Below are 59,149 nucleotides of genomic sequence, written 5' to 3' on the forward strand. Positions count from 1 at the left end.
GGTTTGGGGCTGAATTTCAGCCAATGTTGTTGGAGATCTTGTCAAAATTGATGGAATTATGAACACAGGAAAGTATCATCACAGTTAGATACACCGAGCAATACATCGGGCAACAGCTTCATTTTTCAGCTTGACAATGATCCCAAACACACTGCCAAACAGCAAAAGTATACCTAGATAGAAAAACACACAGTGGAACACTATTAGTCATGGATTGGCCTCCCCAGAACCCAGACCTCAACATTATTGAAGCAGTGTGGGATCATCTTGACAGAGAACAGAACAAAAGGCAGCAACATCCAAAGAAGAGTTTGTGTCCTTCAAGAAGCCTGGAGAACTGTTCCTGAAGACTACTTAAAGAAATGACAAGAAAGCTGCCTAAGAGAGATCAGACTGTGCTGAAGAATAAAGGTGGTCGTACCAAATCTTGACTTTCAAGCTGATTAGAATTATACAAACTCTGTTTTGTATTATATACTGTATTTACATGTATGTTTGCACATGTTTCAATAAATCTCTGCACCCATTTTCCTAATTAAATATAAAGAAATTATGAGTGACTCAAGGCTTCTGCACAGTGTTGTGTTTTGTTGTTAAACAAACAACAATAAAAAACACTGCAGTTTAAACCAGAACAAAGTTGATTTGGATAGATGCAGTGAAGGTGAGTTATCCACACTCACTGACAGCTCGGGTTCGCAGTCATGCAGTTTGAGTCTCTCCACCTCTCTCTTGTCAAATCCCACATAATGTTGTGGCGTATGTGCTTGTTTCAGGTCAAATCAACACGGGTGAGCAGATTACAGCCCGTCCACACAGATACAATTTCAGCAGGTCTTAAAAGATAAGACAGTTTGGGTAGTTAATCTGCGGTATCAGTAGCAGTGTTATAAAAGATCTTGGGATTCTTCGATCTATACAACTGTGCAAACTCTGAAAACTTCCAGCTGAAAAACCTATAACCTATAAGCATCTTTTTCACTGCTTCTTACAATCTCAAATATATTTTAAAAACATCCAGAGCAGAGGTTTACTGCCCTCTGAATACATATCTAACAGTTAATCAGTAAATATGTAAACAGCACATGTAAATGCTATTCTGTCTAAATTCTTTATATATAGAATATAATGTGAAAGTGTGGTAAACAATGAAGAAGGTGCATTTTAAATTTTCTGGTGGAAAATCATTGGCAAACACTTTTCTCTCTGTCCACGTATCTAAACACTTTGTTCCTGGTGTTTAGGAGTAGAAGGATATTAATGTGCCTTTTTTCACTTTGACAAATTGCTGTTTGTTGGTACACCTACCCCTTTCCTTCCTTCCATGTTCCTCGCCTCTCTCTTTATAAATAGTAGATTACACACACTCATGCACAGATAGAACAAAAACTCCCTCACCGGGCTCGGACAAAGCCAGCACTCCTCGCTCCGGGGCGTCTTTACTGATCTCCTCCTCCTCCAGCTGGTATGAATCGAAGCTGTAGCTCTGCACAATGCCGCTCTCTCTTCCCTCTCTCCAGCCCTCTCTCCAAACAGATCTTCCTCCATCCCTCCACACGTCCCTCTCCTCGGGTGTCTGGGCCGGCGTGGGCCTGCGGCGCTCCGCGCCCACCGAACCCATTCCTGCACTTGACGTACGCTCGCGAAGAAACACGCACTGTGGTTGATTAGACAAGCTGTGCGCTCTCGTGAGCGTGCATGCTAGACGCAATCACAGAGGCACGCCCTGGAAGAGATGCAGGAGACCTTCCGATGATGGAGGATCTGCAGGGCATGAAAGAACAGGAAACAGAAATAAATATAAGAAAAGACAGAAGAAGACTAGAAAAAACGCAAGCTGTGCTTTCCGGAAAATAACAAAACTCAAGGTTAGACAGCAAAAGAAATGTGGCCCCCCTGTTTGTGTATGTGTGTCGGTGTGAGAAGCATATTAACAGAGAGAAACAGAATGACAAAGGATGCATGAATGAGTGACAGACAAGGTGAGCATAAATGCATCTCTGCATTCAGTAAAGAGGCGCCGAGAGAGCTGAAGCTGTGCAGTGTAGAAGAGAGGAAGAGGTCCAAGTGGAAATCAATTAGCTGACTAACAGAAATATCCGTCATCTACAATTCAAGTCATTGATTACTAGTTTGCATTTTTGCAGCTTTACAATTCAACAGAGAAGCCCACTGTATTCTTTCACCTGTTGAATCGTTTTCTCTACAAAGATCAGAAAACAGAGCACGATGCTCATCACAGTTGCAGCATGCAATACCAAAAACACCTCAACACTCGCTTGGAATCTCTTGTTGTCACCACTACCCTGATTTTTATTTGTAGCCAACAGTCCAAATCTAGTCAGTTTGCAGGCTTATAAATGAGATAAGCACTGACCTTTGCTACCGAGCAATTATTGAGAAACTTGATTAGCAGTCAGAACACACGCCAATAAATTCTCTGCACTATGACTGAAAGTGTAGCCTGCTGAGGAGCGGAGGAACCCCTGCTCACTTTTAAATGTAAGTTAGTCCCTTCTGTCATCAGAGCAGCTGAGCTGCGGTTCAATACGTGTTTGCATTTACTTCAGTCAACATTGTTACAAGCTGGATCAATATTAATGGCCGCTGATGTTGTTCCATACTGGCGTAGAAAGAGAGCACAAAAGCGCTTCTATTCTGCGCACCTGGCTGGATTGTGCAAACACAAGGAGGACATGCAAAGAGGAGGCAACAATTCAACCCTGCGGCCTCGCTGCCAGTCTCCCTGCTCACCTCTGGTGCCCTGCAAGTGCTATTTCACTCCAGGCCAACAGCACGAAGCTCCCGAGTGCGGAACAAGCCGGCTTTATTTCTTTTTATGTTCTATTTTAATCCTCTGCTGTCTGGAAACTGGTAGGATCGGATGATGTAAGAAGGTTATCATCTGTGTAACATCACGGGCCCCGGTGGCCCCCTCAGAGGAACAGGTGATTATTAAATACAAAGCAGTGACAGCTCTGTTTATGAAGTAAAGCCGGGCTGCTGTTCTAGATCAGATATGATCCCAGTTTACGCTCTGTACAGATTCCACGTCCAGACTTCGGGCGGCGCTCGCAGCCCTTCTCCTTTTAAATCAAAAGGCTCCAGCCAGCTGCTGTAATTGAATTGCAGTCTGATGTGCTGCAGTTTCTATTGTTGACTTAAATGAGCAAAGAAAATTATAAAAGAAAGGAAAGAAAAGGAATAAATAAAACTAACATCTCGTTTTACGCCTTCTGAAGAGCGTACGCCTGCAGAAATGGCAAATGAACACATTAACTCACAATCATTTGCTTTTGATAGAAAACGCGTGATTTTCATAAAATCTAATGAAAAAATAAATACATACATAGAAAATAAACATGAGCAGGACGTTAGAGCGGAGGGCGAAACAGAGATAATAATGCCAGTTCCTCTTTTAGAAATCCAGCCCAGTCAGTCCAACACGGCTAACGTGTCGCTCTCACGTCGCTCATTCGGCTCTCCTCTTTATGAACGACAAACAAAAACACACCAACAACAGGTTATTAACGGCCCGTTACCTCCCGAGTCTCTCCTCTCGCTCCTCTCCCCCTCTCTCTGGCCTTCCTACAGCAGCAGCGAAGTCCTTCCTGCAGGATCCTCGAGGTGGTCTCCGCCGACCGGACTCGCTCCTTTCCTCAGCGCCGTCTCCATCAGACAGAGGGGGAAAGCTCCGGGTTTCCTCCTCCGTGGGGTCCTAAAAACGCACCATCCAGCGGCAGAGGCAGAGGGAAGCGCGGATGGATGGATGAGGAAAGCGAAGGGGGGAGGAGGGAGGAGGAGGAGGGAGGAGGAGGAGGGGGGCACCCGCCTGTGGCTGTTCATCTTTTGCAATCAGCCTTTTGAAAGGCACCGATAGAGCAGAGAATTCATCCCAGTGCGTCTCCAACAACTTTCCAGTTTAATCACCTGCTTTATATATTTGAAAGTGCTGCTTTGTTTTTTAATGATTTATAAGCCATGGTGTAAGTCATCAAACTACAACTAAAAATTATATTTCAGTGGAAGAAAGGGGAGAAAATGCAGACATTATGCACTTACTTCACACACCACAGTCCTCTGTGCGTCACAGGCCCATATATAAATGTGTTTAACAGTCCCTCCATCCCCCCCCACTTGTTTTCAACATTTACTGGCCTGATGTGATAACCTGCATACACATGTGTCGCCAGAGCACGTGGATGAGACACACGGTGGTAGGAAATGGGGATAAATTGTGCACACCTCCACAATAACCACAATGCTGGCAGTGGGGCCTCCAAGTGATTGACAAGTTTATCAGTTCAGTTCAATATGCTAATGCTTTATTACTGGCAAGCTCTCCGTCATGCTGCACACCCCCACTGCTGCCATAAAGGAGCCAAGCCAGGCGGGAATTAACTGAATGGGATAGCAGCCTTGTTAGGTGTGGGCCTGCTGTCAGTGTCACAGCAACAGCCTCAGGAGCTGCTGCTGCTGCTGTTATTGTTTCTGCTGCTGTTGCAGTGCATGATGTGAGGTCCTTGGTTTGAATGCCACTCTGAAGCTTGCTAGTTTAAGCGTTGATTTCACTCGTGCAGAGTTCAGCTCACTCATCTCCAAGCTTAAAATCACTGGTCACAGAAAAGCTCCAATGCTGTAAAGCATCAAACAAAAAGTTGATCTAATTCGAATGCTGAATTTGTCCTTTGGTGAATTTTAGTAATCGCCACGTTTGCACATAGCTGTTTGCTGATCTCTTAAAGATTATGTGCAGAGAGCAAACCTTTGATAGTCTGGATTTCTATTTCTGATTTCTTCCTGGCACACGCTGTGTATGGCAGACTAATTCAGAGAAGACACGCAAATTAAAAAGACGCAGGGCGAGAACACAAGTAGAAATATTTTTTTTTAAAGTGAAGCAGCGGGAGCTGTGCTAAAGCATGTTTTACAGAAAAGAAAATCACAGCTGCATAGCAAGTACTTTTTGATGCTGCTGATTTCGTATGTCTGTCTTTTTCATAATGGCATCACTCAGACCTTTACTTTATACCTGAAATGAGTCCAAATTACAGCCCTGTGCTACATCATCAGTGCAAAGAGTGCATTCACTGACTCACAGCACAGCAAGGTGTATTTTTTGTTTTTTTAAACCGATTTCTGAGAAATGAACAATTTGAAGTCATGAAAAAGACAAGTGCACCCATCATTGTGTGTCTCCACACCAGTGTTACTCTGCATGTACAAAAAAGAAAAGCATTAAAATATCCCAAAGAAGATGCACTTGTCATTAAATTTCAAGCTTCGGTGTTCTCTGTACATTTAATTCTTTTCAAAGCAAAGCTGCACAGTGCTAGAAAAATTGCACACACTTTATACACAGACCTGTGTGTTGACAGGGGATTATGAGCAAAACGAATCACACTGTGGGTGTAATTTTGGAGCCATAATTACAGTATGTACGCTTTACTGTAGATGCCCCACAGCAGAACATATGTCTGATAGATGTAAAGGACTGGCCTTTACATCTGGGACTTATTGGTTTTCTTGCAGAGTTAGATTAAAAGATCAATACCTCTGTCACAGCTGTGCCTAAAAATGCAAAGCTCACTAACAACACATTTTCCCTTGTATCTTTAAACCATTCAAAGAAGAAAAACAAATTCAATAAACAGAGCTGGCTGCTCCAGTTTGGCACTCTTTCCCCTCACTGACAGCTTTTTTCTCATTGGCTGCCCCTCCTAAAGAAAAAGCTGGTGCTGCAGATTGATAGGGCAGCTGTGTTTACAGCCTGAGCCGCCTGTCCTGTTTGATGTCATAAAGAGCCAGGAGCAGAGAAGAAGTTTGAAACGGAAAATGCAGTGCAGTCTGTACCATTTGTAACAGTATGTACTGTATCTGACACAAACGTAAGGGAAAAGACAACAGGTTCACTTTAAGAGGGGCTCTTAGGAGGCTTTTATCCCCTGTGGACCCATCCAGGCAACTTTTTTCTTAACTTCATGCCAAACTAATTATAAAAAATGTTGGGTTTCCCTGATTGCATCCTTTACTTCTTGGAGAATTTGAAAAGCTGAACTTTCATCTCTGAATTCCTTTCAGTTCTTAGGTTGCTACTCAGAGAAAGGAAAGAAAGTCAGTGGTTACAGCTACAGGGGAAGACGGAGACACGCAAAAAGATCTTGTGGCCGAGGTGCAGGCATTCTGACGGTGGTCCAGAAACGCTTCCTTAAGATGAATTTAATCTGTGTGAAATACCCTGGATCTGGTGCCTGCTTTATCTCTTTAGCTGGCTGTTTTGTTTGTGCACCTGTCTTCCTCTCACCCGTCTGCCTGTCTGCCTGGGTTATAACTGAGTCTCCAGCCTGCCCGTCTCACCGGCTCTCTCGTTTTGGCTGCGCGCCTGCCTCCCTCTGCTCAGCTCGTAGGAAGGCTCACATCTCTGGATTTATGCTGCATGTTGAATAGTAATGGCTCGCCGTGTTGTTTTAGCCCACAGCAATATGTCAAAAAAAAAAGACTTCCTGTAGATTTGTTGGCATCCACGTCTCACTTATGTTGTGGAAGACCTAAATGTGTTTGCACAGTCACATTATGACTTCCCTCTTCTTGCTATAAATCTTTAAATTTGAAAGCTAATAGCTTTTTTTGTTAAAAGAAAGTTGTGGTGGGGGTTCAGGTGAGACTAGATCTCCAGGAAGTAAATGTCAGTGTGATATCCTCCGAAATCATGGATGCAACACTTTGTGAGTGAGTGTGTGTGTCCCGTAAATATTTTCCTCAGTAGCTCTCTGTCATGAATGTGTAAAAAGGTCAGAGTATGTTATGCCTCCTTTGCTCAGATGGAGTTAGTTTTCTTCCCAACAATAGCCCGAGGTGCTGCACTGACAGTAGCATCTATGTGTGGTACTAGTTTATTATCTGTATCCAATATTTATCCTGCTCTTTACCACACTGCCTTAGAGCAATGTGTGTGTGTGTGTGTGTGTGTGTGTGTGTGTGTGTGTGTGTGTGTGTGTGTGTGTGTGTGTGTGTGTGTGTGTCCCTCCATCCGCTCATCCATCCCTCCTTCCAGCCTGGTAAAGATGCTGAGCCTCTGCTGTGTCTATATTTAGCTCCTGGTTCAATCAATGACCGCAGAGCCACAGCGCCATGACTCTGCATGCTGATAGTACTCCTGCCTATCACCACCTCCGCTCACCTCCGAAGAACGAGATGGAGAAAGGCAGCAGGCGGAACGGAGGGAGACAAAAGCAGGAGGATCAGCGAATGAGAGAAAACGATGACAAGAAGATGAGAGCAAAACAGGCAAAAAGACCCAAAAAAACCCACAATCAAAGACAGATGGAGGCTTTCATCCTATCACACGGGAAAGAGTACGAGAAATATGAAGAAAAGGAGGTGACGGCGACATGCGAGGCAGGCAGGTGAAGGAGAGAGATGAAAGGAGAGAGCAGGTGTGGAAGCAAAAAAAAAAGAGGCAGAGGCATCGGGAGATGGAGACAGATGGAGCGAGGAGGGGGAAAAGAGAGAGCTGAAGCGGGAAGAGGAGGTGGGGAGTTCACACGAGCAGAGATGAAGACACACGAATCGAAGGGTGAGAGAGCAGGGGAGAATAGCTGTTGTGTCTGAGGAAGGAGAGAGCGTGGAAGAGGGAGTGAAAAGTAAAGGATAGTTCAATCAAAAATAAAAGTGCATGTACAGGAAGTGGAGGCTACAGGCTTTTCTGTAGCAAACAGAGGAGAGGCGCTCAGTTGATGTGAGTTTGGAGGGAAAATGAAAAGTAGCGAGGCAGGAACAGGTGCAGGAGGGAGAAAGAGGCAGAGGGAGTGTATTGACTCTGCAGAGGCTCCAGTGAGATCTGACAAAGAGAGAAAAGAGAGGAAAATTGAAGGATTTTCAACAGACATCATGCATCATGGACTAGAGAGAGAGAGAGAGAGTGAGGTCGGCACTGACTCACTGCTCGCTCCTGGTAATACCAAATTCAGAAGCTGTGACCTGATTAGGAATTTTAACTTCACAACACCGCTCTTTTTTTTCATGTTAATTATCTAAAGCTTCACGGCCAAAGCTAGCCACCCAAATCTGTAGAAAGTGTGAGAAACTGGAAGGAAATCAAAGCACTGCAGGTGAGTTCAGCTGAACAGCCTCACAGAACAGGCTCAGTGCAACCCAGCCTGACATCTGTACAGACCATGTGTTGATTCCTTGGACGATCACAGACTGTGTAAATGCTCCAACAGTCGAATGTGTGTGAATAATGCCAGATAAATATTTGCTTTGCTTGTGGGCGCTGAGGCCGGGGGGTAAATTTGCCGGGAAGATTGCGGCGTTTTCTTAACACTTGCTCCAGAACATCTGCTTTTATAGAGGTGCTCATACTTCCTGGTGATCAATCAGTCAAGTGCATTTGGTTATCAGCGCCTGCTGCTATTTATCCTCTTAATTCCAATGGAAGCAGTGAGGTCTTTACAGGACTGTGAAAACGTTTGAATCACACAGTTCCTAACTACCAAGCTTTTGTTTCACCTGGGAACGTAAACAGAATGTCATACATAGATTCCTACGACATTTATCAGCAGGAATCATTTGCTGCACAGGCTGTCCTTCAGTCCTTCAGTATGAGAAGACGATGTCTTTGTGTAAGAGCAAGAACTTCACTGTACAACACTCAAAGTTATTTTAACAGTGGTCACTTTGTCCACAGGAGTATTTTGTGCATATGATCCTGAGCACAAGAATATCATATTTGTGTCCGAGATGACATGTTTTAGAAGTGCCTGCTACTTTCAACCACACTTTAGAATTTAATGTTTCAGGATTAAAAAAGACTTAAAAATGGCTATGAATGAAAATTAAAAGTTGGTGCCAGATTTTTTTTTTTTTGATTATCAAAACACAACAAAACAACAGGCGCACCATAACAAGGCTGTAATAAAAAGAGGAGCTTCAGCAAATATTTTCTGCACGCAGAGACGCTCACACAGTGAAAAACCCACTATGGTTAATGAGAAGAACATGATTCAGGCCTTCAGCGTAAAATAAAACGGTTTCCTGTATGTTGTAGGAATCAAATGTTGTCTCAGGAGCCTGGTTGTGGCTATTGCACATACACACTTAAGAAACGGAAACATGAGCTCCTAATCTTTACTGTTCTCACACATGCAAACATTATCTCAGTGTCTTTATTGTCTCGCGGGGCATATACAAGGAAAACACATTCAGACAGAATACACACACACACACACTCTAGGAAGCTGTGAAGACTGGAGAGTGCCTTGAGCACTTGGAAAGCACTTGCTGTAAATCCACACTATTGTTATGTTTGGCAGTGATCAGTGCTGGGACGGAATTACACGACAACACAGGCAAATCCCAGCAAGTCTCTGCTTTCCTTCTTTTTTTCCTTTATGTAACACAAAAATGCACACAAACACACAGACACAATGCATAAGCATTCAAATTACACACACACACTGATTTAACCTTCTTAGTGTGTGTGTGTGTGCGTGCGTGTGTGTGTGTGTGTGTGTGTGTGTGTGTGTGTGTGTGTGAACATGCAAACATCGTGCTCTGTATCGCTGACACTGGGAGGGTCAGAGTTCAGCACTGCCTCCCTCTTGTGTGTATTAAAGGCTGATATGTAACGAGGAGCTTCTTCACCACTTCCCTTACTTTGCTCGCGGCTTTAACACATCATGCGTGTTTTATTGTGTGCCTTTCAATGTGTGGCTTGTGGTTTTATGTTTCTTTGCCCCCCGCTGCAGTATTTTACGGCCAAACAATTGGACCAATCTGTGTTTAATCTCCGGCACAGGGCGGCCATGGTTCTCTGATACTCTGTTGTTTCAGCTCTCATAAGATGGTTTTCAGACACAGTCTGTAGTTGATCTCAGTGAAAAGCTCTATCAATACTTGCTCAGCGTCAAACGACACACAGACAAAGTTAGCGACTGAGCACTTCCTGCTAACAGAGGATTTCTGTCAGGAGGTAGTGAAGATGAAAACAGGTCTAAAAGCTGGAATTGTTATGGTCCCTGTGTCTGCCCAGCTATGCATCGCCTGGGCGGAGCTCGTTGCGGGCTCCCCGGCCCTGGCCCTCACACCTGTAAGTTATAATGCACCTGTGATTCATTACCTCACCAGCATCCACTACTTAAGGCAGTGGCTGAGAACATCTCACCTCTGGACTATTGAGTTCCCTCGTTAGTAAAGCCACTCGTTCGCATGTTTCTAGTTTTCTCTTCGTGTTTCACTGGATTAACCTCTTGTTCTTGTGCATAGGTCTCCCGCTCCTTGGAGCTCTGGGCGAGCAAAGTGACTTGTGTGTGGCGTTTGTTTTCTGTGAGTGGAGCTGTGTGAAGACCCCTTGTTCCTGGACTTCCCCTGTGCCCGCCTCTGGATTCCCCTCTCTCACCTGTACAAGCACCTGGTGTTGTGTGTTAATAAAAGGAACTGAATTGTGCTTTTCAGTCTGCGCTTGAGTCCATCCTGCCTCGTGACAGGAATAGTGGACGTACATTAAACAGATAAATGTGAGTCCAGTCCAAAATACCCACAGTGGCATGTAAAGTCTAAATAAAACAGAATGCAATGATTTACAAATCTCATACACAGTGAGGCACAGAATACATATCAGGTGTTTAGAACTTGATGGAGCCATCATGTTTCAAAAAAGGTTGGCACTATGGCATCAAAAGCCAGGAAACATTTTGCAACTACTTGTGTTAACTGGTAACAGGTCAGTAACATGACTGAATACTTAATATAAAAGAGCACCTCAGAGAGGTAGAGGTTCACCAATCTACATAAAACTTTATCCACAAAGTTGGAAAGAAATGTAAATGAAAACTGTGAAATTGTGAAGCCTTGAATATCTCGTTATCTAAAGTAAAAAGCATCAAAATATTCAGAGAATCTGGAGAAACCTCTGTGTACAGGAGTCAGGGCGCTTCACCGTACCATCTACAAATGCACGTGAGAACAGGCCATATGTTAACATGATCCAGAAACACAACTGTTTACTTTGAGTCAAAGCTCATTTTAAATGGGCCGACGCAAAGTGCAAAACTGCTCCGTGGTCATTTTTTGTCATTCTTTTTGGAAAACATGGACATTGTGTCCTCTGGACCAGCGGTCCCCAACCTTTTTTGCACCACGGACCGGTTTATGCCCAACAATATTTTCATGGACCGGCCTTTAAGGTGTCGCGGATAAATGCAACAATACAAATAAAACTAGTACCGATACCGAAAAAAAGAAAATTTATTCATAACACACGTGAAAAGACCCAGGAAAACCGAGTAAACGATAAAAACGATAACAAAATAACGCTGAAAACCGATAAAAACCCTGAAAACTATACATTTCACACCTGAGCCTCAACTCTCACGGACCGTACCGGTCCGAGGCCCGGGGGTTGGGGGCCACTGCTCTGGACTAAAGAGGAGAGAAAACATCCAGCTTGTTACCAGCGCTCGGTTTAAAAGTCTCTGATGGTACGGGGGTCCATCAGTGCCTGCAGAATTGGCAGTTTGCACATCTGGAAAGGCACCATAACTGGTATATTCAGGTTTTAGTGCAATATACAGGGAGTGCAGAATTATTAGGCAAATGAGTATTTTGTCCACATCATCCTCTTCATGCATGTTGTCTTACTCCAAGCTGTATAGGCTTGAAAGCCTACTACCAATTAAGCATATTAGGTGATGTGCATCTCTGTAATGAGAAGGGGTGTGGTCTAATGACATCAACACCCTATATCAGGTGTGCATAATTATTAGGCAACGTCCTTTCCTTTGGCAAAATGGGTCAAAAGAAGGACTTGACAGGCTCAGAAAAGTCAAAAATAGTGAGATATCTTGCAGAGGGATGCAGCAGTCTCAAAATTGCAAAGCTTCTGAAGCGTGATCATCAAACAATCAAGCGTTTCATTCAAAATAGTCAACAGGGTCGCAAGAAGCGTGTGGAAAAACCAAGGCGCAAAATAACTGCCCATGAACTGAGAAAAGTCAAGCGTGCAGCTGCCAACATGCCACTTGCCACCAGTTTGGCCATATTTCAGAGCTGCAACATCACTGGAGTGCCCAAAAGCACAAGGTGTGCAATACTCAGAGACATGGCCAAGGTAAGAAAGGCTGAAAGACGACCACCACTGAACAAGACACACAAGCTGAAACGTCAAGACTGGGCCAAGAAATATCTCAAGACTGGTTTTTCTAAGGTTTTATGGACTGATGAAATGAGAGTGAGTCTTGATGGGCCAGATGGATGGGCCCGTGGCTGGATCGGTAAAGGGCAGAGAGCTCCAGTCCGACTCAGACGCCAGCAAGGTGGAGGTGGAGTACTGGTTTGGGCTGGTATCATCAAAGATGAGCTTGTGGGGCCTTTTCGGGTTGAGGATGGAGTCAAGCTCAACTCCCAGTCCTACTGCCAGTTTCTGGAAGACACCTTCTTCAAGCAGTGGTACAGGAAGAAGTCTGCATCCTTCAAGAAAAACATGATTTTCATGCAGGACAATGCTCCATCACACGCGTCCAAGTACTCCACAGCGTGGCTGGCAAGAAAGGGTATAAAAGAAGAAAAACTAATGACATGGCCACCTTGTTCACCTGATCTGGACCCCATTGAGAACCTGTGGTCCATCATCAAATGTGAGATTTACAAGGAGGGACAACAGTACACCTCTCTGAACAGTGTCTGGGAGGCTGTTGTTGCTGCTGCACGCAATGTTGATGGTGAACAGATCAAAACACTGACAGAATCCATGGATGGCAGGCTTTTGAGTGTCCTTGCAAAGAAAGGTGGCTATATTGGTCGCTGATTTGTTTTTGTTTTGTTTTTGAATGTCAGAAATGTATATTTGTGAATGTGGAGATGTTATATTGGTTTCACTGGTAAAAATAAATGATTGAAATGGGTATATATTTGTTTTTTGTTAAGTTGCCTAATAATTATGCACAGTAATAGTCACCTGCACACAGATATCCCCCTAAAATAACTAAAACTAAAAAGAAACTAAAAACTACTTCCAAAAACATTCAGCTTTGATATTAATGAGTTTTTTGGGTTCATTGAGAACATGGTTGTTGTTCAATAATAAAATTATTCCTCAGAAATACAACTTGCCTAATAATTCTGCACTCCCTGTACATCCAGATGAAGTCTTCTTCATTTTACAGCAAGATAGTGCTAAACTGCATCTATTACAGTGGCGTAGTTTCTTGTAGAAGACTGAACTAGGAGGTATATATCTCCCAAATGAGACTGGACTGTTCCCAGATGTTTACTGACTGTTGATGCTACACAGTGGTAAACTGCCATCACATTCACAATTTCATTTCATCGCCTCGCTTTACAACATTTGATATGTTTTCCATGTTCTATCGTGAATAAAATGTGGATTCAAATCACTGCTTTCTGTCTTTATTTCCATTTTACACAGCACAACAACTTTACTGGAATTCGAGTTGTAAGTAAAAATGCATTTCTTTCTTATCAGTTCAGGATATCAAACTAAGTATGATAGAGATTGTAATATTACTGCAAAGTTTGCAGCAGAACGATGCAGTTGAACATGGTTCCGGTACAGAGAGTCAAACTGATCTTATAGCTTTTGTTAATTCCCAGCCCTTGAGACTAGCCGCGTGTTTACATCCACAACACACAAAATGCAATTTTACAGGGTTCAGTCACATAAAGCACAGCAAACCACAGATACAAGCCTAAATAAACAGTAACTGTGGAGAAAAACATGGACGCAGAATAAAATATATACTGAATTGTTTCTCGACTAAACATAGATTGTGATGAAATTCAGAGGCGTCGTGCTTTCCAACCATGAATTATTCTTCAAGGTTAAATGAGCAGTCAGCTGGGTGCTGTCCTAAATAAATGAAAACAAGCAATGCTGACAAGCATTCGGGATCCACGTTGTAAATAAAGCAGCCAATTAATTTGACAGTAAACTGAAAGCCGGTTTTTAGCTCTCTTAAAAAATGTATAACATGCTCATCTGTGATCGAGGTCATCCACAAGTGTGCCTTTGATTAGTCCGCTTTCCATTAGCACCTCTTACAATTAAGGTTGTGATTGGATTTGAATGAGAAAGTTTGATTTAGGGGATGAAGCCATTATCACTGCAATGAATAATATATTCCCTGTGGAGCATTTCTGTGCATGTAGCATCCATCCCCCCCCCACCCTGCTGGCTCACCTACTCTCTAACGCACGCACACACCCACCAGTTTCCTGTGGGACCTTCATCAGGCTTGTGATCTCCTTTTAGTTTCTCCCCTGATGATCTACATATCTCTAATGACACTACTGTAGTAACAGAAAATCTTTTAAATCTATTGCTCACTAACCGTCCCACCTTTGTTACATTTCAGGGCGTCCGGAAGGGGAAAAAAAGCATCCGGGTCACCGGAAGCAGGAGAACGATGAGAAAAGGACATCTGTAACAATGCGGAGAAGAACAGGTCGATGTGAAAAGACAAGAAAGAGAGGAAATGAGCAAAAAAGTGAGTGACACTTACAAATGGGGGAAGGGAGGAAATTTCTTGCAAGGCCGAGAGGAGGAAAAAAAGTGGCAGTTTTAAGTAAAACATGGATAAAAGTCTGAAAAAACCTAAAAGGATGTGCCCGGTGAGGGATGGATGAACAGGCAGAGAGTGGCAGCGTGGCTGTTTAAAGGTCATGTGTATTACAGAGCCGTGTGCAGAGACACGGGGCTCCATCCTCTCCTCTTTTCTCTTTTTTATCCTTCATCTCCCTCCATCATTTTCTTTCTGCTGCCAGTTTCTCCTTTTGTAATATCTCTGTTCTAGCCCCTCGTCCTCGCTCGCTCCTGTCTGCCTGCCTACTCTTCACCCTCACACAAACCAGCCCCCCTCCCTCTATCTCCCTCCATCAGCTTCAAAGAGCTGTCTCTGTGGCAGACCTCGAGGGCACCTGCCTCTTGAGGTGGAATTAAATCATACGTCCCCTAGCGCCTGTGTGTGTGTGTGTGTGTGTGTGTGTGTAGCTAGTGCAGACTCCTCTGAAGTGCACTGAGGCCGCTGGGCAGCAGCGCTGCACCAAACAAGCAAAACTAATAAACAAGCAGGTGAAGCTCGGCCGCGGGGTCACTTCTGCCTCTGGGTTCATTCTCTAAATGAGATTACGTTACAGTTTCGCTGGTAACCCTCAGAGCCCAAATGAAATTTGAGTGCAATAGACATGTGGGTTTGTGCTGCACCGTTGCTCAGTGTGCCAGTCTGCCATTGTACATATGCGTGAATCAGTGTGTGTGTGTGTAGGCGTTTTGATGACAGCATTTGGGAAAATGCCACTCTGGAGGTTGGTGCCGGCTTCTCGGTGTCAAAGGATGACATTGGATTAGAGGTTCTGGCCCACACTGTGTGTGAAACGCACACAGGTGTTGGTTCCACAGAGTGTGTGACTGAATCTGACCTTCATTCGGAGAAGAGAAGAGCAACGTGGATAGACTGAGCCGTTTTCTGCAGGCTTACATCACAGGTAATTGACTTTTTGTGTAGTATAGTAGACACATTTAATTAAAGTAGATGCTCAATTCTATTTTATTTATATAGCAATAGATCAAAACAGCGGCATTTATATTGTAAGACAAAGAGCCTACAATAACCCAAATTGTAGAAACTTTACCAAAACAATGTCCTTTAACTGTCACATTAATCCACTGTCTAGTTCCAAAAGCTCACAGGGACTTGGGACTAGAAAAATCCATCATATTGCTCCTGTTTTAGCTTGTCTTTATTGACTCAAAGGCCTGAACGATCAGGCCTCATCATATCTTTCTGACTTATTTGTCATTCCTAGACTTTCTATAAAGTTTCTACAGGTCGTATGGGAGCCTTCAGCTCTCAGGCCACTCTCCTGTGGAACCAGCTCCCAGTTTGGATTCAGGAGACAGCATATTTCCGTTACTGACTACCTCCACCAAGACGGTGGCAGCGTTTTTGGCAGCGTGTGCATGTGTCATCATTCTGTCTATAAACACAATAGCTCAAAACTTTATGAATCAATTGTGATGAAACTTTGTAGAGGTGTGGAGTGGGGTCAGGTTAACAATAAGCAAAAACCTCGTGACTGAGAAACTATGATTCTCATATGTGCGGTGTGTATTGTCAACATATTGAAAGTAGCATATAAAGATTTAAAATATCATCCCACTTTTGAACACCGACTTCTCTTTCAAGATCAACAGACCAATCTGAAGGTCATTGATGATAATTCTACACAGAGCTATTTAAATCTTTCTTACTTCAGTTGTTTGTATCGACAACATATAGGCATACAGGGAACAATAAATAGGGATGTAAGTTACTCTAACCTCTTCTTCAAGCTCAGATAAGGTCAAAATCTCAAAAAAAGTCTTTTATCTTTAAAACAATGCATCAATTTCTGCTGCCTTTGTCCTGACATCATTTATTTTATTAAGACTTTTTTTTGTACAGAATAGTAACAGGTTATAACTGTTTAAATACATGCACAATGTTCATGAATACTTTTTTATACAAAATATGAAGTGATCTCAAAAACTCTTTACACTTGATATTTATTTCTACACATTTAAATTTTAATAAACAAAGAAATCAGTGCTACACATGTACTAAATCCACACAATTGTTTTAAAGTGATTGTACTCAAAATTATGTTAAGTATATTAAAATTGGTTCAACAGGGTAAATAACAAAAGGCTCCACTTTGTATGTTACGTCCCCACATGAAAGCTAGGCGAAGAGTGTGGGGGACAGTAACAGTTGGATCCAGGTTGAAATGAAAAGAACGCCAGGCAGAGATATTTAACACAAAAGATATCTTTATTATAATCAATTAACTCAATATTCATATACACAGTAACAACAAAAAGAGACAGCAACGCTACTTTAATGATAAATCAGACAGGCCCACCCAAAAAGATGGTGACCACTTCAACAAAGAAAACAACATTAAGGCTTCAACAGAAAAAGACAGCAACGCTGCTTTTAGCAATAACCAGGCAGGCCAAACCAAATAATGGAGGCTGCCGTCACTTAGGCAAAACCACTGCTCAGTTAAGAGCTACTCACAAAGAGCCACGCACGGTGGGGCTGGTCACACACACAGCAGGCCTTTTCCACACCTAGACCAGACTCACACACTGACCAGCACAGAGGAACTCCACCAGAAGCCTCTTCCACTGCTCACATCGCAGGCCAATCGCAGGCCAATCGCTCAAAGCGGCTACACCAGAGAAAGCCACCCTCCCACATCCAGCCCATCCCCAGGTTATATAACCTCAGAGAGGTGATTGCTGACTGGGCCCAGGTGGTAAACGAGGCCAATGAGCAGCAGCTGTGTCCTGGGGAGAGAGAAGAGCAAGAGAGAGACAGAGGGGTGGAGCAAGAGAGGAGGAGGAGGAGAAAAACACCACGCCCACACAAGGGCAGTATCAGGAGGCCCAGCTAGGGCTGTAACACCCCCTCCCATAAATACAAACCAGTGGTTTGTCACAGAACGTCCTACCCAACTTTTAAACATATCACCTACCACGCACCATAATAACGGTTAGGCATACCCTGCCAAATCTGCCAAGACCTTTTTGATGGGTTGAAAACACTGCACGGGGTTGGCTCAAGTCCCTCAACATAGTGTCCCAAGTGACAGCCAGATGTTTTTTGAGCCATCACATATGGAGAACCCAGCGAATAGCTAGAAGGCCTTTCCGAAACACTTTTCAGACGCTTCTTCGCTAGGTCATGGCGACAGGTATGCTGGTTAGCCAGAGGTGCAGGTTTGAATGTTTGTGTCGTACACAATGTGTCACACTGCAGGTCTTCTGGACCTAAAAGACGGTCAACAGGTGGCGGACCACAATTAGTCGATCTCTGACAGTGACCAAATGACACCACCGAGCAATTATGCTCCAACTGTCGCCTAGGACTGGCAACTTTGTCCGTTTGTGAACCACAGTTCACTCTTTTGAAAGCAGATCGATTTTGCTTTGAGTTGTCTTTTGAACAGTGAGCAATCAGGTGGCCAGGTTTGTGGCAGAAGAAACAGAGCTTTGCTCTGGATCTTGAAACCATGCCTGCATTAGCATTGTTAGCTGGCACACTCCTAGCCCTTGAGACCGACTGTTTCTGTTTGTAGGCCTCACAATTTGCAATTAAATGGTCAGGCTTAAAACAGAAAAAACACTTTTGTTTTGCCTTGGAATGGGACACAAGTACCTCACTCTTTGGGTACTGTGCAGCTGGCACATCACTAACCTTCACTGAGGCGACGTGTTGTACTTTGTACATTGTACTTTCACTTTTACTTCAAACTACTTAATAGATGTTTAAAAAGAACCTGGATACAAACCACAATGCCTTTGTTTTAAATCCTGTCCAGAGAGTGAGCTGGCTTGGCGGAGGTTTGCATTCACTGAGTGCTTCTTGTTACTGGTAATTTTAGGTGCTCGTTGGCACACACCTCCACATTCATATGAAGTCTTCATAATGAAAATAATAAAGTCCAAGCACCAGACGTGAGCCGTGAACACAGTACGTACTCAGCATCATCATTAGTCAGCATACTGAGCAATCCAGTGGATACAGAGCAATAGTATGATAAAAGTGTAGTGTTAAAGTGGTGTGTGGGTTCGGTAAATAATTGCAATACTCACAATGTAACTGTGTTTTGGTCATGAGGCGAGCATGGTTTAGTGCTCCTCTGTTATTTCTGTGCCCAGGTAATGCAGGGAGCTCTTTAAAATTTCATTATGAAGAATTGTATAAGGTACTTTCTGCTGCTCCCCTACTTCCAAAGGTACCACAGCAGCTGGTCCCTCATGTTTAATTTGGTGCAGATTTTATACTTAATGCCCTTCCTGAAGCAACCTTCTTTATGGGGACTTTGAAGCCTGCACGAGGCGTGCATTAGTTCATAACTCCTTGGACTGGGGTTGCGTCTGCCCCTAGGTCTCAAACTGGAAATCTTTTTCATGTAAGGTGAAGGTGCTAACCACTCCATCATGGAGGATCATCATAAGGAATTTGATGCTGTGGGATGCTAAGGATAGTGGGTGCTGGACATGCCTGCGAGTCGTCCATCTAATAAAAGTCATTAGAGAGAAGCAGGAAAATCAGTCTAATAAAGGAAAGAGGTTGGTGCTGAGTCTTGAGTCTTGGATGAAGGCCAGAGACATAATTTAGTTAGTGGTATGTGTGTGTGCATAGGGGTGGGGTTGATACACAGGGGTGTATTGATTGGTGGGTGTGTTTAACAGGGACCTGAAGCACCACAGCACCTCCTCCCCCACTAACACAAACCCCTCTCTGAATGAGACTGTATCTTCAGGTACATTATGTATAAGTGCTACAAGCTGTTGTTGTGCTGCTCATCGATCGCCTCCTTTTCTGAAACCAAAATAAAAAGGACCTGTCTGATAGCGTGTCGGGACACATCAATAGTAAACCCTTCAGGTCAGTATTTCAGAATTCATGAGCACCGATCCTTTAAAAAAGAGAGAAAGAAAATGTGAGAAAACGTGGAGAGCAGCCAGCACAAGAACCATACACAGGTTATCCTGGATAAATAAGTCTGCAGATTTCCCATTCAAATTCTGCACAGGTTACAATAGCACTACTGATCAGCCACAACATGGTCTGTGCTCTGACTCCAGCAGGGCCTGCTGTGATTTGACCCGGTGGGTGTGTTCTGTTCTTTCTCCAGGTGTAGCTGCTTCCCTTTTGTACGTCTGACTTGACTCAGCAATAAAGCCAGAGTACTTAATGCCAGAGAGAGGAGCACGCTGGTGCCAGAGAGCCGTTTTGATTTGCACTTTATGAGCTGTGTGTCTTCTGGTGATTTACCCTTCGTAACTTACTCTTTTGTTTGGTGGCCAACTTCTGGACTCTGTTATGTTTGTTTCTCTCTTTTTTTCAAGGTCGGAGCAGAATTCGCATCTTTTACATTTTTATTATTAATAAAACCCTTTACTTGGATTATTTTGCCTTTTAGGTTACTTTCCCACTTCCCCAGTTTAGGCAGGCAACACAGTGACCCAAGGTTTCCCAGCACAGCATTTCAGTGTAAGAAGAATGGGCCTTATTTACTTCACCTTGCCATGTGTGCTGTGGAAAATCAGGGTTTGTAGTCCTGACATTTTAAAATGTATTATGAAGTCCTTTTAAATAAGTAAGAGGCTCTTTTATAATGGAAGTCCCGCTCAGTTCAGCTCTTTGTGTTGCTCCATGTGGATGCTTGAGCGTCGCTGTGCAGCACTGATGGAAGTCCTGCTCTTTCATCTGCTGCAGGGGGAAAGCTGTGAGCTCACCCTAAACTGTACGTTACAAAGGTAACTCTGCTTCTGTGAATCACAGATCTTTCACAAACGGGACAACAAAATCCCACGTGGTAGCCTACAACCGGCCTCTCAAAATCCTTATGCCCTGAAAGATTCACAGAGACCAGTGCGGCTGTTTTGTTCCCTCTCAACTTAACAAGGTTGATGACTCATCCCAGCCAACGATCTTACAAAAACACAATTCCCACTCGCTGATCACCTTGTACTGGCTAATGACAGAACATCCAGAGCTAGCACAGACCCAGAGGCCACGCTGAGCAATTAACCTTAGAAAATGTTTAAGGTGCCTTGAGAAATACTCTGTGAGCTGCATTGACCTAAAGGATGAAAAACAGTTATAAGCTCACATCAGCAGCCTTCAGGTTTCTTTCAGGGACTCCAGTGACCTTCAAGTGGCTTGATCAATGATATAAACACTGCTCCAGTGGTGTCCATCTGAATGAGCCCTTCAGAACAGATAAGAGGTGCTTCATTGCCGAGGAGACTGTTTGAGACGTGTGCTGTTTTTCCCTCCAATGGTTTCCAAACTCACTGGACTGACCTCTTCTGTCATATCAGCCCTTCATCTGTGAGGTGAGGCATCTTTTTGATCACCACATGGACAAACTATGCAACAGAACCGCCAGGCATGAGTAAGGCACTTGTGTTCTAAAGTTAATGGGGGAAGCCTCTGACCCATCTTCAGTCTCCACATACACTCGGAAAAGACAGCTCAGGGGAAGGACCCTGCATGGGGCTCAATGCACCTTTGCTGGCATGAAACTGAGACATTAGGTCATGCTCTGTCTTAGTCCAAAACACAAATTGCCACTTTGACAGTTGCTACGGTCCTTCCGTGTCCTGCCTCTTGTGCTTCTCCTACTATTTGTTTGAAACACAGCTTCCATTAGTTACACAGATGGTGGAAATCCAACTCCAGTGTGCAGGTGTTCTATCAAATGCGGCATTTCCTCTCTTTGAGGCAGACAAAATCTTTATCTGATATACAAAGCAGACTGAGGTGATGCACACTTGAAAAATTAACTCACAACAGCGGCCAAGCTAAGAACTCCCATCCAGAGCTGTGACCAGGCCACTGAGCACAAATCAGTACCTCCAGGAGGCGCATACAACTATTTGCATCTGCAGTGCCAATTTCACACATGTGGGGCAAAACTGTAATCCTAACAAGGTACTAGCAGCACAGGTGATGTAGCCAAAGTCAGGAAGGAAAGCTGGCAACAAAAGTAGGCTTCTGCAAGTGTGCAAGTTAATCTTTTAAGTCTTTACTCAATCAATAAGTTATAAAGGGCAGATCTCACTCTAATTAAATTTGTGCACACCATTTAACAAAAGTGTTGATTCAATTATGGTGTGCCTGACAAGTTTGTTCCTATTTTTTAACACATGTAGAGACGTAAACAGACAACCGGGAGTAACATTAAAAATATCTGAATAATGATTCATTCTAGATTTTTAAAAGTGAGGGAGGGTGAACAGATACAAATTTACACCAAAATAAATAAAAAATTAAGATGTTAATAAACATGAACGTATTATTCAGAGCAGATTACGATAAAATAGAAGAAATTAATTTATTTAGGAAATAATAATAATAATAATAATAATAATAATAATAATAATAATAATAATAATAATGTTTGTTGTTTGGTTTTATTGCTTTTGCCGCTCTCTAGTGGATTCACTTTAAAACTACATGACCTCCCATAATGCACTTTCTCCTTTTATTCCCATCATTCCTTGCAGCAAACCTTCTGCACCGGTCAAGATGGCGGACAGAGCAGGTACCGTAATGTGCCTTCTCCCAAAAAAATATTGTCCTGTTTTTGTTTTATATGTCATCATCTTGGCATATAACGAGGCTTTTGGGGACTGAGGGGTGTTTTCTATCAGACAAGCCGTGAATTCGTCACTTGAAGGTCTTTTTCGGACTGAAGGCCTCGCTAAACCCTTTGAGTCACGTCAAGGACTTTGCGTGTCATTGGCGGATTTACTGTGAAAATAAATCTGCAGGCCGCTTTTTTACATTTAACTGCACCTTTCAGAGTGACCTACAGCTTGGATGAAGCTCTAATAATCGTGCTGTTGATAAACGTGTCGATTATATAACGGTTTCTTTAGCTAGCTTGCTCGGTAGCACGCAAACACGGTGCGATTAGCACAAACTAGGATGGTCTCTTTGACCAACTTTAATTGTAAAAAAAACATAAAGAAGAACTTGGGTGCTTGGGTGCCTTGTTGTGTGCTTTATGGTGTTTTTGAAAAGCGGTCCAGCAAACTTTCATTCATTATGTCATCACAATCGGCTACACACACCTGGTAAATTTCAAACTAGCTCCTAGCGAGTCGGCTGCTGTGTTTTGAGTGTAATTGAATTACTGCGACGACTGAAAACATGTTAACAAGTTGTTAATTATTTTGCAGAATTAAGAGCTTCGGTTTTTAATTAGTCTCCGTAACTCTTAGCCTGATAATTATTTGAAAGGTTAATAGTTTATTGGATTTTTTTTTTTTTAAAAAAAGTCAGAAAATATGTAGGGAAATTACAATTTTGTATCCTCGGTACACGATGTTGCCACTTTTTGTCTTCTTAGACAAGCGGTTTAAACGTGTTTTTAGATTGCTAATGTTTGTAATTCAGTGGCATGTTTTTATTCTTTGTTGACAGTGTGCATTTTCAGTGATGACGCTCTTTTTACGTGTTTTTAGTTTCCTTAGCTGAGAAGCGGCTGATGGACGTGAAACTCAACGAGCTGGGAGCCTGGCTTGGAGGTCGAGACTTTACTCCCAATGGCATCCTCTCAGCCATTCGCAGGGGTGAGTACATCTTGCTCCGACTACTTCTGGTGGGCAGGAAAAACGTTTTTCTTTTTTTTATCTACTGGAACTTGGTTTTTAAACACTGACTGATTATTTATATACATTTTTTTCAGCTTGCACTCTCTTCCTCACCTCTCTTATGCACTGTCGGTTGCTTTGGATCTTTGACCCCCACATATTTAAACCCATCCACATTAACTACTTCAGCTTATTGCATCTTTATGGTTTCACCTGTAACGCATCTGTTATGTAAGGAATGTTATTTATGAGGGCTCAGCTCTGCCTTTGGCTAGGCGCTTCCTTAGTACAGGGGTCCTGAACCTCTCCAGTGACTTTATCAGAAAATGGATATGTATATAAAAATAAACAATGGCTTTATGTGTGAATATTTCAGTTTTTGGCATTGATCAGATGTCCAACTCCAGGCCTCGGGGGGGCCAGTGAGGCTAAATTACCTCCTCAACATGTCTTGAAGCTCTCAAGAGGCCTGCCAATGAACTAATCATTTCATTCAGTGGTGTTGACCCAGGGTGTTATCTAAACTCAGCAGGACACCGGCATGGAGTTCGACACCCCTGATCTAAAACACTCTTTACATTTACCAGCAGTACAATTGTGTCCTTAAACACAGATTCTTAAAAAAATATTTTACGATGTGCATCATAGCTCATGTTTATCGCCTTGATTTTTGCTGAACCTCAGTAAAAATGGTCAGCATGGCTGTGTAGTTTTAACTCCCAGTTGGTATGGATTCCAGATCTAAAAACAAAGTGTGAGGGGAAAATGGAATGATTTCTTCACTTTCACCACCAAGTATTTTTAATCTAAAGCTGGACTTTAGTTAAAATTATGTTGAAAATTGACTGTTTTAAAGTTTTTAGATTTCACTTTGATATATTGTCTGATTGGGGCCCCTTAAGATTGATTTGCACAGAAACCTGGGTTGAAAATTATACCTGCTCTGTCTCAAAGTGGATTTAAAAATGCTAGTTTAACTCCACTTCTCTTTTGTTAGTAATAAGTATAAAATAAAGTGAAAATCCAGAATTGAAGTACAAAATAATCAGAAATGGCCCACTGGAGAGTAAGAATCTACTCATTTAGGCTACTTTACACTTAATCTTAGTATCCTTCTTTACATGAGGCTCGTGCTTTGTGGTCTTTTATTTTTTTGAATCACAAATTGCTGAAAAATGTCTCTTGACAGTAAAGGTTGCTGACCCCTGTGCTAGTAGCTTTACTTATACTTGGGACACTAATTTGAGAATCTGGCCTCAGTAGTAATTAAGGTCACAGAATGAGTGCTCCTCTTGCATGTATTGAATACTAAACAGGACACTTGACCATGCTGTTTTCTCTTCTAGGCCATGACAGATACTACAACAAGTACATCAATGTGAAGAAGGGGGGCATCGGTGGTGTAGCTATGCTGCTCGTGGGCTACGTGGCCATCAGCTACTTATGGGAATACGACCACATCAGTAAGAAACACACTCGCTTACAGAGCCTCTTTTCTTTCTTTGCACTCCTGTCACAGTTAACCTCACTGGTTAAAAAAAAAAAAGCTAATATGTTAAACGACTTCTGCTTCTTTTCTTGTAGAACACGATCGCTGGAGGAAGTACCACTGAGCCCCTTCAGGAACGCGTCAGCTCTTTCTATCCTCGGCTCTGTTCATATGTGATTGTTGTGACCAATAAAAAATAAGGATAAGGATTTACTGTTGAGTGTACTGTGTAAATCTCAGAAGTGGCTATGAGAAGATCAGAAATGAGGGGTAAAAAAAATTAATAAAATCTGAAACAAGAACATTTATTTGTACAGACAGAATATGTTCAGACTGTCAACAAAGCGTCTCTTCCAGCTGCTCTGCACTACCGTACCTGCCACACACGGCTGCTAAACAGAGGCTGAAATGTCCAGAATGAGACCGTTGTAGCTAGTGTGGATTTGGGCACTGAGTACAAGCTAAATTACATTCCTAAGATGTTTATCACATTTGTTCAATTTTTTTTTTTTTTTCCCACGGTCAGACTTGGAACATAGCAGTGGCAGTTGCAGTCACATGACCTGAGGAACAACAGCACCTGTATTGGTGTTTGCAGCAGTCTGGACCCTGGGAGTGACTCTTCAAAGTCACCTGTACTGTACAAACCCAGCAAATCAGGCCGGATGACCTTTTTTCTTGTCACTTTCATGTGTCCACAGGCCCCCCTCCCACTGTCCGTGTCTGTCGGGCAGCAGTTAGTCTTTAAGAAACACCAGCATGTAGAGCAGTCTTCCCCATTCTCTCTTCTGCTCACATCAGGGGTGGTGCGCTACAGCACTGAGGTGTTCGGCTGAAGGTTACTGACCACTCAGGAAGGCGAGATGGCCTTTAGTGCATTTGTTGGCATAGTGGCCCTTCTCGCCACACTGCAGACAAGAGGAAGACGGAAATGAAGCAATTAACGACATTTACTGCATGTTCCAGTTGTTCCCAGTAGCGAGGAAAAAAAAAAAAATCCTCTAATTTTAAAGGAGATTGTTTTAGGGGTGTTTTCCCTTCATTATTTACAGTCATATGTGCTGTGAGATTGGTGGCTCTGTTAAAAGTGTACAAGGTTTAAATAATGATATCAGTGAATGTCCAAGTAAATCCTATAACCCAAAACCCCAGGCTGTTGGAACAGCTGCTCCACCCACATTCATACATGTTCAGCATACAATTTGCAAGAGACAGCCAATCAGAAAAAAGTGGGAAGCAAACTTAAAACTGATGATTCCAGATTGTGTTTGAACTGAGGAGCCAGACTCTTGTGCACATTTTTCATCCCAAAGAGATTTGTGTCACCGCCTTTTGCTTTTAGGCAAATGTGTAAAGTACTACACTGTGGAGAGCCAAGAAATTCAGAAAATTGTTCCCCTTTAAGAAGCTGGATAAATTCACAAGAGCACCAGTGATCCATCTTATTCAAGGCTCACTGCAACCACGCAGAGGAAACCAGTATTATAGGTAAAACCTTACAAGTGCATCTAAACTTGAGAAAAGTCTGGTTTTAATGATCTAAATGTATGGCCGGTGCATGCTTTGGCAATATAACCAACCACAGTTTGATTAATGATTGCAATTACGACCAAAGCGAGAGACTGGCATGGCTTTAATCACACAGATGTACAGCCGACTCACCTTGTAGCAGGTGACTTGGTCCAGCGGACGAGGCCCTCTGTTGGCATTTAGATTGTTCTGCTGAGACACAGTAGTCGTGTTGTTCTGCTGCCGCTGGGCTGGGATGGAGTTGGTGAGCTGGATTAAGGAGAGCGACGAGCGACCAATGGTAGGCACGGGCTGCGGCAGGAGGCAAGCAGAGAGACTGTTTTCACTGTGCACCTCAGCAACAGGAACGAACAGTTAAATAGAAGCACCGAGAGTCATGCTGATTCATCCTGTGAGATGGATCCACACCGGCATCGGGATGCATCATTCGAGTGTTTGTGTGCATTCTTACCTTTGCCTGGTTCTGGTTTTGCTGTGGGAGAGGAGGCTGTTCAGAAGCGCCCATAGGCAGCTCAAATCGGGGGCTGTGGAGGAACATCAACGTATAATTTACGTTACTGCAGGGTGAAGTCTCAAAAAACTTTTAATCCAGCTATCCATCATTATAAAATCAAACAAAGACCATTTATACTGGAGTGTAATGTAATGAAATTCCTGCACAATTGCTTGGCAGATTTAACCAACTTAATGTGGAGCAGCGGTCCTATCAGGAATCATACCTGTTGTGTAGGAAGTAAATGTAAAAGGACTACTTACTGCATAAATTTACAGGACTTTCCTTCTGGACAGAAGCCCACCAAGTAGTTCACACAGATCACCCTTCTGGTATGTCGGTGTCGGCAGTCAGGACCTGAGGTAAGAAGACGGAGACACAGATGAGGACAAATAATAAGACGTATTATGTTTTTCTCCATTTAAACCACAGAACAGACAGGCTACGTCTATAAGCAGTGGGTTTGTGGTATTAGTACCAGAATTTGACCTTACCGTGTTTGCAGAAGCCTCGGTCATACCAGGGACAGTCTTTGATCTTGGACTCTGGATCTATGTGTAGGAAAGGACACTCCTTGTTGCTGCATTCACCTGTGAGGGTCGCAGAACAAAACATTAATCAGTACGGCATTCATCTGACAAGATCTGTGCAAAGTTTAACCAAATAAATGCACTCATGATGTCAACTCACCGAACTTTGAGTAGAAGTAGCATTCAGGCATCTTGGTCATGTCGTATTCGTGGAGAAACTCGCACTGGTCTCCCTTCTTACACAGACCTCTGAGCCAGTGCTTACACACCACTGTCTTCTCTCCACTGATGTGACGGAACGGACACATCCCACCTGTGAGACACAGTGCGCTCTGTGACCTTCTCCTCATTAAGACACACATGGCTCTCAGTGTCATGCTGATCACTTAAAACACAATTTAGTACTTTAAATTTGGACATTTTGAGATCAGCAGAGACTGGCCTAATGGCAGGGATTGAAATGGTTACAAAAGTGATTAATAAAGATGGGGGGGAAAGGTCATTTCCCTTGAAGCTATTAGAGGAGTAATATAATTCACAACATTATGAAAATGGGCTATTCTTGGAAATCAGTGAGGTGCAGGCTACTGTAGCAGTGCGTAAACAGTATATCTAAGGCTGTATTTAGACATGAGAGGTCGAGCTTGCTTAAAAAAAGGTCAACCAGCACCGATCTGTGCGTTTGAGTGGCGTGAAGTGTCTAAACTTTAACTTTACGGAAGTTAAAGAGTTCATTGTTGGGGCCGTTCACGCTGCAGTGACATCACCACAGAGTTGAGACCATGTTGTGATTTTACCTTTCTGACACGCAGCTCTCATGAAGAACTCACACACAGCAGACCCGGACTCTGCAGAGACACACACGATCACAGGGTCAATGAACATAAGTAGTCAGTGGCGGTCAACTCTCCCCTCGTCAATTTTACCGTTAATTCCGCTTAAGGTTAACCCGCAGCGGGCTTAGTACCAGCTAGCATCCCAGCACTTACTATCCATGCCGGGGAAAGGCAGCGGCTGGGCTCCCAGCTGCTGCTCCACGGCAATCTCCAGGTCAAACTTGATGTGGTCCACGTTGGCCAGTAAATCCTGCATGTCCCCTGCAGTCTATTCACTCCTCCGATCAGATAAATGTCCGTTTCGGTTAAGCTAGCTCGAAGTCTAGCTACTAGCTACCAAGTTCCCTCTCAGCCTGCTAAGGCGGCTAGCCAAGCTAACTGATAAGTTAGCACCAAACTCCAAACTCCGATACCGAGAATACAACAGATGCCGTAGTTTGTAGGTCTAATGTCGGTTTTAAAGACAAGCCATGGACACGACCGGCCCGTAAATGTTTGTATGTCCCCGAACTACTCCTTGTTCTGTGTGGATGATGGGAGGCGCGCAGGCTGACCTCCGACCTGACAAAATCAGACAAGACTAAACGATCGCAGAGCGCTTCGTTAAATCCACAACTCAACAGTAAGTTTCAGTTTTTCCACATGATGAAGAAATGCTGCTTTAGTAAAATCTGTCAGCATTTCTCTTTGGGCTTAAACTGTAAGAAATGAGAAAAATTACAGGAAAAAACCGTGGAGCCAAAACAGAAATTTCTATAGTAGATCATTTGTAATCTGAATGTAAGAGCATTGAAATCAGAAATTACTGTAGTGTAGCATGAATAGCCAGGGGGGAGCTGGAAGGAAAAGATGTAAAACTGATTACATTTGGATTCTGGTGCCCCTTTATGTCTGACACCATTGGTACAAAACAGGCCCGACAAGGTTTTATTCAGCTTCACCGAAGTGTTTTTTTTTCTTTATAAAATCCATCGCTGTTGCTTTCGTGCATTTATTATGATTATTATAGAGCTTCTCAGTGGGAAAGCTGAGGGTACTGGGATGTGTTATTTTGATCTTCAATGATTGATTGATTGAATCTTTATTTTGAACATGTTGAAAAAGTACAACAAAATAGAATTAAAAGAGACAAATGAACAAAGCAAAACAAAAGGAAAACGAGCAACCACAACTCCAATTAACGTTCATGTTCAAAAAGGAGCAGGAAGAAGCATAAGCTTATTTAATCCCACCCCTTTTCCACTATCTAGTATCAATAGACTACAGAAATACCTCATTGCAATTACATTATATGTTATGTGTAATTTTTTTTTTTTTATATATATACATATATGTTTCTATCTATCCATACATACGTATATACACACATATACACATCATGTTGAGCAAAACCTGATTTTGGCTCATTTGAACCCAAACACTAATCAACACTTCTCAAACCGAGCTTGTCTGTTGATGGAGTTCAAATTCAACTTTTATTCGCCACATGCAGTGGCAGGTTGCCCTGCAGTGGAATGCAGGGCAACCTGCCCCCCGACTTTACACACACAACACAGACATCACATAGGGATACAAGTCAGAGAACGGTTGCATTACAGAAAAAACAATGAAATATACACTACAATGGGAAAGTACAAGAGGAAAAAAAGAGACCTCTACTCATACTGGGCTATAGGAGGACAGCATGAGAACAGGAAACAAAAAAAACTCCTCAGGACAGAAAGCACATAAATGTCCACAGTACAACATTATAGAGCACGTGACGAGCAACAGGGTTGGGTAGGGGAAAGGAGTAATCCCAGGCAACACAGCAGCCATCCTGCCCCTCGCCGTCTCTCCAGTGCGGGTCCAGACCCGCCTCGTGTTCCCAGGAGGCAACAAGCATCGAAGGCATTGGAAGGGGAGGGGGGATGTGTGAGTGCTTATCAGTGTAAGTGTATGTGTGTCCGTGTCCATAGTTCAGCTGAGACAGTTTCCTTCGCCCTACCAGGCTAAGTAAACAGTCTATCAGTCCCTCCAGGGCACTTGGGCTCACCCGAGCCCAGACTTCTCCTTGAGAAAAGGGTGTCAATAGCATTCAGAGACCAGTTGATCAAATCCATAATTCTCTTTTAGGTTTTAGAGAACAGACTGTGAGAGAGTGTTCCAGGGAAAGTAATACACACGAGACAAGACAAGGACACAAGAGGCTAAGCAGGGAAGATAAGGGGAAGGAGGAGAGGAGAAAAGTGCGACTGCAAACAAGATTCTAATCTAAAATAATCAAATGTATAGATTAAGAAAAATTTAAAACCCCCAAACCAGTGATTGTACCAACATTTGTAGTTTTCAGTAGAAACATATCAGATTCTTGTTTCCAATAAAATTGGGACACCACGTAAAATGTAAATAAGGTTGTTTGTTTAATTTAAAATTGGTACAAAATAGAGATGGACCGATCCGATATTACGTATCGGTATCGGTCCGATACTGACCTAAATTACTGGATCGGATATCGGAGAAAAATAAAAAATGTAATCCGATCCATTAAATATCACGAAAGCACCTCGCAAAACTTGCAACACGCCGTAACTCACCTCAGAACGTTAGCAGTCGGAGCAGTATGCATCACGTGATAGAGCAGCTGTGGCATGCCGGACCTGTCGGTGGTCTGGATAGCATTTGGAGCTTCGCTAGCAACCTGGCATTTCATCTCCGACAAAGTTATCCCCGAGAGAAGTAAAGCAAGTGTGTAAGTCCATCTCTGAATGTTTGTAAAGCATTCCTGCGTTAAGCTTAACGAGCGACTGCCTCTCGCTCTCCGGCTGCTACTTCAATCGTGAAACTGCTAATGATCAGCTGATCGGCTTTTCTGTCGCGAGTCCGTCTCTCTTGTTTGTTTTTGGCCCACTTTGCACCAGAAAGAGGAAACCAGCGGCTGAACAACAGCAGAACGTTTAAGCTTGATAAGCTGTTGTTAGAATTTATTTAATATTACTTTCTACACCAGGATCTTTTTCTACGTAGCTGACGCTGGTAACTGTGCAGGGGCGGATCTAGCAAAGTTTAGCCAGGGGGGCCGATAGGGCATGAACAGGGAAAAGGGGGCACAAAGACATACTTTTCTTTCTTATTCTCATTTAAAATGTCGAGCTTTTAATAAATAATTATCTGACACCCAAAGTTTTAATTTGATGTAAAATGAATAGAAGTCCATTATTGTATATAGTAACTATTAAGTCTAATATATATACCCTAGTAAGCTATAGTACTTTTTACTTTGGGAAGGTACCATCTGTGCAGTCTGCAATTTTGTTGAAGAAAGATGTTGAATCTATTTAATATTTCTTGAAAAATAATTGATTTCTGTGCATTTTTTTTCACACTGCATCAAATTAAGGTTGATTACGTCGATTAAGCATCATGAGGTGGCGCGTGAGGGGTGGTTCCTTATTTTTTATTTATTTCTTTTTGTTGTTGCTGGGAGTTGGAACCCTATTAGTTAGGTTGCTTAATATTTACGCTAAGTACTCTTTAAAATACCAGAATAGGGAGGATGGTGTAGGTCTAAGTTTATTAGATTGATCAGTATTGCTGAACTATGAAATATTTTTTTTGTATACAGGTATAACAGAATAGCTTTAGTGTAGTTGTTGTTTTAAACTTGAGTATGAACTTGCAGACTTGCAAAATGCAGCAAGATATTTTAAAAAACAGTTTTGTTGATTAAAAAACACTATATCGGATTCATATCGGTATCGGCAGATATCCAAATTTATGATATCGGTATCGGTATCGGACATAAAAAAGTGGTATCGTGCCATCTCTAGTACAAAAGCAACATATGAAAGGTAGAAAATTAGATATTCTTTTTTTAATTGGATGCCAGCAGCATGCTATGCTGTTTCAGTGTTTTCTAATGTCCTGTATCACCTGATCTTTCAGGATTACTGACCGTTTTTCCTGAAAGAGACTATGTTATAGCATATACAGATTCATACAGCAGTATCCAGTTTGAGTGAAAATCCAAGTCCAGGATATCTCTTCACTGAGAATTGTACTAGGAAGAAAAAATGTCTACTGGAGAAAACTTATTTTCACCCTTTGAAACCAACGTCCAGGTTTCACAGGAACACAGGCTCTGGATATTCGACTCTCTGTGGACTCGTTCTCATCAAGGTGATTTGAATTTTAATGACCCCTTAACTTTTATTCTACCAGAATTTTCATTTGTCCAGTGCTCTTGTAATGACATTCCAGCCAGCATCAGCTGTTTTTCTATTGCTGCTAAATCAAGATTATTAAACCACTGTAAGCTTCCAATATCTACTTTACTTAATCAGAGTCCAGAGCACTGATGTACTTAGACTGGGGGAAAAAATAAAGCAAAACAAAACATAACAGCTGAGGTTTCGTTCATTCTTAGTTTATTCAGAATGTAATTATTTTATTTTCAAAGTTGTACTTACGATACTATATACTGAAAATGTGGTAGTTTGCTACAAAACCTCTGAAGTGTAATCTTAATAAAGATGAAAGTGAGATTTCTGATGAGCTCAAAGCTTAAATATGATTGTAACACCCGACCATGAAGCTAAATGGAAAACACGTAAAAATGGGAAAGGCTCAGTAACAACACAGAATAATTCGATGGTTATTAAATCTGTTTGAACAGAAATCGTGTCTATCCATGCGAACTGTGAGTCGACAGTCAAAATAAAGGAAAAACAAAAACCCAGCATCATATGCCTTCGTACTAATCTTCTTGAATCATCCGTTCAGCTGCATTTAGAGTCTGAACTGCGCTCTACAGCTCGGGTAGACCTGGCATTGGGAATTGTCCGGCGAAAGCCTCCACCTCAACCCTGATCTCCGCTACCCGCTGCTGGAACTTCTCTCCCTGGGATAATGCCTGAACAAACGCCTTCAGAGTGGCTTTGGGATCCAGACTTTTCTGCACCTCCACAGTCAGTTCAATGCCTGCGGAAGAATGGAAAGCATGGGTTATTTACATTTTGTTTGTGAGAAATCTTTTTACACCAATTCCTCCTTTAAAGAAATAAATTACCTCTGTGGATGAACTCAGCCACTTTCCTGAAGTCATTCTCCACCAAGCCTCTGGAGGTAAGAGCCGGCGAGCCGAACCTCAGGCCGCTAGGTCGCAAAGCACTTTTATCTCCTACAAAGATGTACGAGAAAAACTAAGAATGGGACTTTGCAGAGACACCAATCAAGCAAAAATGGGATCTATCTACTTAAAAAAAAAAAAAATCTTATTGTACATCTTTAAATTTCACTTAACTTACATTTTAACTACTGATTTTATCTACTGTTCTGAGTTTATCTACTGTTTTTTTTAAATCAATTTTAAATCATGCTTTATTGTTTTTGTTTTTTAATTTCTGTGTAAAGCACTTTGAATCACCTTGTTGTTGAATTGTGCTATATAAATAAACTTGCCTTATTCCTCTTCTTCTGAGCATGTTTATGACAAAAGAATTTCCCTCAGGATAAATAAAGTTCTTATCCCATCTTAAATATGAAATGTTCCTTACTTGCCATACTCGTGTATGGAAAACTACTTTGCCTTACACACACACGCACACACACACTCACTAACTACCTGGACAGGTGTTTTTATTACAAGCAATGGCACATGCTTCCAGGACCTTCTCTGCTCGTCCTCCATCGGTTCCCTTGCTGCGCAGGTCCAGCAGGATCAGATGGTTGTCAGAGCCGCCTGCACATTAAGAGATTACAAAAAGGAACATTAGATGAGCATGAAGCTACAAATCATCCATCCACCTTTTTAACCCCACTGAGATAGTGGAGCGCTACACACTGGGCAGGCTACTCCATCACAGAGAGATGATCAATCATTCAGGCTCACTCAGGCTCAGGATCATCAGTTAAGTCAATGACCATATAAGGCTGATGCTGTAATTCAATTTTAATGAATTGATATTTTCCCCCTTTGCACCTACACGCTGCTGCACTCTCGTCTTCCAATCAAAGCAGTGCAGCAGATCTTTCATTAGGCATTTCAAAAGCTATCGTTTTCTTCTTCTGAAAAAGACTCAAAATCAGTTCTTTTGAGAGCAGATCCAATTTTAGGGAAAAGAAAGTCACATGGTGCAAGATCAGGCAAATACAGAGTGTGGTGTGGACCAAAGAACCTTTCAGAGAGAGCAGTGTGGGTCCTGATGAAAGAGGGAACCATTTTCCAACAGTTGTAGCCTCTTTTTCTTCACCCTTAGATAAAAATGTTCAAGAACCCATTTATAATAGAGTTTTGGTTCAATCCCTTTTGTTAATTCCTCTAGAACCCCGTCCTCTAATCCATAATTATGCTCTTAATGTCAAAGAAAACCGTTAACACAGCCTTGAACTTGAATTCTTTCATCCTTGGCAACCCAGGTGATGTCCAACCTTCTCCAGATATAAATACTCCGGATTTGCTTCAATTTGTTTCACGAGTTTATCCCAACCGTGGGATAAACTTTGCCTAAATGTCCTTCATGTTGTGCAAAGATTTCCCTAAGTCTCTTTGTTGATGGACACATTGCTGCAATCATTCTGACGCCTTCATTTGATTTGTTTTCGAACACTCGTTCTTGGGCATCCATGGTGTTCCCCGTCCTCGGCATCCTCCGAAACATTCACAGGATCTTTACTGCCACGCAAACACACATGAACATGCTGGCCTTCTGAAATTTATAAACAACCCTCTCTTTTGAACTATATATAAGGGAGGCTTTATAAAGCATCGCATGCACCATGTCTCATGTTCACATAGGACATCAATCAAATAAGATTGAGCAGGGATGGATGGTCAAGTTATTGCGGGATTGGAAACTTCAAGCCTCTTTTACTCTGAAGAATGAAAAAATAAAAAGTAAAGGGGCTTAGTTATACTTTTTGCATCCATGTTGATTGCTCTTCTCCCACTCAGTGTATTTTCAGCTGGCTGTCATGGCAATTTTCTCTTCCACTTGTCTATTATGGTGCTCTGCAGTACTTACCGGTGACAATCTTGTAGCCATGGTCAATAAGAGCGCTGGATAGAGCCCTGCAGTTAGCGAGAACCTGCAATTGATAGGCCTTGAACTCTGGTGTCATGGCTTGCTTCAGAGCTACAGCAACACCTGCCATTTGTAGGAAAAGAAACAAACAAAACATGAGCCCAGTGAGAGACATGAAAATTAGTAAAAAGCGAAAGTGGAAGAAAATGATGACCTGCGATGGCGTGGTTGTGCGGTCCTCCCTGCAGTCCGGGAAACACGGCCTGGTTAATCAACGACTCCAAGTTGTACAGAGTCTCTTTTCCTTTGGCGTCCACATTCCGCACTCCTGAAGAGATGGAGTGAAGACGAGAAAGAGGAGAAGGTCAAATAAAAATAGTGAATTCACAGATATCAGTGTGGGGAAGAGCAGATTTACAACAAGACAAAGGGAGAAAAAGCTTCAGGTCCGTTTTATACCTTTTCTGTAGAAAATAAGCCCAGCACGGCAGCCACGCAGTGTTTTGTGCGTCGTCGTGGTAACAATGTCACAATGCTCAAAGGGTGAGGGCACCACTCCGGCAGCCACTAATCCACTTATGTGAGCCATGTCTCCCATCAGATAGGCACCGTTCTCATTAGCAATCTGCTTCAAGCGGGCATAGTCAAGGTTGCGAGAATAGCAGCTTGTTCCTGAGAAAGACAAAAAAAAGACAAAGTGTAGAGATTTTCTTTTCTTCCCCCGACAAATACCCTCAGATTTAAAGTTCCCAGTCACTGCTCACTGATGCATAAAAGTAAAAAGATAAAAACATAGGAGGGATGAACTACCTGCGATGATGAGTTTAGGGTGGAAGAGTCGTGCATTTTCCTGCAGCCTGTCGTAGTCGATGTAGCCAGTCTCTGGATGGACCTGGACAGAGAAGCAGCAGACCACATCATAACCAGGAGAATAACCTCCTCCTAAACATCAGCAAGACTAAGGAGCTGATCGTGGACTTCACTACAAAGCAGGCGAGGAATTACAAACCCCTCATCATCAGTGGCACGCCAGTGGAGAGAGTGGACAGTTTCCGATACCTGGGTGTCCACATCACTCAGGACCTGTCATGGTCCTGTCACATCAACACCCTGGTTAAGAAAGCCCGTCAGCGTCTCTTCTTCCTCAGAAGACTTAGAGACTTCCATCTGCCACTGAAGGTGCTCAAGAACTTCTACTCCTGCACCATCGAGAGCGTCCTGACGTCAAACATCTGCACCTGGTTTGGGAACAGCACCAAGCAGGACAGACGAGATCTGCAAAGAGTGGTGCGCTCGGCCGAACGCATCATTCAATCAGAGCTCCCTGACCTGCTGTCCATCTACACCAAGCGGTGCAAGTCCAAAGCTAGGAAGATTATGATGGACCTCTCCCATCGCAACAATGGACTCTTCTCACTGTTGAGGTCTGGGAAGCGCTTCCGCTCCCTTAAGGCCAAAACAGAGAGACTGAGGAGGAGCTTCTTCCCCCAGGCTATTCGGGGCCTGAACCAGGTGTAGGACTGGACTCTCCCACACACGTCACTATAAGACTGGACTCTCACACACGTCACCACACGCACCACCACACATTTCCTATAATCCTATAATTTATAATCCTTATAATCTTTATAATCTCTTCTGCTATTTGCACATTCTTTACTGTAAATTCCTAAGTTAATTTGTAAATTCTGTAGGAAACTGTAAATTGTAAATATTGTAAAACTTTCTTCTGTCATTTAATGGTCGGGCATTGTACAGCTACAAGCATTTCACCCCCATGTCACACTGTGTATGGTTGTGTGTGACAAATAAAATTTGAATTTGAAACCAAAATATAACACCTGCTATACACAAGATGAGGACAACACCACATAGTTGGACTTTGGATAAAACTTGAACCAAAGTGAAATCAGTTGTTTTGATTTTGCCCACATTTACAAACATAGACAGCCACAGCAGATACTGATCAATTTTAATGAATCTGACGATATTTTTTTCAGCATGAATGGCATCACAACCCGTGGGAGATTCAGTCAAACTTCACAGATGTGTAGTTCATTGAGTCTGAAGTACTCACTGGTGTTACAGATGGTGTGCTCCCACCACGAGGTGATTTCTAGTGCTCACTTTTGTTTCCAAAAATCTTATCTTTGACCTTATACACCACCTTAAACAGCAATATCTAGTCAGCCGATCTTATGACTTTAATTGAATGAATTTAAGTATGTAGACATGATCAGCGCGACATGCTGAAGTTCATATTGAGCATTAGAATGGGGACAAAAAGATGTTTTAAGTGACTTTTAATGTGGTATGATTGTTGGTCTGAGTGTTTCAGAAACTGCTGAGTGAGTGGCAGTTCTCTGATGAAAAAGCTCTGTCACTGTCAGAGAAGAATGGCCAAACTGCTTTGAGCTGATAGGAAGGGAACAGTAACTCAAATAACCGCCTTGATTCTGTGATTTGTCCCAGCTGTCGTGAGGAAATACCAGAGCACATCGCATCTTTGAGAAATTTGTTCCCAACTCCGACAGAGCCTTTTGGTTCCCGACCATACGTGCACATACATACCTTGTATGGCATGGACTCAAAGAAGATTGAGGTTGCCGAGATTTTTTTCTTCTCAGTCATGAAGCCGTGTGTCAGGTGACCTCCATCTGGAAGATCCAGCCCCATGATCCTGCCGTGGGGCTCCACAACAGCCGTGTAGACGGCGAAGTTTGCAGGTGACCCTTACAGAGAAGCACAAACGGTATGACAGTAAGTGACAGGAGCACGGCAGATGTTGCATGCCAACGGGTGTAGTCAGACTCAGATTTAAATGCATCCATATTTGATACCCGAGTATGGCTGAACGTTGACACCCCATTTCTCCGAGTCCAGACTGTAGGCCTCCAGTGCTCTCTTCTGACAAAGTCTTTCTAGCTCATCGATATGCTCCGTACCACCGTAGTACCTGTACACATGAATCATGCTCACCATTACAAATAATGTTCATAATGTTAATGCCACACTAATGAGATTGAGCCAGTTGGGATTTTAACTAGATTGTACCTCTGGCCAGGATAGCCCTCGGAGTATTTGTTGTTCATACAGGAACCCAGCGCTTCAAGAACAGCTCTGCTGGCAAAGTTCTCAGATGCTATCAGCTCCAAACCGTACGTCTGCCTGTGCTTCTCTTTTTTAATAATGGAGAACACCTGAACACACACACACACACACACACACACACACACACACACACACACACACACACACACCTGTTAGGTGGGAACTCTCAAAGGCCCATTATTAGGTACACGTTTATTAGGTAATTTGATGTTTTACCTCCACTAAACACAAACCTCTGAGTCGTTGACTGCCAGCGGCTCCAGCAGCATCTTGTTGTGCGATTCCCATTCTTCTTTGCTTATATGATGGGCGTTAGATAAAGACATGATTGCTGTTTTTTTCTTGGTCTCACAAAGTGGAAATCTAAAAGATGAGACTTTTACACAGACATAAAAACAATATCAATTTGAAAGAAATGAACATCTGTGTGTGATGACACAGCATGCAGACAGCGCTGCTGACAAACTGGCCCTACAGATGCTCCATTATTGCAGCACAAAGCCTCAGACAAAGAGTGAATATGCAGCAGCACACCACCCCTGCTACAGTATTATAGTGATAAGGCTAAACTTTGAACCATAGCACTGCCCAAAAAGGTCACTGAACTACACAATCACTGGTTATTTTGTAACCCAGATAACAAGCTCACTGCTCCATGAAATCCACAGCTGCCAGATCTTTATCAGACTGTCTCTCCTCATGACAGTCATGCATCTGTGCAGCGCATGCTTCTCATTACATCTCCTGACTGACCCAGAAAGACAGCAACAGCTGTTCAGTGCACACGCTGGCTAAACCTGAACTGAGAGGACCCCTGAACACATCATCAAGTTTAAAAAACACAAAACGTGAAAACTTCTACCTGCAGAGCTAATCTGCTTTAACGAAGGTTAAAGTGCAAAACACATTTACTTCTCCACATATTTTCTCCCTGCTCGCATTAACATTACCGTCCTCTGTGTGTGAAACTTTAACCAGCTCACCGTCTGTGGAGACTCCCGCGCTGTCAGCCGTACACTGAGCTGAAGTTCGAGCCCCAGAGCGCCAACAGTAATATCTGCTTCACAGCGGAGGGTAAAGTCCGCCAAACTTCCCACCAATCAGCGCATCGCTTCTTCTTCGTTTGCTTTTTATCCTGCGTGCTACATTCTTTACTGCCACCTTGTGCTACGGGCACAGACATGAAGACGACTGTGAGGAAAAATGGAGATCAGCTCACCGGACACATTATTAGGCACACTTATTAGCATGCTCATTAACTAAAAAAAATTTAATCAGCCAATCACATGACAGCTCATCTCCATCTCTAGATCAGGTTCAAAGTAACCATCAGCACGGAGAAGAAAGGTGATTTAAATGTCTATTCTGAGGATTTGCTGTGATATTCCCACACAAACATATGTAGTTTACAGAGAATGATCTGAAAAGGGGAAAATATCCAGTGAGCAGCAGTTCAGCTAACCCCCTTCCACCGTAGGAATCTTACAGTGGACTGAAAGCAGGAGACATTGCATTGGAAAACTTTGCAAAGAATTTTATTTCTTGTAAATGTAGTCATTAATAATAGGAGGGGTTGTGGGTTGTTGTTGTTTTTTTACTTACCTCACATTGGCCATGTTTAGTAGCTGCTTTTCTGGATTTTTAATGTACAATTTTATATTCAGTTAAAACAAACATTACTTTTGTCCTTGTGCCTTACTCCTCAGTCCCTCACATAGACCGGTGTCTGTGGAAGAATCCCAGCAGATCAGCAGTTTCTGAAATATTCAGGCCAGCATGTTTGGCACCAACAATGATGCCACATTGAGTCACTTAAGTCACCTTTCTATCCCATTTTGATGTAATTCAAAATCAACAAATCAGTGCATTCCCAAAAGCACTGATTTGCTGCCAAGTGATTGGCTGATTAGATAGTTGAAGTTAATGAGCACCTAAAAAGATGTACCCAATGAAGTGGCCAGTGAGAGTATATCTATGCATACCATGATGAAGAACAGCTGTAAAATAGCACTTCTCATATCTAACTTTGGACTGTTGGTGCCACTACAAACACACGTCTAACAGAAATCACATTAATTGCATATTAAATCGTCCACAGTTAAGATCAAAGGATAGATAAATGTGATTAATAGCTTCAGTCATTTCAGTTCATTATAAATGTATAACTCCCAAAGAAATAAATTATATTTTCATTGATGCATCTTCTCATGTGTATTTAAACGCAATTCTGTATTTTTCTACAGTTTTGCATCTGTGGTTTGACTGAAGCTTGTAAAATGTTATTTGACTTTTGTGCGTCTTTATCAGTCTCTCACATCATTGTGGTGGAATTTGTGTGGGCCCACTTCTTAACTCGTGAATGACCTTTCTTACTGCAGCATGACAGACTTCAAATTGTTTAGAAATGACCTTATAATGCTCCCAGATTAATGTACAATAACAATTCCTCCTCTGAGATCAGTGCTGAGGTCTTTCCTATTTGTGTTAACATACACACAGCCCAGCAAACTGACAAAACCTCTGTTTTTATGGAGGTGGCCACACTGACTGATGATCAGTTTATCAAGTTCATTTGATTAGCAGAACTTGCCGCTACTTACTGTTTCTAACAGAATTAAGAGGGTAAGGGTGGACTTAGTTTTTCATGTGAGTCAAATTTAGGTTGATAGGATGAATGGTTTCTTTATCTGAGACTATTTGTGTGCAAGTTAATTTATTGTAATAAACATAATTTGATAGCAACAAAGTGTTGGAGTAAAACTTTAATTTATAATACATGCACTGAACCCATCGTGCCATGAGCTTTTTCATGTCATAGAATGAGTGTGGCATCTGGGACACCGGTCAAATCTTGATTTAAATGCTCCTAATTATTGGGTTGCAGGTAATGCTTCCATGCATTATACCAATGACTACCACAAAGCCATATTTTACTCATTTTAATTTATCAGTTACATTAACTGATAACTATTTGGTTTTTTAAATCTACCTAACGAATGCTGTCTAAACCTGCAGTGAATCGGCAGACTCCATAAAGTAAATATCAGCTGACTTCCATATCAGCGGACCCAGATGTGGACTCTTGCACCTGAAGTTACAAAAGTCTCCTCTACACCAGGACATTCCGGTAAAGAAGCAAATAAATGAACAGACACATTTCACTGGTTCATCTTATTAATCTGAAATATTTTCATGAGTCAGTTATATACAATGTAAGTCTCCCCCCCCCCCCCAAAAAAAAAAAAAACCCAAACAAAAAAAGAGTGGCAAAGCTCAGTTAGGAAAGTTGAAATTGTACAATGATGAGTTTACCATGTTCAATATCGAGGGGTTCATCCCAATGTACGTGAATTTGATTTCAATTGTAGCTTTACTTCCTGGAAGGAACGAGGCCGTTATTCCCACGCCAAAATATACATAACCCCTCTTCACTGGTGTCTCCTCCGACGGTCACGCGTTACAGTAAATATCAAATACTCTTCATAGATCTTCCTTTAAAAATAGTCAAAGATATATTGCCTCAGTCCATGCGCAAGTGAAAACGCTTCGGATACTGTGCATCATTTGAGAGATAGGGAGTTTATTCCTCTAGCTGCTGCTGCCGCCACCGCCGCCGCTTCTTTTGCTGCAAAGAGAAAATTCAAGATGAAAACAGCCAGTTGTTGTAGTGGACCTAGGCTTGATTAACTACTAATCCACGACTACTGCAAATGCTGGGATTGTGTCAATACATTTCTGGAATCAGACTAGACATCATTACATGCTTAATAGACCATCTCAGAGCAGGAAATTAGTCACATGAATCACAATTTTTTTCGAGTGGACTAAGCAGGATTAAGTACTTTGTCAGCTTTCTTAATTTAATTCTGAACTTCAGTGTGCATGACTCAAGTCACAGCCTGACCTGACTATCAGAAATGTATCTACACATGGCAACAACTGGGTATTATTGTCAAAGGTCTGTTTGACAGCAATAAGTGAGTATATTGTTAGCACAAGGATGCGACAAAATGTAATAAGCTTCAACTGTGTTTTGTGTTCTGCCAGTGTAAACAAGTGCTGGTTTTTTTTGTTTGTTTTTTTTACTCAGAGGAGACTTCTTTCACACAGAAATACATGCACTCACTGTACAGGACAAGAGAGATTTATCAACACTAACAAGTTTATTAAAGTACACCTAATATGCTCTTTCTGACTTTTGTATCAACTGTGGACACTCATGTTATCAAGGTCAACGGTACAAAAAAAAAAAGTTCAGGCTTCAAACTGCTCCAAACACTCAGTGTCAGACAGGTGTTTTTTTTCTACTGCAGAGATCCTGAACATAGTCATTTCAGGAAGATGGCTCTGGCGTGAACACAGAAGCCTCGCCCACCTGATGTTTCAAGCCTGCTGGTTGGGCGGGACAGCCAATCAAGAGAAAGGTTTGTCTTAAAGGAGGAGACACTAAAACAGCCTATTGCAGACAAAGGACATACCAAAATGCTCAACCAAAGACTAGTATGAGAAATATGGATTATTTTTGAAATGGGAATCATTCAAAGCTATTCTAAAGGAGTGGAACTGAAAACAAGCGTAACAGATCAATGCCGGGAGATACAAGTATGGCAAACATCAATTACAATACTGCCATAACTGTGACAATCTGGCTTTGTAACACCAATAATAACACTTTGACCATTGCTGCAACTCCTCAGGAAAAGTGCAGAGTAATCGTGCTTGCCCTCCACTTGGTATAAGACACAAGAAAAACAAATATGAGCTAATGGGAAAGAAGTGGGACATCTAGCACTTGCAAAATAAGGCAGGGGCACTAATTCAGGTTTTGTACGGTGTAACAGGACAGTGATTTGTCCCTCAACTAAGTCTTATCACCACTTTAAACTGTAAGACATATATTGTTATGTTGTATGACTGCCATTGAGTATTGCATTAGAAAAACAAGGTTTTAGGTAAATTATTTTAATTGATTTAGTAAACATAAAAAACACTTTATTGTAAGAGCCTCTCCTTGCTGAAAGTCAGTGAGGAAAGTAACTTATTTATTACTAACTGAAAACTGGAGATAAGATGAGTAAAAACATCATAAAACAAGTTCGGAGGTAACAGAAAGTGGACTGGTACTCCTATAGCACCTTTCCATTTTTAAACAGCCGTCTACAATCACACACAATAAATTAGTGCTTTTATCTAACCCTAAGCACCTTTTAATATGTAATATTGTAAACTAAACCTGTTACAATAATAAATATATAATACATACTGTATACTATTAAAAATAGTATGTATTTTCACTCCTCCAGCTGCCCTTAAGATATCATCGAAAAGAATGCTGAACACTAAAAAAAGTAATAGGGTGTAAGGTGTGCCAATAACAGTGCAGTTTTTCTGAAAATAAATGTAAAGAATTCACTTTCATTGCCAGTTTTCCTCACAGGAAACTCAACATTTACCACCTGGTGTTTAATTCAGTCTGTGCTGTTAAATAACCACTTATGAAATGCCTGCACAGCTGAGGTACTTACCTTTTTTCTCCTCTTCTTTCTTTCTTGCTGCATCCTCTCTCTGTTTTCTAATGATGGCGAGGCGAGCGAGGTCAGCTTTGGCCTGGTCTGTCTTGCCGGCCAAGTGCATCTTCATGTAACGCTCCTTGGCCTTCTGCTTCTCGATCTCTTCTCTGTGCAGAAGAACATGTTTCAAGGTTAGAGGAATGACAGGAGTTCAGTTTTCCTGTAATGTTCTACACACAAAAAGCCTTTATGACACATAGTCACCTCAGATTAGATCTGTGTGTACCAAGCAGCTTTTTCTCAAACTGTTAACAATTTGCGCTTCAGGTTCATAATCCACAATAGTCCAAATCTCATAAGCTCATTGAAAAGGTTTCATTTAATACTATACTTTCAAGTAAAGTCCCCTATTGGTACTAATACAAGGTGACAGGCTGATGACACACACCTCTCTCTCCTTGACAATTGCCGGGGCTCTTCCAGCTCAATCTGCGTCACCTTCTTGGACTTCTGAGCCACTCTGTTGGGGTTCTCAATTTCTATCAATCCCTCGACACCGGCTCTCCTCCTCTGCAGACAAACACCAACATCTCATACAGTGCAAGCCAAACACTAACCACATATTGAGATCATAAGAAGTGCTTTAAGTGTGCACATTAAATAACACATTGGCCTTTATGTACATGATGGAAAAGCTGTGGCAGTACCTGGGAATCTTCATCATCGCTGTCCTCTGATCCAGAACCTGGTAGCTTCTCCTCTGCTGTGTCATTCTGAGCTGCACCTTCCTGCTCCTGCTCTTCTTGCTCTTGCTACAATACATAAATGACTGTTATTTTTTACATAATACATAATAAAGATGTTTAACTAATCATCTAATCGCTGAGATACTTTAAGAAAAAGAAGTGCAATTTCAACAATACATCTCAATTTCTCTACATGATATATTTTTGTAAAATGGCATAACCCCCTCCCTTTTTTTGGTAGCTCATTAAATAAAAAGGTTCTATAGCAGATGGTGAAAACTGTAACTTTTCAGTCATTTACTTGTTTAGCTGTTACTTAATCACTTTGGTTCAGTATGAGTTGTTATGGGGGGGGGGGGGGGGGGGGGGACTGGCTTTTCTTTTTCAATAAGAAAACCTATGAAAAAAGTGGGTCGGACTGGATTCTTTGCTGGACCGATTCTAGCCCCCTTGCCTTATGTTCGACATCTCTGACGTAACAAGGATAACTTTCAATCAGGAGTGTCTAACAAAAATGTATCCGGCTATGTTTTATTCTTTTCAGCTGTTTTCGCGTTGCATTGTGGGAAGTGTAGTCTCCAGCCGGTCTACTTGTGTGGGACATGACTGAGTGTACACTCCACCAACCTTTCTCCTCTCCTTTTCTGCCTTCATCTGGGCATCTATCTCTTCGGGGCTGGTGTACGTCCGCATCCGACCCTTGTGGCCACCTTTCTTACCTGGAAGGACGACGAAAAACACAGATGTGATCGCATTTTGTACAGAGCACGAAAGAAAGAGCGGACAGACAGGCATCAGATGAATCTGAGCAGTTTATAGACATGCTGGCACAGGCCTGCTTAATGCTGAAACATCATTCAGAGCGTAGTTATGCGAGTTAGAATGCCGCCCCAGCAGTACATGTCCATCGGGTGGCTAACAGCGGACAAACAAACATACAAAAATGATCTCAGTCCATTCAAACAACTTTTAGAGTCACTCTTACCTCCTTTTGGCATTTTAACAAACGAAGTCTTTACTATAAAGTCCCTAACCAGTGAACACTGACAGAAAACATAAATGTGACGGCAGCGACACAAACTGACAGCTGGCTAAACTCACAGTTGCAATAAGGAGCAGTATATTTTGCGTTGTCCAAGGATATGCCGGTTCATAAATAGTGAACACACGGGGTTTTTTTGGTAAGCCCGTATGCCGCTATGAACCACACATAAAATATTCCAAGAAACGTGTTAGTTATTTTTCCAAATAACATTGGCTATCGTAGTGTAGAAATCTAAATAATGCCCTTAAATGTAAGGCAATTTGTAAGACTGCTAAAGTGATGCAATAGACCAGGCCCGACAGTAAAACATACTTAACCGTACGAAATAAGTATTTTAGGGGAACTTGCATAGTTTATTAGGCTGAGACAAGTTTTAAGAAGTTACTTAACGCCTTTATAAAGAGGTTATCTTAAGTTTCGCGCAATGACGTCGTTCGAGAGACGGAAGGCCTTTTAATCACCCCCCGCATGTGACGTCATATATACGCGCCTGAGAGGGGCTCGTAAGACAAACAGGAAAATACTTACAGCGTTTTGTTGCATTTTTAGCTAAACAGAGACAAAATGCCAAAAGTAAAGAGGAGTCGAAAGCCTCCCCCAGACGGCTGGGAGCTCATTGAGCCCACTTTGGACGAGCTGGATCAGAAAATGAGAGAAGGTAGGCCAGGGAAGTTTCTCGGGGTGATCGGCCGTGGGGCTGTATGCGCAAAGTGAGTCCTGTGTATGACACTGAAGCAGCATGGTCTCCCCACACTGATGGATTCGGGTTATTCAGTTTCAGTACATGTTTATATTTGAAACACAAGTTGGCTCTCACCTGAGTTATGTGATGTACCCACAGTAAAAAAAATTGGGGTGAGGTGGGGTGGGGGCGCGGGCAGTGGTTTTCCTGGATTTCCTGTTCACATCAGCTACATCCGGTAACTGGGAAGAAATGGGAAGCTCACCTGGCCCATCATATTTCTGCTTACAGGTGCCAAAATCCTGTGCGGGTTCACCACATTAATACATTGCATTGTATCAGTTCCCCAAGGCAGGTAGTCCTTGTGATGTCATGCTCCTGGTATCAAAGCTAACCATCCTGAATCTTGTTTTGTGTTCTAGCTGAAACTGAGCCGCACGAGGGGAAGCGAAAGGTGGAGTCCCTCTGGCCCATTTTCAGGCTGCATCATCAGCGGAGTCGATACATCTATGACCTATTCTACAAAAGGAAAGCCATCAGTAGAGGTGGGCACAGCCAGCTGAAGTGTTTCCATTACACAGGTTGTGTTTAGGGCAGCTATGGACCACTGCTAGCACTTTCATCTCCTTGGAGGACCACTTTAGTCTTCAAGTATAACAAAAAAACCCTAACAAACAAACAAGAAAACGCCCACAAAATACTTAAAAAAATGTAGTTTTGTTGTTGTTGTTTTTAAATTTCAGATATTGTATAACAAAACAAAACTGCACAAGTAAACACAATTTTTTTCTAACTTCCAAATGAAGCCTTTTATTAAACTACCAAATAAAAAAATTGGCACTCTTTCTGGCCAGACACGTGACAGCACTTCTGCTAATATTTTGTTTGTATTTAACACAATAAAATATAGACATAAGTGTACACAATAGTTTTTGAGTGCTAGTGAAAATGGTTTTCTTTACAAATAATTCTCTCACTGAAACACTCACAGCCAATCCCTCAACATGTTTATACTCTGCTCATTTTGCCTTCGTATTAAATAATTTTTTGCTTTTTAAAGAACTTGTTTTAACATTGCACTCAACAACAAACAAATCCTCCCTAACAAAAAAGGAATTTCAAGGGCCAAATTGCATTATATTTCTTCACGTCAATATACAGGCTGAAAGTGGCCCCTGGGCTGTGAGTTTGAGATCCCTGGTCTAGGTATACGCATTCATAGTGCACTTACTCGGACTATACATGTGGAAAATGCATCTATGAAAAGCCATCAGTGTCTTCATTTGGTCCGGAGACTCGTGGCATTGGTGGCTGGGAAGAAACTCTTATGTCATGGCATCAGCAGCTTGTTTTGAAATGCAGTAAAGGCTAAAGCTGAAAATGTTTTTAAATAACATTAAAACGTTAGGGGGAAAAAAACACTGAAACAATAACCCTCTCTCCCCGAGGTAATTTGTACATTGACGAACTCTGGTAGGAGGTACAGGATTCCCTCATGTAAGCCTAACCACTAGACTCATTTGTTCTTCTGTTAGTTAAACCGATTAATGAACATGACAGAGAAGTGTTTTTTGAGGTGAATATTTCAAATGATAATTATTAATTGTTATTCATTTATTCATTCAAGTGTGTATGCCTGCTTAGGGTGTTTGTCTTGATTTGTGTTGATGTCTAATTATTGATGCAACAGTTTCCTGATCCAGGACGAGTTTCTTCTATGGGAGATGGTAAAGGTATCTTATCTTAACATTTCCTGTTCTGGAATGTACAAGATATCAAACCTGTACTGTGTTTCTTCCTTGCAGAGCTATACGAGTACTGTATAAAGGAAGGCTACGCAGACAAGAACCTCATTGCCAAGTGGAAGAAGCAGGGCTATGAGAACCTGTGCTGCCTGCGTTGCATCCAAACACGAGACACCAACTTTGGAACCAACTGCATCTGCAGAGTCCCCAAGAGCAAGCTGGAAGTTGTAAGTCTGGCAGTATTTTAGCATTTCTTGCTAGAATCATCTTTTCAAACAGTTTCCAAGGAAACAACAGATTGAGCTTGTTTCTGTTTAGACAGAATTTGTGTGTTTGTATGAAGAAAACACAAAAAGGAAACAGAAAAGGAGACTAGAAAGCTGAAAACGTGACTGTCAAATTGAAGAAAATATGAGCTTATTTTCTTGATCAGGCAAACACGTTCAATGTACAGTAGCTTGCAAAAGTATTCAGCCCCTTGACCTTTTCCACATTTTGTCACATTACAGCCACAAACATGAATCAATTTTATTGGAATTCTATGTGAAATAGAATAGATCTGGACTTTGACTGGGCCATTCTAACACATGGATATGTTTTGTTTTAAACCATTCCATTGCTGCCCTGGCTTTATGTTTAGGGTCGTTGTCCTGCTGGAAGGTGAACCTCCGCCCCAGTCTCAAGTCTTTTGCAGACTCCAAGAGGTTTTCTTCCAAGATCGCCCTGTATTTGGCTCCATCCATCTTCCCATCAACTCTGACCAGCTTCCCTGTCCCTGCTGAAGAGAAGCACCCCCAGAGCATGATGCTGCCACCACCATCTTTGACAGTGGGGATGGTGTGTTCAGAGTGATGTGCAGTGTTAGTTTTCCGCCACACTTAGCGTTTTGCTTTTTGGCCAAAAGGTTCCATTTTGGTCTCATCTGACCAGAGCCCCTTCTTCCACATGTTTGCTGTGTCCCCCACATGGCTTGTGGCAAACTGCAAACGGGACTTCTTATGGTTTTCTGTTAACAATGGCTTTCTTCTTGCCACTCTTCCATAAAGGCCAACTTTGTGCAATGCACAACTAATAGTTGTCCTATGGACAGATTCCCCCACCTGAGCTGTAGATCTCTGCAGCTCGTCCAGAGTCACCATGGGCCTCTTGGCTGCATTTCTGATCAGCGCTCTCCTTGTTCGGCCTGTGAGTTTAGGTGGACGGCCTTGTCTTGGTAGGTTTACAGTTGTGCCATACTCCTTCCATTTCTGAATGATCGCTTGAACAGTGCTCCGTGGGATATTCAAGGCTTGGGAAATCTTTTTGTAGCCTAAGCCTGCTTTAAATTTCTCAATAACTTTATCCCTGACCTGTCTGGTGTCTAAATCCAATCGGGAATCTGTGGCAAGATCTGAAAACTGCTGTTCACAAACGCTGTCCATCTAATCTGACTGAGCTGGAGCTATTTTGCAAAGAAGAATGGGCAAGGAATTCAGTCTCTAGATGTGCAAAGCTGGTAGAGACATACCCTAAAAGACTGGCAGCTGTAATTGCAGCAAAAGGTGGTTCTACAAAATATTGACTCAGGGGGCTGAATAATTACGCACACCCCACTTTGCAGTTATTTATTTGTAAAAAATGTTTGGAATCATGTATGATTTTTGTTCTACTTCTCACGTGTACACCACTTTGTGTTGGTATTTCACATAGAATTCCAATAAAATTGATTCATGCTTGTGGCTGTAATGTGACAAAATGTGGGAAAGTTCAAGGGGGCCGAATACTTTTGCAAGCCACTGTATATAAAATAGCCAGTATGAAAAGATGCTGAAAGGATGATCCTCTCGTTTTTCTTTCATTTGTGACAGAAAGAAGTAGCTTATGATCTGTTTCTATTAAACGTTTTTGCTTAGTTTTACAGAAAATTACACAAAAAACAAGTTATGGGAATATATTGTGCAAGATGTTTGAACCAATATAAAAGCCCAGATAAATATCCTACTTGACTCCATCTTTTTTTTGTGAGGTGTAGTCTTTATGTAAATCTTTAAAATAAAAAAAGATATGTCAGGAGACTTGATGATGTTTATGTATTTTAATAAGCAAGAATTTGGAGTTATAAATACCTGTCTGACCTCTGCTGTGTCTTTTTTCCCTGCAGGGAAGGATCATTGAATGCACCCACTGTGGATGTAGAGGATGTTCTGGCTAACCCTTACTTGTATTTTTGGACTTATGATTTTTCTGTCAGAACCTTGAAGCAACATTATCTTTTTGGAGTCGCCTTCATGTAAAATAATCTGTCATTTTCCCATCCATCACCCTGAGTTGCCATTATAGGGGAGAAAAACAGTGGAAAAATGATAATACACCAAGAGGGGCTGTGTTGAGTATATAAATTTTCTGTTGCGTTGTTTTTTTTGTTTTTGTCTTTTTTTAAATATCTCGCTAAAGCTTGCAACTCTAAAAGAACCAAATTAAGACCGGTCATTCCAGCAAGACACAGCCACTGTGGCGGTCATTTCTAATGTGCTTGTTTCATTTAAAGCGCAGTGTTTAAATTTAAATTTAAAGAGTCATCACTGTTATAGTGCAGTTTTAAATAAAGTGTTTCAGATTGTCTTGCTGTCTTGTTTTGCTTTTTTGTTGTTGTTGGAGGGGGAGTTGTGTGGGGGGTTTTTTGTTGTTGTTTTTTTCAATCAAATAGACTCTAGACTTTAACAGTCTTCATCTGAAGTTCTGATTCTGTTTGTCGTGTTAAAATAAATCACTGAAAGGCTGAAGGTTTCAAAGATTCGTGTGTAATCATAAAAAAAAAGATTTGGATACTTGAGGATGGGTACTTTGCATTTGCATGTTCTAAGTATAAAATATTGATGTAATATTTTGTATGTGTTTAATCGCTACAATGGCGCAAACCTCCACAAGCATGTAGCTTTAAAAGTTATGGAAGTGAAGATTTGCAAATTAAATCAAGACCTCAGTTATATCAGTGAACTTTTAATAATTCAAAATGCCAGGCTGTGTCTCGACTTCAGATTAATAATCTATAGCAAACATATTATGATTATGCATTATATACACCCACATACACATGAACAACAATAACTGTGGTCCAGTAATGAAGTCACTATTAGGGCGTCATATAGTGGGCACATTATAGTGGAAATATAGCTCATGTAACATATGACACAATCTTACACAATCTTTTTCATCTTATCAGAGGTCCCTCATGTACGGAGATCATTTATGTATAAAAAATATTTACTCCAACAGTGACACAGAAATTACAGAAAAAAAACTGCTGAGAATTCAGGATCACAAGTGGCTCATAAAATTAATCATTTTTAAATGTCACAGCTTTCTTACTTTTCTTTTTTAAATGCATTTTTAAACTGAATTACAAATGCAAAACTTTTCACTTGCAATACCAGGTACACCCACCAGGGGGAGGTGTACCTTCTTTTGTCCATATATCTTTATGGACAACAATTTGTCCATTAAAATGAGGTAAGTAAGTTGATGTTTTATATAATAGTGGTGCCACATTTTACTTGCTTTATTCATTTTGATGTTTGAAAACAGGGTTAAAATAAGTGTATTTGTAGATTTGATCTAATGTATTTGTCTGTTTGACTCCTGGCTTATTAAAAGAGCCAAGTTAATGTTCCTGTATTCTTACAGCCCACTTAAAAATAAATAAATAAATCCAGTTGTAGTCCTACCTTTTCATGAAGGAGCTCTTGCACAAGGAAAGACCTAATTTTGAGATTTAGGCATAATTTTCCTGTACACAGACATAAACAGATACACTGGTAGCACAATACAGGAAGAAATGCAAGATTCCAACAGAAGCCTACAGTACTGTGCAAAAATCTTGAGCCACCCCACATTTGTTTTTATTTAGAATAACTTTATTATCCACAATTTATTATCAATGGACAATTCTCTTTGGTTCACCAAGTTATAAATCAAGTGACTTCATATCAACCCACATATACATGTACAAAAAATGTCATTACAAAACTTCAATACAATGATAACATATCAGAGCATCTAATTATTCAGTATACTAATTGCTCTGAGCACAAATGTATGTTTGGCTGTTTCAGTAAATAACTGCATCCATTTCCAATTTTTCTAGAAAATTCCAAAGAAATAAGGAGTGACTGACACTATAACATTTTGTAACTTGGGTTTTTCCTGTTGAATTTAAAGATGGATATTACATGCAGACTTTAACAAAGGAAACACAAAGCAGTGACTCAATGCCATCTTTATAATTTTGCTCTTTACATTGCAAAGATCAAAAAGTTTTGAACTTGGTGATTAAAAAACTGCAGATGATTTCCACTGTTTTCTTTAACAAAATCAAGTTTAATGAGAGGAGAATCGGCATTATGAAATAACATCAGTTCATGTTCAATTTCACGAACAAAAGAAAGTGATTTCAGAAGCACAAGTGTGACCACACAGAGCACACCTGAGCACAAAACAGACATGCTACCACACAATGCCTTCATAAGCAATATCATCTGATTTGCTGCTAAAACTCTACAGACATCTATGAAAAGTCAAGTCATCAGTGAAAGTGAAGAAATGTAGTTTTAAAAAGCAAAATCACAGATAATATTTATCCATACTTTATAATATTGATAGATCTTAATTTTCAGGTGTTTTCATTTGGTAGTTTTTAACCATCAGAATAAAACACAAATGTATGGACAGTGCGGTGACCCTCCTCGGCTTGTATTTGTAGGTCACATAACTATTGGGCGGAGGTGAAGAAGTCTAGCTGCCTAGTTGTCGTCAAGGGGCAACTGTGGCTTTGAGGACATAAGGAGCTGGCCTGACTCTAATGCATACTAACTCATCCAAGCATGCATCACACAGCTGATTCACTCACTTTCCTTGTTGTGCTTAATGCTTCACATCCTTGTGTGGACTCACACTTCAAAGAAAAGCTAGAGCAGGGTGCTTTTATTTTAGATGAGCTTTAGATCATTTGAACAAGACTAAATGTTAAGAAAATTGATTGATTGATTGATTGATTGATTGATTGATTGATTGATTGATTGATTGATTGATTGATTGGTAATTTATTTCAACATGTGAACAATATACAAGTACATTTAGAAAAGAAATAAGAGAGAAAAAAAATACTATACAAATTACATACAAAAAAACATTCTGATTAATTTACATGTTGAAAGGGAGTGGGAAGAAGTATACACTTATTTAATCCCACCCCTTTGCCATAAATTATCAGTGAATATTTAGTCAGCTTCCTTACTGATATAATTTGTAATAAAAATAGTGAACAGATTTCTGATATACTATACTATAATATCACATCATGAATTTTTTGTTTGTTTGTTTGTTTCTAAATAGAGACATTCACTTAATTTAAATATTTTCCTTTTCTTTATAGATCGAGAAGATCATATTTTTATAACTCTTTTTGAACAGTTTTATGTTTGGACATTGCTTTAATTCCATATTCAGTTTGTTCCATAGTTTCACTCCATGAACAGAAACACAAAAGCCTTTTCTTGTAGTACGTACCTTCATTGTTTTGAAGTTACAAAAACCCCTTAAATTATAACTTCCTTCTTTCAAAAAATACATACTCTGAATATTACCTGGCAGTTCTTTATTTTTTGCTTTGAATAGAATTTGTGCTGTTTGGAATTTCACTATATCGTCAATTTTCAATATTTCAGACTGCAAAAATAGTGAGTTTGTATGTTCCCTATAACCTGCATTGTGGATGATTCGAATTGCTTTTTTTTGAAGAGTAAAAAGTGAATGTAATGTGGTTTTATAGTTATTGCCCCAGACCTCTGCACAATAGCTTAAGTATGGTGAAACCAGTGAACAGTAGAGAATATGAAGTGATGTTCTGTCGAATACCTGTTTTGCCTTGTTTAGTACTGCAATGCTTCGTGATACTTTGGAATGAATATATCTTACGTGAGCTCTCCAGTTAAGTTTTTCATCTATTATTACCCCCAGAAATTTATTTTCACTGACTCTTTCAATATCAACACCATTTATTTGAATCTTTGCATTAGTATTTAAACTACTATTTCCAAATAACATCAGTTTAGATTTATTCAAATTTAATGATAATTTGTTTTTATCAAGCCAGAACTTCACTTTACTTATTTCATTAGTCATATCCTCCAATAAATTCTGCAGATCATCACCAGAGCAAAAAATGTTTGTATCGTCAGCAAAGAGAACCATTTTTAATACTTTGGACACTTTACAGATGTCGTTAATGTACAAGTTGAAGAATTTTGGACCCAAAACTGACCCTTGGGGTACACCACAAGCAATGTCCATACATAAGGAGCAACCACCATTTATTTTCACAAACTGCTTTCTGTCACTTAAATAACTCCGGACCCAATCTAAAACTACCCCTCTGACACCATAACGTTCCAGTTTTCTTATTAATATATCATGATCTATAGTGTCAAATGCCTTTGTCAAGTCTATGAATAACCCAGCCACATATTGCTTTTTGTCTATGGAATTTGTGATGTATTCTATTGAATCTAATAGTGCCGATGATGTTGATCTGCTTGATCTGAATCTGTACTGACTCTCAGTGAGTAGTTTATGTTTATCTATAAATTTTTCCAGTCTGTTTTTAAACAGTTTTTCAAGAACTTTTGAGAATTGAGGTAGTAAAGAGACAGGCCTGTACAATAGACAAACGAGCCCCTTTTTACTGTAAAAACCAAGCAGCAAGTTAACGGCTCTCATTTAGACAGGCAGCATTCAGCATGTCACTTTTATATCACTCCTTCTTTTATTCATATGCATCTAAAAGTGAGTATCAGTGAGTGGTATTACAAGTTGCGGATCAACGGTGTATTCACACCGAACGCGATGGACGCGAATAGAGCGTCAGGTTTACATGTAATGTCAATGGAAAGGCGCGATGACGCGCGACTGCGGGTCCCGCGAAAATTCGGAAGCAGATTTGCGTCGCGAAAACGCCAAAACGCGTGAAACGCGCGTCAGTGTAGCGCGTCTGGCGCGTTTGACGCGCGAATAAAACCACGCGCGTCAGTTTTTGTGTTGCATTTTGTGCATAAGCGCGTTTCGCGTCTACTGCTCGAGTTGGAAAAATCTGAACTCCAGCGTCAAATCGCACCGCGACAACCAATCAGGAGCCTGGTGACGTGGCTGTTACCTAGGTCAAAGGGGCAGATCCAGCCAAAGCCTTTCATACTTCAATGGAGGGGAAGGCTAATCAATGCGGTAGCAAACAACTCGGAGCTGTACGACACCAGCTGCTTTCAGTACCGAGACAGGAATAAAAAGGACCGAGCTTGGAGGAAGATATGTGAAGAGATCGGGCAACCTGGTAAGTTCATTCATTTCTCTTAAGTTTTCTCTAAAGTTTTCACTGACCCGGGGAAGCCGCACAAAAGCTAGCAAGCCACCGCTATTTTCCCACTGACGTACAAATACCGTTCTGCTTTTATGCATGTTGTCATTTAGGAATATATTTTATTGTTTATTAATAAACAGCACACAGTGGTCCCGCTGTTCATCCGTCACTGCTTTGCTTTTTCGCTGATTTTTTATTGCACAGTACAGCATTGCATTCTGCAGCCTGATTGACAAATCTCCTGCGCTTGCCAAATTTATCACGTTTGGTTTTGATAACCATCACGTCCAATAGAAAAAACAGCACAAAAACACCCATAACTATGAGCCTCATTCGGAAATAGACACCTGCACCGCGAGGGAAAAAGGCGCACGAAAGTGGCGGGCAGATGAAGACAAACCGCGGCATAATAATACTTTTACGTTTTGCAATCTACAAAGGTTTGCACTTTGAGAATCAATTGTGAGAACTGTGACCAATGTTCATGTGTGTGGGGAAAACAGTGTATAAAGTGCGTGACCAGGGGCTAGTTATTCTGAGAACCCCTGCTGCAATAAATGAGGGACCAAGATAATAATAATGAATAATGTATTGATCCCCGAGGGAAAATCCCTCTCTGCATTTAACCCATTCACTCAGAGAAGGAGTGGGAAGCCACTGGGCACCCAAAGAGCAGTGCGTAGAGACAGCACCTTGCTCAGGGGTACCTCGGGGGAGCCGTTCAGTGGATTCGAACCCCCAACCTTCCAATCATAGGACCACCACTGTACCTACTGAGCTATCCTTGCCCATAACTCTAGAGTATTCACATTTCTCTGTGTAAAGGCGGCTGATCTGACAGTGTCCACGACTCATAAATAATTTCTAAAACTCATCAATAGCCTGAGATGTCTTCAGAAAAATAAAACATCTCCATCTCTACAAACTACAAAGAAACGCTGCAGTAAAAATGAAAGAAAACCATCAGCATGGCTCCTCAGGCTCACAGTCTATGATGGGGCAGGCAATTAATTCTCCCAAGGGCCCACATAAGAAACTGGGACTTGGAAGTTCTGGCAGATCACGGTCACATATTCTAGTCTTGTATCTCTATTCAAACTTTTTGGAATGAAGTTTAAGTAATAAGTTACTTAAGTGGCAGGTAATTTCAGACTGACATAAGTCATTTCAGTCTGCATGCATCAAAACCCTTCAGATTCATACAATTTTGTTTTTAACATTTTCTGTAATAATTATTTTATTATTTGATTTTGATCATTTAGTTGATAATTATCCCATGATCTCTTGGGAGTGAGGCTCACCTCGTGCTCTGACATCTCCACACCTGTCTGCGTGGCCAGGTCCCGGTGGCTCTTCTGGCTGAAGTTGAGGGCCAGGCTTGGGTCCGGGTGGATGTCCACCAGCAGCTCAGCAGGCGAATCTGAAAACAGACACTGACGGCCAAACTCGCAGCGGTGCTTGGAGTAAGCATAAGTGTTTTCCATGCTGCCATGAAAACACAGAAGAGCCTGCTCTGTACTTGATTCTCTTAAGTACAGAGGTGGGAAGTGACGCAATACAAATATTTTGTTACTGCTGCATTATGTGGTGTGAAATTGTGCCTATAAATCAATTTCCAGTAGACAAAAACCTGTTGATGAAAGTCAGAGAAAGTGGTTGGCAATCTATGAGATTCAAAGTCAAAGCGTACTTAAAAGTCTATTCCTCCAGAATTTAAAAATATTACATGAGGCATAATGAACCAGAATGACTGTTTGCTATAAGGAAAGGACTTTACCCATTTAAGCTTTAAAACACCATGACACCAAAATAACTTGTTAGTTGTATAAAGTGCTTTGAGTGCTCAGATACAGTAAAAAACAAAAAGCGCTATATGAGAACTGGACAATTTACCATAGATGAGCCCAGACAAACAGCACATCCTTGTCTTATCCCCTTTTTGATTTCAAATATCGGACATGCTCCATGACATAAAGCTACTGAGCTGTTGATACTGTTATATAGCATCCCAATTACCTGGTTTTAAGGAACGTGTGAATAAATCACTGTCATCAAGCAGATGAGAGGCTTTTTATTAATCTGTACGGATCAGGTAATACCGCTCTTCTTCTCAGCTTCTGTCCCCACACACCTAACTTCCTTTCAGAATTCCTCCACCAATTACAGGGCAGGGAACAGAACGCTACCAGGTGCTACTCCGTACATGAATAGGTGTATTTTTTTTCCATTACTGACTTTGTTTGCCATATCTGTGCATCCTTCAAGTTTCCAAAAGCAGCTGTTAGATCAGCTTAGTACAATTCAATATGAGTCCTTAACTACTGCACTGCTGGTTCCTAGAATGCAGGTGGTCGCCCTCTGGTGGACTATGTGGTAACTGCATCTTGTAATTAGATTAACAAGAAAGACGCAAAGGAATAAAGCCACGAGGTTTAAAATGTTGATGTTAATCTTCCTTTTCTGACTTGTTTTTGATCCTGAACTTATATCTCATCTTAGCTGAAAAGAACTAAAATGGACCAGTGCCTGTGACATGCAAGAAGTAAAGCTGTTACTGGAGAATCATCCTTAACAAGAAAATCATCAGTGGAACAAAAAGAAAACAGACAGAAGCAAATCCTTCATCTTTATCTGCTGTGATGATTGTTACGTTTCGGTGTTGTCAGTGTTTTGTTTTTGCGTGACTGTCATGTGTTTCCTGTTTTACTTTGAAGGTCTGTTGTTATCTTAGTGTTTTCAGTTTACGTTTCCCTGTCTCGTCAGTTCTAATTTGCCCCAGCTGTGTTTCCCTCCTGTGGTCCATTCCCTGATTGCCCCTTCTATGTATTTAAACCCTGTGTTTCAGTGTGTCATGGTCGCGATCTCCCCCGTGTTGTAAATAGTTTGGTGTTTTGTTATAAATAAATAGTCTGTTGTAAATACTTTCGTCATGGGATATTTTCGTTTTGGGATTTTGGTGGAGGGCCTTCGTGGTTTTATTTGCCTTATTTTATTTTCCTGCGTTGCACCCCGGTTGCCTAGGCCGGGGTGTAACATATGGGGGCTCGTCCGGGATCGCTGGAGGGTCCGAGGGCCGCTTCAGCCTCCGTCTGTCTTCGCTGGAGGGCCCGGGGGCCGCTTCAGCCGTTCGCCGTTGCTGGAGGGTCCGAGGGAGGGACCGCTTCAGCCTCCGTCTGTCTTCGCTGGAGGGCCCGGGGACCGCTCCGGCCTTCATCCGCCTTCGTTGGAGGGTCCGTGGGACCACTCCAGCCTTCGTCGTCTGCTGGAGGGTCAGGGGGACCGCTCCAGCCTTCATCAGTTTCATCTGCCTTCGCTGGAGGATCCGAGGGACCGCTCCAGCCTTCATCCGCCTTCGCTGGAGGATCCGAGGGACCGCTCCAGCCTTCTGCAGCTGGTGGGCTGCGTGTCCGTGTGTGCAGCTGGTGGGCTGCGTGTCCGTGTGTGCAGCTGGTGGGCTGCGTGTCCGTGTGTGCAGCTGGTGGGCTGCGTGTCCGTGTGTGCAGCTGGTGGGCTGCTCATCCGCCTTCGCTGGAGGGTCCGTGGGACCGCTCCAGCCTTCATCCGCCTTCGCTGGAGGGTCCGAGGGACCGCTCCAGCCTTCGTCGTCTGCTGGAGGGTCAGTGGGACCGCTCCAGCCTCCATCAGCTTCGTCTGCCTTCGTTTCAGCCTTCGTTTGTTTTGATCAAACATTTCACTTGGGGTTACATGTTTGATTTTTGGGTGGGGGGAAGTGTTACGTTTCGGTGTTGTCAGTGTTTTGTTTTTGCGTGACTGTCATGTGTTTCCTGTTTTACTTTGAAGGTCTGTTGTTATCTTAGTGTTTTCAGTTTACGTTTCCCTGTCTCGTCAGTTCTAATTTGCCCCAGCT

General features: G+C 41.8%; 6 protein-coding genes across 7 annotated transcripts in view; 2 read left to right on the forward strand and 4 right to left on the reverse strand.

The window, feature by feature from the left end:
- Positions 1 to 3,762, reverse strand: part of slc29a4a (solute carrier family 29 member 4a) — a 22,718-nt gene extending 18,956 nt beyond the window's left edge. For both annotated transcript variants that reach the window (XM_085453732.1, XM_085453731.1), the window contains exons 1-2: positions 3,543 to 3,762; positions 1,399 to 1,764 (exon numbers count right to left, since the gene is read on the reverse strand). In XM_085453732.1, the coding sequence (XP_085309858.1) occupies positions 1,399 to 1,621 (223 nt within the window). In that variant the 5' untranslated portion in view covers positions 1,622 to 1,764; positions 3,543 to 3,762. The remainder of the gene's footprint in view (positions 1 to 1,398; positions 1,765 to 3,542) is intronic.
- Positions 3,763 to 22,091: 18,329 nt separating this feature from the next.
- On the forward strand, positions 22,092 to 24,874 carry atp5mf (ATP synthase membrane subunit f). Its single transcript, XM_085453734.1, has 4 exons — positions 22,092 to 22,122; positions 23,048 to 23,155; positions 24,523 to 24,639; positions 24,761 to 24,874. Exons 1-4 carry the CDS (start codon positions 22,107 to 22,109, stop codon positions 24,787 to 24,789), a joined length of 270 nt encoding a protein of 89 aa, XP_085309860.1. The 5' UTR covers positions 22,092 to 22,106; the 3' UTR covers positions 24,790 to 24,874.
- Positions 24,875 to 24,954: 80 nt separating this feature from the next.
- cpsf4 (cleavage and polyadenylation specific factor 4) lies at positions 24,955 to 28,673 on the reverse strand. Its single transcript, XM_085453733.1, has 8 exons — positions 28,208 to 28,673; positions 28,016 to 28,066; positions 27,379 to 27,531; positions 27,183 to 27,278; positions 26,952 to 27,045; positions 26,647 to 26,719; positions 26,328 to 26,486; positions 24,955 to 25,573 (listed from the first exon to the last, which is right to left on the reverse strand). Exons 1-8 carry the CDS (start codon positions 28,308 to 28,310, stop codon positions 25,505 to 25,507), a joined length of 798 nt encoding a protein of 265 aa, XP_085309859.1. The 5' UTR covers positions 28,311 to 28,673; the 3' UTR covers positions 24,955 to 25,504.
- A 3,770-nt stretch (positions 28,674 to 32,443) lies between these two features.
- On the reverse strand, positions 32,444 to 39,255 carry shmt1 (serine hydroxymethyltransferase 1 (soluble)). The gene is made up of 12 exons (XM_085453735.1): positions 39,150 to 39,255; positions 38,400 to 38,542; positions 38,110 to 38,255; positions 37,896 to 38,011; positions 37,627 to 37,787; positions 35,866 to 35,947; positions 35,515 to 35,727; positions 35,270 to 35,383; positions 35,056 to 35,178; positions 33,657 to 33,773; positions 33,102 to 33,212; positions 32,444 to 33,013 (listed from the first exon to the last, which is right to left on the reverse strand). The coding sequence occupies exons 2-12, from the start codon at positions 38,490 to 38,492 to the stop codon at positions 32,841 to 32,843; spliced, it is 1,449 nt and encodes a 482-aa protein (XP_085309861.1). The 5' UTR covers positions 38,493 to 38,542; positions 39,150 to 39,255; the 3' UTR covers positions 32,444 to 32,840.
- Positions 39,256 to 41,328: 2,073 nt separating this feature from the next.
- Positions 41,329 to 45,553, reverse strand: pdap1b (pdgfa associated protein 1b). The gene is made up of 6 exons (XM_085453736.1): positions 45,408 to 45,553; positions 45,050 to 45,141; positions 44,384 to 44,488; positions 44,125 to 44,246; positions 43,692 to 43,843; positions 41,329 to 41,791 (listed from the first exon to the last, which is right to left on the reverse strand). The coding sequence occupies exons 1-6, from the start codon at positions 45,418 to 45,420 to the stop codon at positions 41,727 to 41,729; spliced, it is 549 nt and encodes a 182-aa protein (XP_085309862.1). The 5' UTR covers positions 45,421 to 45,553; the 3' UTR covers positions 41,329 to 41,726.
- A 203-nt stretch (positions 45,554 to 45,756) lies between these two features.
- bud31 (BUD31 spliceosome associated protein) lies at positions 45,757 to 50,495 on the forward strand. The gene is made up of 4 exons (XM_085453737.1): positions 45,757 to 46,125; positions 46,572 to 46,694; positions 47,955 to 48,121; positions 50,035 to 50,495. The coding sequence occupies exons 1-4, from the start codon at positions 46,032 to 46,034 to the stop codon at positions 50,083 to 50,085; spliced, it is 435 nt and encodes a 144-aa protein (XP_085309863.1). The 5' UTR covers positions 45,757 to 46,031; the 3' UTR covers positions 50,086 to 50,495.
- Positions 50,496 to 59,149: the final 8,654 nt, after the last annotated feature.

The sequence above is a fragment of the Copadichromis virginalis genome, linkage group LG4, assembly GCF_057382275.1.
Source record: "Copadichromis virginalis isolate Kocher_CV1m ecotype Utaka linkage group LG4, C_Virginalis_male_GT1.1, whole genome shotgun sequence".
NCBI lineage: Eukaryota > Metazoa > Chordata > Actinopteri > Cichliformes > Cichlidae > Copadichromis > Copadichromis virginalis.

What these genes read in the sequence shown, in the direction of transcription:
- bud31 (XM_085453737.1), top strand. Translation starts at nt 46,032, where the DNA reads ATGCCAAAAGTAAAGAGGAGTCGAAAGCCTCCCCCAGACGGCTGGGAG. An exon ending in AAGGAAAGCCATCAGTAGAG is followed by an intron (nt 46,695 to 47,954) that starts GTGGGCACAGCC and finishes TCTTCCTTGCAG; the next exon opens with AGCTATACGAGTACTGTATA. An exon ending in CCAAGAGCAAGCTGGAAGTT is followed by an intron (nt 48,122 to 50,034) that starts GTAAGTCTGGCA and finishes TTTTCCCTGCAG; the next exon opens with GGAAGGATCATTGAATGCAC.
- atp5mf (XM_085453734.1), top strand. An exon ending in CCTCTCAGCCATTCGCAGGG is followed by an intron (nt 23,156 to 24,522) that starts GTGAGTACATCT and finishes TTTCTCTTCTAG; the next exon opens with GCCATGACAGATACTACAAC. An exon ending in ATGGGAATACGACCACATCA is followed by an intron (nt 24,640 to 24,760) that starts GTAAGAAACACA and finishes CTTTTCTTGTAG; the next exon opens with AACACGATCGCTGGAGGAAG.
- cpsf4 (XM_085453733.1), bottom strand. Translation starts at nt 28,310, where the DNA reads ATGCAGGATTTACTGGCCAACGTGGACCACATCAAGTTTGACCTGGAG. An exon ending in GCCTTTCCCCGGCATGGATA is followed by an intron (nt 28,067 to 28,207) that starts GTAAGTGCTGGG and finishes GTGTCTCTGCAG; the next exon opens with AGTCCGGGTCTGCTGTGTGT. An exon ending in AAGTCCTGTAAATTTATGCA is followed by an intron (nt 26,720 to 26,951) that starts GTAAGTAGTCCT and finishes GTTCCTCCACAG; the next exon opens with CCCCCGATTTGAGCTGCCTA.
- shmt1 (XM_085453735.1), bottom strand. Translation starts at nt 38,492, where the DNA reads ATGTCTTTATCTAACGCCCATCATATAAGCAAAGAAGAATGGGAATCG. An exon ending in CAACGTTCAGCCATACTCGG is followed by an intron (nt 37,788 to 37,895) that starts GTATCAAATATG and finishes CTTCTCTGTAAG; the next exon opens with GGTCACCTGCAAACTTCGCC. An exon ending in TAATAAAAACACCTGTCCAG is followed by an intron (nt 33,213 to 33,656) that starts GTAGTTAGTGAG and finishes ACATCTTTGTAG; the next exon opens with GAGATAAAAGTGCTTTGCGA.
- pdap1b (XM_085453736.1), bottom strand. An exon ending in CAATTGTCAAGGAGAGAGAG is followed by an intron (nt 43,844 to 44,124) that starts GTGTGTGTCATC and finishes TCTTCTGCACAG; the next exon opens with AGAAGAGATCGAGAAGCAGA. An exon ending in GAAAGAAGAGGAGAAAAAAG is followed by an intron (nt 41,792 to 43,691) that starts GTAAGTACCTCA and finishes TTCTCTTTGCAG; the next exon opens with CAAAAGAAGCGGCGGCGGTG.